At 43.6% G+C, this 60,948-nt stretch overlaps 1 long non-coding RNA gene across 1 annotated transcript; it reads right to left on the bottom strand.

Moving 5' to 3' along the window:
* Nucleotides 1–544: 544 nt before the first annotated feature.
* LOC140458763 (uncharacterized) lies at nt 545–56,728 on the bottom strand. Its single transcript, XR_011953664.1, has 10 exons — nt 56,708–56,728; nt 55,779–55,994; nt 55,561–55,667; nt 49,975–50,100; nt 43,453–43,561; nt 33,424–33,530; nt 27,814–27,939; nt 14,277–14,854; nt 5,720–5,886; nt 545–2,655 (listed from the first exon to the last, which is right to left on the bottom strand). It is a non-coding gene; the product is annotated as an uncharacterized lncRNA (long non-coding RNA).
* Nucleotides 56,729–60,948: the final 4,220 nt, after the last annotated feature.

Genomic DNA, 60,948 nt, shown 5'->3' with positions numbered 1-60,948 from the left:
TTTTTTTGTTTTCCATTCATCTATTCGTATTGAATGTAAATTTTATGTGCTTTGACAATAGCGGAGGGTGTTTATTTGAAATTTGTCTTTGCTTACCTCTCACTGATTTTACTTATTGCATATAGTTGCACAGTGGCTCAGTCATTAACAATGCTACCTCACAGTGCCAGTGATCTCGGTTTGATCCCATCCTTGGTGACTGTCTTTGTGTACTTTACACATTCTCTCCAAGTCTATGTGACTTTGCTGTGGTTTCCTCCCACAATCCAAAGACGTGCAGGTTAGGTGAGCTGGCCATGCTAAACTGCACATTGTGTTCAGGGATGTGTATATTAGTCAGCAGTAAATGTAGAGGAGTATGGTTGGGAAAGTGTTTGGATGGGTTACTCTTTGGAGGGCCATTTTTTTCAACGAAATGACCTGTTACCACACTGTGCTAACAGGGATTCTACAATAGTTTAATTGTGTTTCTCTAAGCAATTCTAACTTTTTTAAAGTTGACTTTAGTTAATACCTTGAACACTTGATTATCAGTGTTCCTAAATCTTGTAAAATATCTCAATATTTTTAAAATCATTGCTCACACAAAACACTAAACATGAGGCCACACAAAGTTCTTCATGACCATCTAATTACTGTTCAGTGGAATAATCAGAATTGTTCCTGAGATCAATCCCCACTGCGACAGTAAGGATCTGGTTATCATTCCCTCCAATAAATGCAGAAGTTGTCCTCTGGTATTTCAGTTCAATAATTACACACGATACTGGTTGTTCAAAGCAGTGGTTATTCTTTATTATGAATGGCAAAGGATTCTAATGGAAGAGGTGTTCATATGTCCGAATGTGTTGCATGATCACAAACAGTTTTCAGTCCAAATATTGCACAAGAAAGTGTAAATTTGGTTTTGTTCAACTACTGAGGCTAACATTTTTAGTTCATGTCCATTACAAATATTTGGAGAAAGTGAGGAAAGCAGATGCTGAAGATCAGAGTCAAGAATGTGGTGCTGGAATAGCACAGAATGTCAGGCAGCATCTGAGGAGCAGGAGAAACCATGTTTCAGGCATAAGCCTTCATCGGGAATCTCCGGCTCCATGGATGCTGCCTGGTCTGCTGTGCTTTTCCACCACCACACTTTCGACATTAAAAAAAATTTGCTTATTTGGAGCAAATACTCTCTGTTTCCTCTATAATTTAAATTTACTGTGCTTTCTATTCACTCAAGTTCTCATTTTAATAGCTCCTCATTTTCGTCTTAATCTGATACAAATCTCAAAACTCCGGGCACAATAAAAGCGATATGAATTATTAACTAGCATCTGGACAAGAGAACCAATGAACAGCTACATAGACCTCTTGAACAACAAAGATATTAGAATTAAAAAAGCAATGCCTTCCAAAAAAATCTCTGTACATCTGTATCCTTTTTCAATTCAATAATCCTGCAAATAGCTGCAATATAATTGTCAGTTGATCTCTCTTAATGACTATCTAATCAATGTCATTGTAAACCACTGATAAAATTGAAACATTTTATTTGTTAAAATGCAAAGATTCATTCTCAATTCGTTATTACAACAATAAGTGAACCATATTTTATCTGTCCGCTAAGGTCAAGTGACCTGTGGCCCATAATTGAACATTCTAAATATTCCTACAGCTGGGGAAAGCAGAGCTAAAAAGGTCAAAGTAAAGGAAACAGTAGACAAAGTAACCAGCTCCAGAAAACAGTGGAAAGCCCGGTCAAAGAGCTCACAAAGGTTCGGGAGATCCTGTTACAACCAGCCCAAGAGCTGTGTTTTGGAGAGGTTGAAGCAGACTTCCTGGCACCTTGACTTCCAGCCAGTGCCTGAGCATTAGACACCTCACTTGAGAATGACGACAAGTGAAGGGTGTTTGCACGAAACACATTGAATGCTTAGAATCCAGAATTTTGGTAAAATGTTGTGAAACATCTCCCAGATCATGGAAATCAGCTCAACATTATTGAAATCAAAGTACTTGTAATGGTCTTCAAGACCATTAATTACTGGTCGGTGAAAAACACTTTGTACGTGCCTTATTGTGCTTAGGATGAATAATCATAGCAAACATCACAGTCTCACCAGATCCAAACATATGGAGGAGACACCTTATTATCATTTACACACTACATCTTTCCCAGACCCATGATGACATGTTATGACTACGTGTAACATGTATCGAGATGAAGCAAGTCCTGAATATAGGATTTATTTTCTGATAGATTTCCAATCCAAAAATTATGATAAAATGATATTGTGGTTCATTACATTGTCAACAGATCCCCATTAAACGTATTTATCCGTTTATTCAGAGACATTATTGAAACAAATACGTTGATAAATGCTGTTGACTGTATGCTTCTGTGAAAATAAATCTTCCTTATTGACTTATTTTCATTATAATTCTGACTCAAATGTCTAAATATTGATGATATGAAAAATTGCATGAATTAAATACAATGCAGAATTTGTTCTTGTTATATATTATATTTCTCCAGAAGACAAGTAGAGAAACCAAGGATAGAAGTCTTGAAGATCTGAGAATTGTGAATGACAAACCATTTCTGATCAACGTTCACTGAATGTCTAATGTCTTTCCATGTCATCACGCCAGAATTTGCATTCTCAGCTGACAGATTAAGAAATATCTAGTCAACATCAGAGCAAATCCATTTGGAAATATTGAATCATTTACTTTGCCAAAGTTCTAAAATTAATTATCAATTCATTGTCATTCCAAAAATCACACAGTAATTCAGTTTAGGTTTTGAAACAAACATCATCAAATTCACATTTTAATTTAATCCATTATTTCTTAGTGTCAATATTAAAAGAAGAATAATAGTTCTCTTATTCCAGGATAACGCAAACACAAACTAATTAATGATTCCCTATCCAACACTCACAGATAATATCTGTTCCCTTCTCATTTGAACGTTCACAGAAATCATTGGATTAATATTCGTCCTTACATATTAAGAGACGTCTGATTATTTTACACTCCAATAAATACTGTTCATTTTTACACATGAGATTTCTAATCATTTTTAAGTTTGCTATGAAATGTTTTTAAGCTTAATTGTTGCTTATATCTAATATTTAAGAATTGATCAAATCCAGTATATCCAGCTTTAAGTGTGAAATTAAGGCTCAGTAACGTAAACGTATTGCATTGTACAGAAACCAATGGTAGCGAATGGTGATTTTTATTTCAATACTTAATTCTTAGCTGATTTGCTGTTCTGGGCATGGCCTACCCCCACCTGCAATAGAATGGTCCATATTGGCTCATACAAAATGCCTGACAATCAAAAACACGCAGCCTACCTTAGAACTAAAATACAAGGTGTCAGGGGGTGATAAACGACACTAACATTCTGTTTCAGCCTTAAATTAAAAGAAAGCACACTACCAATGGACCTACTCCAACGCCAGGACTACAGCATTCCAGAAATTTCTTGATAACAGCATGCCGACATACAGACAAATGACCAATCCTGATCCTCATAAATGAAAGGATAATTGTCCCAGTAAATGAATAAACAGCAGCTGCAGGGTGCAGCCCAGTTAACTCACTAAGCAGCTATCATGACAACAGAAAAGTTCATTTGTCAGATATAGTTATTATTTTACAGTTACTCAGAATATTAAACAAAGGTTCTAATTACAGATTCTTGAGTATAATAGGGGAAATTTGCAACATAAGTTTGATATATGTAACCAATGCCTCCTAAAAACATTATAGAAAAGCATTTAGCCAGAGATTTGAAGTTAGCTAGTTTTAGGAATTAACTTCACGGTATGATGTTGACTGCTCATTAATTATAAAGTCCTGACAGAAAGAGTAGCTGTATAATTTTACACAATATAACAAACTTTATAACTAAGTCATATTACTAATCTTATAGCAAGTGAGCTAAAATTAACTGTCTTTTCTGTTTCTTTGTACTATATAATTAAGACAGTGAACGATATGAGGAGTAATTGGCTTTGATAAAATAAAATATAATGAATAGCAGAACTCAAAATGTCCCAACTGATAAGATATCCTGAGAGGCCTGAGGGAGTTCAGGAATAACTTTGGAATCTAAGTCAATAAGATGCATGGAATGATCCCAATAGGAATCTGGGGATGTCCATTAGAATGCCCATCTGCGATTATGTGTTTCAATTGGGTGGCTGGATGAGGAGGGAAGGGCTGTAATCACATTGCATGTGGCCATTGTGATGCAGAAAGTCCATAAAAATGCTGCTTTTTACTGTACATGTTACAGTGTGTTATGGATCTCCCTTCCGAGATTGATCTCGGGGGATGATCCCTTCATTAACTGATTGCTGCATGAGTAAACATGAGTAAACATCTTCCACATGCCTGAGCTCAGATTGCCTCCTGAGTCCTCATTCCCTGCCAGTGAAAACAATTCTACAGCTATGATGACATTTCAATTCAACACATACATTTATTGTGTGTGAAATGATTACATTCAGAGCGATATAATTTTCATGATAGAAAACATTTCGATTATATCCATTTGTTCTTTTGTTCAACCAACACTAAGTTTTAAATTATTGTGAAGACTACAATGGGGGAAACGGGAACGAGTCTTCAGCTCAAATGTCATATGAAATCACTGTTTCCTTTTTTCAAACAAATTGCCCTACAAAATTATATTTATTTTCATTTCATTATAAGAAACAAAATTGCTCGGAAATGTTGACAATTCTCCTTTTCCTCCCATATTAGATGTCAGTGAACAATAATCACACAATTATGAGAATTCCTTTCCGTATCAAATGTCAGTGACCCTGTGTTTTGTTCACAATAATAGTCACTTTCATGGCCTAATTCTTTTCCTCCTAATTCTGAAATAAGTATCGAAACATTTATTGTGGTAAAAATTACATCAACAAAATTGACATGACTCTTCAATAAAACTATTGGAACCATATAAATCTTGCATTGCCTGCATTTTTAAACAAAATCATTTTTTTCAATTGCTGCTGAATGATTTTTTCACATCATCCAGCTAAGTTTTATGCTTTAATTTTCAGTTTCTTAATCTTAATGAATATCCAATCAACATCAGAGCAAAGTGTTTTCAAAATATTAAGTCAATTTATCTGTCAGGATTCTAAAAGCAATTATCAATTACAATAATTGCAAAGCAATTTAACATAGACTTGGTAAAAATGCAGTGTTTTTTTGAAAATGTCATTCATTATTTCTTATTGTCAATGCTACTATATTAATACCTATTTGTTCAGGCCCATGCACATACCAAACGACCAATAATATCCCTTGCAAAATTCTTTGTAAATGTCTGATTTTTGCTCAGGTGAAATATAACAATTATCTCAGCCTTTGAAATTCAGAGAACTCCAATTCCTTTTCCCTGCGATATTACTCTTCATTTCTACATATTACTCAGTCTAATATCAAGATGAGATATCTCATTATTCTCAAATTCACGAATATATATTTTTAAAATCCGTTTGTTGCTAATATATCTTATATCTAATAATTGTGCAATCCAGTAATGGCTACAAATGTGGAATTATGCTTCTGTACAATAAATACTGCAAGGACATTACAATGTACAATCTCTCAATCATTGTGAATATTGTATTTATTTTAAACTTGGAAACATTTTTGAATTGATTTGATTATAATTTACTTTGATTCTGACACTTACTGTATATCCAATCACAATATCAGTAGATTATTTGGAGGTCTCATCGTCCATTCCAATAATCACAGTATCTGCTATATACTTTCTTCTAGTTACTCATAGCAAAATGTATCTAATTCCACTCAATCAATATTCCTCAGAAAATATTTGAGAATGTTGCAGTCATAAAGCTGAAATATACAAAGTCATGATAGTCATTAATTTTCTCTTGTTCTGTAGATCTTAGTTAAAACAACACAGAATTTTATGTTCCAGTGCTATAAATATGAGAAAAGATCAATTACTTCTTCAGTAAAATAAACAAATGTCACTTGCTATTATTTATCAATTTTTAATTACTGGTCAGTTTATGAATTGTGTGAGATTTGTTTTTAGCTTTCCAGTCATCTATTTATATTGAATGTGACATTGAAATGGTGTGAAAATATCAGGGTGTGTTCACTTGAAAGTTCAATTTGCATATCTCTCACTTATGCCATTGATTGCATGATGGTTTAAGAACGTTTCATTCAGCAATCCTCGTAAATATCAAAAACTGTCTGATTTTAAATCAGATCATTCGCACCCAATTATCACTCTGTTCCGAATTCATGCAAATACCTCAATTTTATCGAACCCAATGTTCACACTGAACAATACACATAAAGCAACACAAAGACTTCCATCACCATCTGATTATTGCTCAGTAGAATAACCTGAGTAACCTTAGTAGAATAACCTTATTGCTCCTGAAACCAATGACAACAGTAAGCATTTGTTTACTATTCCATGCAACAAGTGGAACTGATATCTTCTATTTCAGTTCAGTAGTTAAAGATGATTTATGTTGTTTAAAACAATGCTTCTACTTTATCACGGATATTGACTGTAATACAATCATGCAAACAACAAACGTTTTGTCATTCTAAAAATCTTTAAGATTACTTATTTTAAATTTGTGTGCAAGAGATATTTCAAATTACAACCGTTTTTGTTGTATAATTCAGCAAACCTAAGTTTTGAATTTGGGAAAGTTTCCATTTTTGCAAAATGGAAGTAGTTTTCAGTTTATATAACACAGTAAATGACTGGGTTTTTTTTTCCAAATCACGTGCTTTGCAAAATGATTATTGGTTTCATTTAATTGTAAGAAAAGAACTGTTTTGAACATGTTAATTCTTTGTCTTTTCTATTCCAACATTATTCATCACTGTACAATAATGAACAATTATTATAATTCCTTTATGTACCAAATGTCATTGACTGTATCATTTGTTCACTTTCATGCTCACTTTCATTATCTATTAACTTTCTTCCAAATTCTGGCAAAAATGTCTGAATTCTGACCATAATATTTATCATCTAAATTAAAATAACATGTCTCTATGATGAAACCATTTGATAGAAATTTATATTTCTTGTGTTACCTTCAGTTTTTAGTAAAGAAATAAAAAAATTTCTATAATCACTGAATGGCTCATTTTTTCTTCAATTCATAAAGCTAGTTACTATATTTTATTCCACAATTTACCAATTTTAATAAATATCCAATCAACATAACAGCAAATATTTTGAAATATTGAATCATTTTAATTGCTCATATAGCAACATTATCAAGTCATTGTCATGGTAATAATCGTGCAATTATTTAAGAAAGTCTTTTGAACAAGTAAAGTGAGATTCACATTTTAATTTAACCAATTGTTTCTGAGTACCAACATTGCAATATGAAACTTTATTTTCAGGTCAAGTTTCCCACGGTGGATCTAAGGACTTCCCATCCAACATTAATTGTGAATGTCTGATGTTTGCTTATTTGAATGATCTCCGTAATCACAGAATTTAAATTCACAGACCTGCAATTACTTTTCATTGCAATAATTCCTGTTTGTTTGCACATATTCCTCAGTCACATAGCAAAACGAGATTTCTCATTATTTCTAAATTCATTGATCGAATTTTATAATTCAGTTGTTGCTCATACCTAATAATTATTCAATCCAGTACGTGCTGTGAATGTGGAATTATGGGTCTTTACATGAATAACTAATATAGTGTGCAATCTCTCAATCATTGTTAATATTAATTCTTATTTTACCCGCAGAAACATAATTGAATTCATTTAAATATATTTCACTTTGATGCGAACATTTACTGTATTTCTAATCATCATAAGATTGAAGTATTTTTCATGACACAAAATCATGTATAATTCCTGCGTTTTGTTAAGTCAAATGAAAAAGAATTAACATTTCTGTATTGTTTCATTAAACAATGACAATGGATTTTGAATTTTTCAAAGTTGAGCATTTTTGCAAAGATGGGATGTTGTCTTCAGCTGAATAATCACATTGAATGACTAATTCACAGAATCTGCTGTTTATTCTCTTTGAGTTCCCAAGCAACCAAATTAACTAATTCTGCTAGTTCTAAATTCCTGGAAAGTATTTGATATTGTTGCAGTCTTAAAGATGAAGAAGTCAATGTGATTGTACTGATTTCTTTTATTGGGAAGAGCTTAATTCAAACATTTCAGGCACATAAATTGTTATTCTGCAGTGTTACAAAGATGAAAAGCAAGTCAATTTCATCATCAGTGAAATAAACAAATGTCACTTCCCGTTATACATTAGTTAGCTCATTCCCAAATTTGTATTTAAACAATGCAATTCACCTGAATATTGTTGTTCCCTTTGATCATATTAATTTTCTAATTATTGTTCATTCATGATTTGTCAGGGATTTCTATTTTTTGTTTTCGATTCACCTATACATATTGAATGTAAGATTGATACGCTTTGGCGACATCAGAGAGTGTTCATTTGAAATTTGACTTTGCACGTCTCTCACTTATCTCACTTCTTGCATGGGGTTAGGCATTGAGAACAGAGGATCAGTGGTTAGCACTCGTGTCTTACAGTGTTATGCACTTGGGTTTGATTCCATCCTCGGCCACATGTTTTTGTGGAGTTTGCATGTTCTGGTTAACTCCCACAATCCAAAGATATGCAGGTTAGGTACATTGACCATGCTAAGCTGCATGTTCTGTTCAGGGATGTGTAGGTTATGTGCATTAGTCAGGGGTAAATGTCCAGTAATCGGAGAGCAGAATGGTGCTGAGTGGATTATTCTTTGGAACGTCAGTGTAGATTTGTTGGGCCAAATGGCCTGTTTCCACACAGTAGGGATTCCATAAACTTAGAATTGTGTTTTGCTAAACAAAACTGACAATTTTTTAAAATGTTGCATTTAAAACTTATCTTTAACTGTCAATTGTCAATCTTGTAAAATATCTCAATGTTACTGAAATCAACGTTCACACAAAACACTGCACATAAAGCCGCACAAAGCTCTTCATGACCATCTAAGTACTGTTCAGTGGAATAATCACAGTAAAATGTTATTGTTTCTGAGATCAATCACCATTATCACATAAAGGATCTGGTTATCATTCCCTCCAATAAATGCAATTGTTGTCCTCTGATATTTCAGTTCAGTAGTTATACACCATACTGGTTGTTCAAAGCATGGTTATACTTTATTATGAATGGCCAAGGGTTCTAACGGCAAGAGGTGTTGTTTGATCTGATTTGTTGCATGTTCTCAAACAGGTTTTCACTGTAAATATTGCAAAAAATGTGTTAATTTGGTCTTGTTCAACTGCTGACGCGAACATTTTCAGTTTGTGTTCATTAAACATATTTGGAGAAAGTGAGGAAAGCTGTAGCATTGGAAAAGGGCAGGCACATCCAAAGAGCAGGTGTATCAACCTGTCGGGCATTAGGCCATCATCAGAAAAGATTCCTGACGAAGGGCTCATTCCCAAAACGTTGATTCTGCTTCTCCTCGAATGCTGTCTGACCTGCTGTGCTTTTCCGGCACCACTCTCTTTTGACATTAGAAATATTTGACTGAATATTCAGAGATAATAATAAAAGTTGTCTCTGTCAATTTAATTTACTGTGCTTTCTATTCACTGAAGTTTTCATGTTAATTCTTCCTCTTTTTCTTCTTAAATCTGATGCAAATTTCAAAATACGAACACATTTGCATTCACATGAATTATAAATTTGATTTCTCTTCAAGAAAACCAGTGAAAGGCGATATAGAATTCTTGAAAAGCCTACACATTTGAATGAAAAAGCAATTCCTTCCAAAAAATGTTTGCACGTCTGAATCTTTCTTTCAATTCAATAATCCTGCAAATAGTTTATAATTGTCAGTTGATCTCTCTGAATGAGTACCTAATCAATGTCAATGTAACCAGCTGAAACATTAACATCAGATTGATAACTGGGTGTTAAAGACCTTATTTGAAGTGAACAAATGTCTGGAATTTACTTGAATTCCACCAGAAAACATTCTTGAATCATAATACAAGAAATGAGATATGTGAGAGATGTGCAAACCTTATTTTTAAATGATAAACTCCAATATTTTCAAAGCATTTCAATCTTACGGTCAAAATGAACAGGTGAATGGAAAAATAAAAACAAGTATCTGACAATTCATAAACTGAACAACAATTACAAATTCACTTTGATCAAAGGACAGAGTAATATTTAGATGAATCACAACATTTAGTTACAAAGTAGGCAATCAGCTGACTGACAAGTAATAGATGGTAGAGTTTGTTAGTTTACTGAAGAAGGTATCAACTTTATTTCAAATTTATAGCATGAGAGAACAATGTTTAATGTGTTTCAATTGTTTGGACTTGCCCCTTTGTAACAAAAAAAAATCAATCTAATTACTTAGACATCGTAATCTTGAATTCTGCAACAGTTTCAAATATTCTCCAGGAATTTATAAGCGACAGAATTCGATACAGGTATCCCCACTATCCGAAATTAAAGCATTATTATGAAACCTTACATAATCTGAAAAGGCGTTAGTCGAAGAAGCATTAATTTATATGGGAAACATGTCCCCTTTTTTCGTAAAAGTGAAAATCTTCTTCAGATTTCTTTCACTTAGAGAAAACAGGGATAGATGAAAGTCTTTTGTAAAAGCAAAGTGGCTAAAGCGAATTTTCCAACACATATTTCTTGGTAACCTGGTAATCTGATAAGTATCCGATTTTGTGATTATTGATATAATCGATAAAAGCAGATCTAATGTTGTATTGAATAGCAATTCAGTCTGTGCTTAGGTACTCTCTAATCACCATTCAGAGCAGCTCTTGATATATTTCTGTTGGAGGTGTGAGTTGAAACCTTCCCTCGGGTTTAGTAATAGAGATACTACCACAGCTCCATAAGCTCCTTTCATAATGTTCCCACTCAGGACGGTAGGACTGCAATATTGTGTCTCATTGTAGTTTCTCAAATGAAAACTAATCAGCTGTTTATTGTTGTAATTTGAATGGGAATTAATTAGGTAGTTTCTGTGTGTAATGAACTGGAAATTAAACAATATTTTAAAATAAGAATAGAATAAATGAATAATACTGTTAAATAAACAGGAATCTCATGACAATTCTTTAAAATACAAATTGACAAAACTGCGTGATCATTGCATGGGACAAGGACTGCACAAAACACTACATAGGACAAACAGGAAGACAGCTAACGATCCGTATCCATGAACACCAACTAGCCACGAAACGACACGACCAGCTATCTTTAGTAGCCACACACACAAATGACAAGCAACATGAATTCGACTGGGACAACACTACCATTATAGGGCAAGCCTAACAGAGAACAGCCAGGGAATTCCTAGAGGCATGGCACTCATCCACAGACTCTATGAACAAACACATCGACCTGGACCCAATATACCAGCCACTACAGCGGACAGCTGGAACTGACAACCGGAAGCAGCAGAGACAGGCCACTATAAATGCCGGAGGAAACGGCACAGAAGCACTTCACAGGAGGCTCCCAAGCACTGAGGATGTCACCTCAACAGGGGACGAAACGTTTGCAAGACAAATTCCCAGCTCGGCAAACAGAACCACAACAATGAGCACCCGAGCTACAAGTCTTCTCCCAAACGTTGAACATCCAGGATTAGTCCTTGTGGGCATTCCTGCAGTAATACAAGACAGCATTCCATGATGAGAGTTAAACCCGGGTGGCAGGAGAGGGAGTCACTGACCATGAGCAGGTTTGTTCAGTCAGTAACAGTGTGTTAGACATGGAGGTGAAGTGAGCAGTGAGGGGAAATGTAACAACAAGCTGCCGATGGGTAACTTTCATTGGAACAGGAGGAGGCCATTCAGCCCCTCAACTCTGCTCTGCCATTCATGATGATCATAGCTGATGTGTGACCTAATGTACAACTTTCAAAACCGTCTAATTTCATCAATAAACTCCTCTGAAACACACAAGATGAGTTTTGGAAAACTAAACATCTGCAAATGCTGGGAAATCAGAAATTGCTAGAAAAATTCAGTAGGTCTGGCAGCATCTGTGGAGAGTGAACCGTTCGTGTCCAGTGATCAGTCAGGTGACCAGCTGTAGCTGACCATTCTGTTGTTTCTGTAACACTGGAACAGGCTCTGGTGCGAGGGGAATGCGATTGTCGATAACAAACGAGAAAACAGGAGGACGTACTCAATTAGAATTAGGAATTCTCTTACCCCTACCAGTGGGACACCCACCGACACAGTCACACTGCGGAGAGGCTGTTCACCTGCCCCACGTATGGGAAGGGATTTACTCGATCTTACAATCTGCTGAGGCACCAGAGATAGCACAGTGGATTTAGACCCTTCACCTGCTCCATGTGTGAGAAAGGATTCATTCAAATCTCTCACCAGCGGAGACATTAGTGCATTCCCACTGGGGAGAGGCCTTTCACCTACTCAGTGTGTGGGAAAGGATTCACTCAGTCCTCTGACCTGCTTAAACACCAGCGAGCTCACTCTGGGGAAAGGTCATTCACTTGTTCCCAATGTGGGGGGAGATTCACTCAAATGCAGCACCTGCGGAATCCCCAGTGAGCCCACACAGGGGGAGAGGACATTCAGATGGTCAGTGTGGGAGAGGGGATTCAGTGATTCATCCTGCCCCACTGAGACCCCAGCGTGTTCACACTGGGTAGGAGCTGTTCACCCCTCTGTGTGACACGGGATTTGCTGCATCTTCAACACGATTGAGAGCCCAGTGAGTGCTCACAGGGACGTGGTCATCCACCTGCTCCGTGTGGACTGCAGGACTCTGATTCTGATGTTACTGTCCATCAGAGTCAGGAGTGGACCTTGTACATGATGACACTGTTGGAGTATTGATGTCGTTGTTAACCACATTAACTGGGCTGGAGGTGACTGAACTTACATTGCCACTTTCTGAACCTCAGGATGTCTCTCTGAGCAGTAAGTCTCCACAAACAGCAATGCGACAATGAGCAGGGATCATCCGTTTTGATTTAAATTGTGATTGTAGCACGGCTACTTCACAGCACCAGGTACAAGGTTGGAGTCCAGCCTTGGTCAACGGCCTGTGTGGAGTCCCCACATTCTCCCCGTGATAGTGTGGGTCCCCTCCAGGTGCTCTGGTTTCCCCACAGTCCAAAGATGTGCAGGTTAGGTGGATCAGTTGTGCTAAATTGTCCAGTGTCCAGGATTGTGCAGAATAGGTGCATCATGGGAAATGCAGTGTTACACTGTTAGAGTGCTCTGGGCGTGATGTTCTTTTGATGGTCGGTGGTGTCTGATGGGCCACTGCTCTCCTTCCACACTGTAGGGATTTTATTCTATGATTGAGGATAAAGGCTACACAGCAGGGTGTCCTTGGAGAAGGAGCATGTAGTGTGGATCAATGCTCTCGATGGGCACCGCAGGGGATATAGTGCTTTATCTCCACCGCTACCCCCTCCCCACAACTCTACTTTGATTTAGTCCCTTCTCACTCTGTCACTTGTAATGGTTTGCTTGACCCGTAATAGGCTTTGTTTGGAAATATTCAATTGGTTACACAAATGGTTTACTGCTGGTGATTATATGTGTAGATTAGAGTGGTGCTGGAAAAGGACAGCAGGTCAGGCAGGATCCGAGGAGCTGGAAAATCAACGTTTTGGCGAGAGGCCTTTTCCAGCACCACTCTAATCAAGGCTCTGGTTTCCAGCATCTGCAGTCCTCACTTTTGCACTGCTGGAGATTATAGGTTAACCAAAAGCACAATGGCAGAATGATAATTTTGATGCTGGGAAGGTTGCTGTACTCACATTTCTGGGTCAGAGAAATGGGGAAAAAGAACGCTTCACACCTCACAGAATGACAACTGAAAAGCAGTTAAATCAAACCAAAGGTTCAGACAGGGAGGGAATATTTCCCTGGAGTTTGAGTAGCTGGAAAGTGATGGTGTCTGGGAATAGACAGGATTTTGTTTTACAGGAGGTTGAAAGCGTTAAAACTGTTATATTCAGACAGTTTACGTTATTTTCTTTAATTTTATTTGCTGTGCAAAAAGCTTTTGCAACATTTTAAAGCCAAAATTTAGAAACCTTGTGTTAAAGATAAATGTTAAATAAAATCCATCAAACCATCCCTCACTGAAAACTGATGTGGAAGTGCAATCTCCTGGAGAATCCCTGCCCACTCCTTCCTACCCGGGCTCCATGACTATATACATACCTGGGAGATAGCAGCAGGAGGAGACCATTCAGCCTTTCAATCCTGCTCCACCATTCAATGGGAAACAGCTGACCATCCAGCTCAGTCTCCTGTTCCTGCTGTGTTCCAATCCCCTTTCATGACTTTACCTTGAAGAACTATATTTCAGTCCTCCTTTAGCCTCACTGCCTTTTGTTCCATTGGCGTTGTGGTGTTACTGTGTGGGTGTAGGCAGGGGTAATGTGATGGTGCTGCCTCCTGGAGGATGCACTCAGCCTCCCTCATCATCCTGCAGTAACATCAATTGGGTTTCAGCAACTAGAGATAGAAACCATTTCCAGGATATGGGCATCACGGTCTCAGCCAGCATTTATTCCCCATCTCTCGTTACCCTTGAGAAGATGGTAGTGAGCTCCTGTCTTGAACCATTCACAGTCCATTTGGCGCAGATAGACCGACAATGCTGGGAGAGAGAGTGTTGCAGGATTTTGGCCGAGTGATTCTCCATCTTTGGTTCATCAAATACTGGTTAACTTAATCACAATCTGCATGTGATTTTGAGATTTCAGTCTGCAAATCTTCACCATCTAGCACCCTGTCTAAAGGAATATGTACAGATTAGAAATTCAGAACAGACAATTCTAGTTTCTCTGGAATATCTTTTTCCCCTTTCTCCCCCCAAAGCTGTAACCCTCCAGCCCACTTACTCTCTCCTACCATTCTGACTCTGCTACCCCCTAAAGTACACCCTCCCCATTCTCATGGAGTTGTTGATAAACAGGTCTCTGCCACCACTTCCCGTGCCTGGTTAGAGTCTGCACACTTTCTGGGTTCACTTCCTTTCACTTCAGTTGCTGCAAGTCAATAATGTAACAGCAGAATGAAACAAAAGGAAACAGAAAGGGAGGTGGCAGATCCTGGACAGAAGAGGAACCTTCAGGCTGGGAGAATGGGTCAGATTCTTCCTTGTTTCCCATTGGTCAATTCCCACTGTTATGACAAGTTGCGAATGGAACTTGGTCCCATCTAGGCGTAGTGTCACTTTGACCCCCCCAACAGATCAATATTATAGGCAGATGCGTCCCTTCTCCAGCCATTCACAGTGTGAAATGCTTTCTGCTAGTTACCCCAAAGAACATGCTCCAAAACCCGTCCACATTCTGTCCATGTACATGGCTGGGTTTCCCCACACACGTGTGGTCCCTGCCTCAGGGCTTGTGGGAGTTGTAGTCCCCATGAAGCCTCTGGGGACCTGCCCCTGGAAAGTGAAAGAAAGTGTGGGCTGGAGGGTGTTGTCTATAGGATATCTATTCAGACACACAGGACATGTGGGCTGTCACTGAGATTTACTGAGACATCCACTTAGACACCCGGACTTCTGACGTAAGGAATATACATTCAGCCAATTGTGGGGTGGGGAGGGTAATAATGGGCAGCAGATTTTAAGCAGAGGTGGCTCAGTGGCGAGCACTGCTGCCTCACAGCATCAGGGACCCGGGTTTGATTCCAGCGTTAGGCAACTGTGTGGAGTTTACACATTCTCCCCATGTCTGCATGGTTTTGTTCGGTGCTCCAGTTTCCTTCCACAGTCCAAAGATGTGCAGGTTAGGTGGATTGGTCAGGCCAAATTGCTCACAGGGTCCATGCATGTGCTGGTTAGGCAATTAGCCACGGGAAATGCAGGGTTACAGGGAATGAGTGGGTCTGAATGGGATGCTCATCATAGGGTTGGTGTGGATTAGATGGATGAATACCCTGTTTCTGCACTATAGGGATTCTATTCTATCCTCATGAGGAAGAATGTACTTATCTCGATGTGTTGTGAATCTGTGGAATTCCCTTTTCAAAATGCGGTGGATGCCAGGACAATGAGCCAATTTAATGAAGAGATACAGTTGTTGAATTTGCAATGGGTTGAAGGGTGAGAGAGAGCTGGCGGGAAAATCCAGTTGAGACAGAGGTGAGCTCAATCATCACTGTATTAAATGGTGGAGCTGGTTCGAAGGGCTGCATTGCCTCTCCTGTGCCCAGGGCTTATCTTCTTATGGTACTAACCAGAAAGATGAATCCAAAACTCACCATCTTCACCAAAGGAGATCTTCAGAAACAGCAGGATAGTCAGGTGGATTAGCGTTCCAAACTTAGATAGTGAGGAAGCGTGTAGGAGATAATGATTTTGCAATTTTAAACTGAGGGGAGACAGTGATTTATGATTTTAGACCTTGTGTTGTGAATATCTATCCTGTACTTTATTACAAAGCCAAGGTGGTCGCTGACAATGAAACCCAAAACTCCCAGGAAACATCGTCTCACCTCATAATCTGATAAAAAGACTTGTGATAAGTCTGATAGAATTTAGAACACAGATGGAAAGCGGGAAGATTAAATCCAATCCCAAGATCTGTGCTTAAACAAAGGAGACTACAATAGGATGAGGCAGGAGTTGGCTAATGCAGACTGGAAGCAAAGACTTTACTGTGGGACAGTTCTCAGACAGTGGAGGAATATCAAAGTAATTTTTCAAATTTCTCAGCAAAAGTATATATCAGTGAAAAGGAAGGACTGTAGGAAAAGGAGTAATCTGCCATGTCTAAGGCAATAAGGGAGTCTATGAAATTGAAGTAGAAGGCATACAAATTGGCAAAGACCAAGGATAAATTCAGAGATTTTAAAACCTCAAAGATCAACAGAAAGCATGATGGATTTGGGGATAAAAAGTGATGAGTAGCTATCCCCAGGGACAGAATAGCAGTTTACACTGCTCGAGGGGAACCTATTGTGTGGGGAACACATGGCCTCTGTAATTGTTGAAGCACTTAACTGTTACCATAGAGATAATCCTGATCAAGTTAAAAATCACAGCACACTCCAAAAGCTTGTACTTCCAAATAAACCTGTTGGACTATAACCTGGTGTTGCGTGATTTTTAACTTTGTCCACCCCACCCCAACCCTGGCTCCTGCACATCAGCATCCTGATAGAGAGCCCCACGGAAACTGAACTGCCCGTCAGGTACTTGAGGGAGCCACGGGGGCGTTGGGGGGGCGGGGGTGGTTAACCACAAAGTGCTGAACTGACCTCGACTTTCTAACTGCCGTTGCCATGGAGATAATACTGAGAGACAGTCTCTATTCAAGGTCCCAAACCACAAAGGTTTAAGAATGGGAGTGGCACATCGGACAGGCGGGGAGTTACCTGATGCTGCCTGGAGGTGTTTTGCATGTACACTATCCATGTAACTGCCATGTTTCATCAATAAAAGACTCAAAGAAGACCTCTCAGAGTTCTGTGCCTGGTTATTCCTATCCAGCAGGGTTCAGGAATATGAGCACACAGCAGTCAGGCTTCACAGTGGAGGATACGAAGAACATGCCAGTAATTGATAAGGAGACTGAGGAAGGTGAGGACCAAGAAACAATCATTATCACGAAAGAGTTAGAGCTGGGCAAGCTAATGGAGCTAAAGGTAAACAAGTCTCATTGCCCTGATAGAATACATCCCATGATACCAACAGAATTAGGGGGAGAAATAGCAAATGCACTTAGAGTTATAGCGTCCTGCAGCAGAGACAGGCCCTTTGGCCCAAACTGGCCCATGCCAATCAGAATGTCCATCCACACTAACCCCATTTCCCTGCACTTGGCCCATCTGCTTCTGAAACTTTCCTATCCATGCATTTGTCCAAATGTCTTTTACTTGTTGTTAATATACCCACCTCAACCACTTCCACTGGCAGCTCATTCCATATACATACCACCTTTGTGTAGAACAGTTGCCCCTCAGTTTCCCATGTATTCTTTCTCCTCTACCTTTAACCTGATGCCCTCCAACACTTGAGTCCCTGGGAAAAAGACCGAGTTCATTCACCTTACCCATGCCTCTCATGGTCTTATACACTTCTATAAAATATTCCCCCACAGTGTCCTCTGCTCTAAACAAAAAAGTCCTCACTTGTCCAACCTCTCCCTGTACCTCAGACTCCTGAGACCTGGCATCATCCTTGTAAATTTCTTCTTCACCTTTCCAGTTGAATAACTGAAACCTACACTGCATTCATCACATTTCCCGTGTTTCCCTACGGCGCTGGAACCGATGTGACAACACCAATGGATTACATAATTCACTCCATTACAACAATCCCATTTTCATAGATTTTTCCATGATGCAGGAATCCTTTGGTCTTTCTGGTTTCATGGCTAATTGTCCTCATACAAAACCAATCTGTGGCTTGACTATTCCAGGGAAATGTGCCATGATTTTTTAGACTTTCAAAAACCAAGTCCCCACACTAACATGGACTTCACTGTCTCAGTACTTTTCCAGTCACACTGACATTTGAAATATTCGCCCACGGGCAGAATGCACCACCTTTCCATCCAGATGAAAAGGTCAATGATATTCAGATCGGCACGGATCCAGTAACATGAAGTTCAATTTGAATTTCTCAACTGCAAATCCCCCCTTTCAATACTCTATAACAGAGAAAACAGAAAGTGCTGGAGATCCTCAGCAGGTCTGGCAGCATCTGAAATGGTGACAGATGCAGGAAACATTGCAGCCTTGAAGAAGTGTTGAGATGATCACACCAGGCACGTGCGCTTGATGACCATTATGGATAAGATGGGGACAGGGATCCCTTTCTGGAAGGGCCTTGGTGAGACCACACCTGGAGTACTGTATACACCTTTGTTCCCCTTTTCCAAGGAAGGCTCTCCTGGTTATTGAGAGTGTGTAAAGGAGGATCACCAGATGAGTCCTGGGATGTGAAGATAGTTAAGGACTGCAGGTGCTGGAAGTCAGAGTCTGTACAATGTGGACCTGGGGAGGTGCAGCAGGTCAGGCAGCATCAGATGAGCAGGAAGGTTGATGTTTTGGGTCGGGACCCTTTGTCAGTCTTGATAAATAACCCTGACCCAAAACGTCAACTTTCCAGCCCCATCGTATTCATGCTGGTCATCAAGCACCTATTTATGCTAGTCCCATGTTGTGGCACTCAGCGTGTAACCGATATTGTAGTGCTTGGTGTGATCATCTAAACACTTCTTTAAGGCTGCAATGTTTCCTGCATCTGTCACCATTTCAGATGCTGCCCGACCTGCTGAGGATCTCCAGCGCTTTGTTTTTTTTGTAGATTTCCAGCATTTTGCTGAAGCACATAGAGTCATCGACATGTAAACAGCTCCAGATTTTGTTGACTCACATTCCTGGGATGTCAGGACTGATGGATGAAGAGGGACTCAATCTTCGTTTAATCCTCCTTTCCTGTGGCTTTCTGAGCCGCTAACTACATCATTAATATTCTACCTCCCATTCCCTGTCCTGAATCTGACCCATCTAAGCCTACACTTTCGTTCCCATCCCCCTGCCAGACTAGTTACAAACTCACCAATGGAACTGACTAAAGCCCCCACCAGATTTGTCTCAGCTCTGCCCAGGGGTAACCAGTCAGGCTAGTACAGGTCCCACCCAGAAACAGTCCCAGTGCCTGAAGAATCATAACCCTTCTCTGGTACACCATTTCCCCAGCCACACATCCAGCTGATCGACCTTCTCATTCCTGCTCTCATTAGCACATGGCACTGGGAGTAAGTCTGACATTACAATTCAGGAGCTACATTTTAATGCATCTCTGCTCTCCCTATGTCCAGCTTTCAGGCCCTCATCCCTCTGTTTAGCGATGTCCTTGGTATCTGTGTGTTGCACGACCATGGGTTGTTTACCCTCCAGCTCCAGAATGTCCTGCAGCCACTCCATGATATCATGGATCTTGGCACCAGGGAGATTACATCCCATCCTGGATTCATGTCTGGGGGCACAGAAGTGCCTGGCTGTACCCCTGATTATTGAATCCCCTGTCACTATAGCCCTGCCACTCTCAGTCCTCTTGTTCTGATCAGCAGAGCTCTCTGTGGTGTCATGAACCTGGCTGATGCTGATTTCCTGAGAAGCCACCCCACCCATTCCCGCCCTTACAGAATCCCAAGCGGAATACAGTATCTGTATGAGAAGGGGATAACAACGGGGGACTCCTGTACTCCCTTCCTGAGCCTTTTACTAGATCTGATGTTCACCCATTCCCTTTCTGCCTGTGTAACCCTCACCTTCAGTGTGACTAACTCACTAAACGTGCTGTCCATAACATTCTCAGTATTGCAGATGCTCCACAGTGAGTCCACTCTCAGCTCCAGATCTAAAAGGCAGTTTCCCAGTAGCTGCAGATGGGAACCCTTCCTGCACAAATAGCCGTCAGGGACACTGGAAGCAGCCCTTATTTCCCACATTGTGCAAGAAGAGCACACCACGGGTCTGAGGGCTCCTGTCACAACGTCTCTCTACATTCATCTAGTTACTCCCATTAAGAGAATTTAAATGAGTGAGTAACCTTCCTTCACTTCAAACATGTCCATTATAATACCAAAAAAACATCTTTACTTAAGCTGATATGTCATACTTTAAAAACTTAAATACTCCACAGGTATCACTGACAAATTGGCTGTTCCCATTGGGACTGTGAATTTCTGAAAGGCCTGAACTAAAACTGAGTTTCAGCTTCACCTTCTCCCTGTCTCACCTCACTATTTACATCCAACTCCAAAACACTCTCATTGAGCCAAGCAGCACTCACTGTGCAGCCCTGTCATTTTCATTGTCTGCTCACACCTACACTGCCCTCAGCCTCCTGTACTGTTCCAATGCATCTCAATGGGAGCTCAGGACCAGCATTGCATCTTTCAATTCAGCCCTTTGTAACCCCAGAGTCATAATGGACTTCAGCAGTTTCGGAATGAACAGACAGTTGTCAGAATCTGGAACGTTCCACCTGAAATGGTGCTGGAATTTGAGTCCACAAGGAATTTCAATGAGAAATTTGCAGAGAATTGGAAGTAGGGAGTTTACAGATTAACATCATAAAGTGGATGATTAAGACAAAATCTGACAGCTCCTGCAAAACGACGAGGTGTAATTTGGATAAATCTGTGCCCTCTCTCAGGCCAATACCCCCTTCCACAGCTGCAGGGCCAAGAATTGAACACATACCCCAAGGGTGATCCAACCATGAACTTGAACATCTTTCTGCTTTTGGTTTGACAAAAATATTGAAGATATTTTCCCACAGACAGACTTTTCTCGTTCCACAGTTAAATGCCAATGATATTCAGATCCTGATGACTCCGCTGACTGTAGAAACTTGTTTAATGAGATCCCAGTCTCAATTATTCTGAATTAATATCCTATAAACTGAATTCACAAAACAAAGCTCACAGTCAGTGCAAGATGAATAGTGAAGGTAAACACTTCTCTTGGTATGTGTTTGATGTGTAAATGCTCCTCTTCAAATCACCCCGCCCCCACCCAGGAAGAGGACACATTCATGCTCCTTGCTGTACCTTGCCCCAAATAAAGATGGCGGCTATAACCCAGGACCTCTCACTGCCTGAGGCCCAAGCCATCTTCCCCTTTGCTGCAAACGTGGGACCAAGAGTTTCTAATTCAAACTAACTACCTGCACAGAGTATAACTAAACCCTCCCAGTCTACACTGATACATTTCATCCGGTTTCTGCTGCCATTTTCCCCTTTCTCCTTTCTGCCTCCTACACACACCATGGGTTACCGCGGGTCCAGTGACCCTTCCTCAGAACCGATGACAGCTGGGAAAATTAGAATCCCTTCAGGAAACAGGCCCTTTGGCCCAACAATTCCACACTCACCCTCCGAAGTTTATCCCACCCAGACCCATTCTCCTACTCTATTACTCACCGTTTACCCGGACTAATGCACATCCCTGAACCCTACAGGAAACTTAGCTGGGCCAATTCACCTAACCTATAGATCTTTAGACTACAGGAGATAGGGGTTAAAGAGTAACTCATAGGTGGAGACAGAGCCCAAAGAGACACAGGAACATTTGGAAAGATAAAGGAGTGGGGAGTTGGAAAGCTGTTAATGGAGGGGACAAGAACCTTCTAGCATCTCAGTGGCGGTGGTGAAAGTGGCGGCTTATGATCTACATTATGCCTGCAAAAAAGACCTTGAGCTTCCAGTTGCCTGCTCTTTAACACACAAGACTGTTCCCTGTCCAACATCTCTGTCTCATGCTTACTGCAGTGTTCCAGTGAAGCTTGATGCAAGCTGGAAGAACACTTCAGAACATACCAAATGGCTTCCTATTTCAAGGACTGCAAATGTCCCCGCACATGTGGTCAACAATGCCCTCCAGTGTATCTCCTCCACTTCCCACACCACTGCCCTTGAACCCCACCCCTCCAAATGCAACAAAGATGGAATCCCACCATCCTCACCTTCCACCCATAAACAACGCATCATCCTCTGCTCTTTCCACCATCAGATCCAACCCCCTGAGATATATTTCCCTCCCCACCCCTTTCAGCATTCCACAGAGATCATACCTTCTGTGACTTCCACGTTAGATCCACACTCCCCACCAACCCACCCTCCACTCCAGGCATCTTCGCTTGTCACTGCAAGAGGTGGAAAACCTGTACCCACACCTTCCCCTCACCTCCATCCAAGGCACCACTGGATCCTCCCACATCCAGCAGAGAATTCCCTGCCCACCCAAACACCTCACCTATTGTGTCCCTTGCTCTCAGGACGCCAAATTGTGGAGTATTTCAGGGAACATTTCTGGGACACATACACCAGCCAACCCCACCGCTCTGTAGCTGACCATTTCGGCTACCCCCCACCCCCTCCGTCACCACGCTGCCAAGGACATGCAAGTCCTCCATCCCAAAACTGAGCCACCCGACACCTGGAGGAAGAACACCTCATCTTCCACCTTGGGAACTTTCAACCACACGGCATCAAGGTTTCCTCATCTCCTCTCCCCCAACTTATCTCCGATTCAACCCTCCAACTCGGCAAGACCCTCTTGAACAGCCCCACCTGATATTCTTCCTTTCCAATTGTCCATTCTACCCTCCATCTACAACCACCTATTGCCTCCCTAGCTCCCTTCGCCCAACCCCAAACACCCCTCCCTATTTATCTCTCAGCCATATTCCACCACCCACATTTCTGATGAAATGCTGACATGCCCAATATGTCAATTCTCCTGCTCCTTGCATGCTGCCTGACCTGCTGTGCTTTTCCAGCGCCACACTTTAACACAAGCTGGAAGAACAACACCTAATCTCCCACTTGGGGACCCTGCAACTCTCTGGCTTCAACATCAAATTCAATAATTTTAGGTCCTGAACTCTCCCACGTCCTAGTGTCTTTGCCCCCTACCCCACATACCAGGCCTTGTTATTACGTAGCCTGTCATTACACATTACCTATGGTTAGCCACTAACAGTCCCCATAAACAGCTATTCATCCTCCCCCCGTCAGATCGTTATCCACTCCTTTGTCCAACTGCTCCTCTCTCTCTCTTTGGACTCTATCCCCACCAATCATTTACTCCTTAACCCCTACCTTCTGTATAAAAACGGACATTTTTTTCTCAGTAACATCAGCTCCTGAGGAAGCGTCACTGGATCGAAAATGCGAAATGATTTCTTTTCACAGATGCTGCCAGATCTGTTGAGCTTTTCCAGTACCTTCTGGTTGTTGTGTGTGATTTACAGCATCCGCAGTTCTTCTGGTTCTAATTTACCCGGAGTATCTAATTCAGGTCCAACAGTTGGAAACAGTGTTTATCAACCTTCCCAGTCCACACTAACTCCATCTCTCTCCCAGTATCTGCTGTCTCTCCCACTCCTTCACATTCAGTCCCCTCTCACAGTGACACTGCGCCTGCAAAGCTGATGGTCATGTGTTGGCCTGCTGGACCCACCCCTCATTCACTCCCATTGGCTAGAGGGTGACGCCAACTCTCCTATTGGTCTGAAGCTGTGTCAATCAGCCAGGCCCCATTGTGACCTGAGTGTTGGGATCCTCCCAGGTGCATCAGAGGCTGAGGGGTGACCTCATAGAGGTTTATAAAACCATGAGGGGCAATGGGTAGGATAAATAGACAAGGTCATTTCCCTGGGGTCGGGGAGTCCAGAATGAGGGGGCATAGGTTTAAGATGAGAGGGGAAGAATTTAAAATGGATCTGAGGGGCAATTTTTTCCCCCCACTGAGGTTGGTGCGTGTATGGAATTTTCTGTCGGGAAGTGGAGGATGTTGGTACAATTAAACCATTTGGCATCTGTATGGGTATATGAATAGGAAGGGTGTAGAGTGATATGTGCCAAGTGTTGGCAAATGGGACAAGATTAGGTTGGGATATCTGGTCAGCATGGCCCAGTTTAACCAAAGGGTTTATTTTCATGGTGTACATCTCTACGGCTCTGCCCTGTGATGAGCTTCATCATTCACAGTGAATGCGTAAGTATCACAGAGGACAGGGGCTGGGGGCTATTCAGCCCATTGGGGCTGTACTCTCTCCCTCTGGAGATGGTGCCAATCTATCCCAACTCACCTCCCATTTGGACATAGCCCTCCAAATCCTTCCTTAAAAAAGTTAAATTTCAAATTTGTTTTGACAATAACTACTGAATCTGCATCCAGCTCTTGGTCAAACTGTTCCAGATGCTCAGAACTTAGTGAGTAAAATAATCTTCACATTTTTAACCTGCATTATTTGCCAGTTACCTGAAAATAGTTACTAAAAATTGTGACGTTAAAAATTTCTCACTCTGTCTCTCTGTAAATGAAATACCCTGGAAACAAATCAACTCCTGGTCAAAATCACTGCTTAACCTTCTCAGCTCCAAGGAGAATTGTCTGGCCTTCTGCTAAATCTTAATTTTAATTTATTAGTGTCATAGAGATGTACAGCACAGAAACAGACCCTTCAGTCCAACTTGTCCATGCTGACTAGATATCCTAAATTGATCTCGGCCCATAGCCTTCTAAACCTTTCCCAATCACATATCCAATGAGATGCCTTTTAAATGTTGTAACTGTACCGGCCTCCACACTTTCTCTGGCAGCTCATTCCATACACGTACCATGTTCAGCTTGAAACTTTACCCCTAATATCCCTTTTCAGTCTTTTCCCTCATGCCTGTGCTTTCTCGTTTTGGACTCACCTAAACAGGAATAAGACCCTGGCTGTTTACCCTATCCATGTCCCTCACGATTTTATCAACCTCTATGGTCACCTCTCAGCATCCGATTCTCCAGTGAAAACACCCTCAGTCTATTCAGCCTCTCCCTATAGCTCAATCCCTCAACCCTGGCAATATCTTTGCACTATTTCTGAATCCTTTCAAGTTTCACAATATCATTCCGATAGCAGGGAGACCAGGACTGAAAGTAGAATTCCAGAAGTGGCTGAATGAATGTCCTGTACAGCCGCAAAATGACGTCACAACTCCTGTACTCAATGCACTGACCAATAAAGGCAAGTACACCAAACACTTTCTTCAGTACCCTGCCTATCAATGACTCCACTTTCAAGGAACTATGAACCTGCACTCCAAGATCTCTTTGTTCAGCAACACTCACCAGGACCTTTCCATTAAGAGTAGAAGTCCTGCCTTGATTTGCTTTTCCAAAATGCAGAACCTCATATGTATTTAAATTAAACTGCATCTGCCACTCCTCAGCCCATTTAATTGGAGTCTCATTGTACTCTCGGGTAACTTTGCTGTCCACTGCACCTCCAATTTTGGTGTCTATTGTAAACCTACTAACCATAGCTCCTATATTCACATAGAAATCATTTATATAAATGGCAAAAAGCAGTGGACCCAGTACACAGCCTGACAGCATATTGGTCATCACAGGCTTCCAGTCCAAAAAGTACCCTCCACTATGACACTGACTGCTCAGCAAGGTTAGAGCTCATGGCATACAGGGAGATCTTACCATTTGGATACAGAACTGGCTCTTCAGACTGGAGGCCTGTGACTAGTGGACTGTTACAAGGATCACTGCTAGATCCACTACCTTTCATCATTTATATCAATGACTTGGATGTGAACATCAGAGGTATAGTTAGTGAGATGACACCAAAACTGGAGGTGTAGTGGACAGTGGGATCTTGATCAGATGGGTGAATGGGCTGAGGATTGGCATTTTGGAAACTCAAATCTTAGCAGGACTTATACACTTAATGGAAAGGACCTGCTGAGTGTTACTGAACAAAGAGACCTTGGAGTGCAGGTAGATAGGATAATGAAGGCGGCATTTGGTATGCTTTCCTTTATCGGACAAAGTATTGAGTACAGGAGTTGTGAGGTCATGTTGTGGCTGCACAGGACATTGGTTAGGCCACTTTTGGAACGTTGTGTACAAATCTGGTCTCCCTCCTATTGGAAGGATGTTGTGAAACTTGAAAGGGTTCAGAAAAGATTTACAAGAACTTTGCCAGGGTTGAAGGATTTGAGCTAGGCTGGGGGTTGAATAGATTGGGGCTGTATTCCCTGCAGCGTCGGAGGCTGAGAGGTGATCTTATCGATGTGTATAGAAACATGAGGTGCATGGATAGGATAAATAGACAAAGTCTTTTCCCTGGCGTGGGGGATCCCAGCACAAGAGGGCATAGGTTTATGATATGAGGGGAAAGACTTTAAAGAGACTTAAGAGACAACGTTTTCACACAGAGGGTGGGACGTGTATGGAATGAGCTGTCAGAGGAAGTGGTGGAGGCCATTATGATTGCAACATTTAAAAGGCATCTTCATGTGGATATGAATAGGAAGGATATGGGCCGGGTGCTGACCGGGGGGACTAGATTACATTGGGATATCTGATCAGCATGTACTGGTTGGACCGACGGGTCTCTGTTTCTGTGCTGTCCATCTATGACTCTTTGACCTTCCAGCCAATTCCATATCCAAACAGCTAGTTCCGCCAGAATTCTATGGTATTGAACCTGCTAACCAGTGTTTTATGTGAAACCTTGTGTCTTTCTCAAGTCCAAGGTACTGATTTCAATGCACAAAGCTATGCTGACTCTCCCTAATATTTTCTTGCTTTTGCAATGACATGTAAATCCTGTCCCTAAGAATCCCTTCCAACAACTTCTGTGCCACTGACTTCAGGCTCACCGGTCTATAGTTCCCTGGCTTTTCCTTACCACCTTTCTCAAATAATGGCACCAATCCTCCAGCACCTCACCTGTGGCGATCGATGATACAAATATCGCAGCGAGGGGCCCAGCAAAAGCTTCTCTAATTACCCACAAAGTTCTGGGATACACCTGATCAGATTCCAGGGATTTATCCATCTTTATGCATTTTAAGACATCCAGTACCTCCTCCTCTGTAATATGTACACTTGCCAAGTTATCACTATTTATTTCTCCAACTTCTCTAACTTCTATATCCCCTTTCAGTAAAAACTGACATGAAATACTCAGAATCTCTCCCACCTCCTGTTGTTCCATAGGCAGTCTTGTTGATCTTCGAGGGTCGCTATTCTCTGCCTAGTTATTCTTTTGTCTTTAGTGTATTTGTAGAATCTCTTTGGATTCTCCTTAAACCTTTTTCCCAAAGCTATCTCATGTCCCCTTTTTCGCCTCCTGGTTTCCCGCGGGTATACTCCTACTGTCCTTATAGTCCTCTAGGGATTCACACAAACACAGTGCGGTCTGTACCTGACATATCCTTCCTTCATTTTCTTGACCACAGCCTCAATTTCTCAGGTCATGCAGCATTCTCGACGCCTCCCAGCCTTGGCCTTAACAGGAACATACTGTCTGTGTACTCTCATTGTCGTAGGCCTATGGAGGATGTGGCAGATGAGGACAGAGAAACAATCATTATCAGTAAAGAGGTCGGGTTGGGAAAGCGAACAACTCATCCTTATCTCTGTAATCCTCTCTAGCCTCAGAACTACCACTATCTCTGCATCAAAGACATCTCAATATCTCTGCAACATCCTCCAACCTCTAATCTCCTCCAGTCTCAACACACTCTCTATCTTTAATCTTGTCCACCCTCTCAAATCTCTGTGATGTGCCTTTCTTTAATTCCAGCCTTCAGGATAACCCATTTTTATTTCAGATTCATGCACCCAGAGATCCACAATGTCCCGCTTAACCTCTGTCACATTTTTCCTCCAAAAAACATTATTTAATCACGTATCATCTATTCTAATATCATCTTCTCTGACCTGGTTTCTATTGTGGCTTGTCATATTCCTATATTACGCGTTTGTGGTCTACATGAAAAAACCGGTTTGTGGTCCATTGGATTTATGCTGTAAAGAAATCTCCCAGCTAACTATTTTAATCCCATTTTCCAGCACAGAGCCCATAGACCTGTCAGCCTTGGCCTTGCAAGTGTGTTCCGAAATAGATTTTAAATGCCTTCAGGATTTCTGTCTCTCACTCTCTTCCAGACAGTGAGGTTTAATGCAACTGTTGCTCTATGCTATCACCCACAGGGTTCAGAGCAGCTGGGTCTGTGCGAACCACAGATCGCCCACACATTGTGAAGGATGGCAGGGTCCCTGACAGGGGGCACAGGAGATTTACCAGGATGGTTCAAGGAATGGGGGATTTTAGTTGCAGAATTTGTGGGCCTTTTTTTAACATTAATTGTTCACGTGACATGTGTGTTGCTAATACACATCAAGAATAACCATCCGTAATTAATGGACTCTCCTTTTCAACCTCTCCCCTTGCCTGCGCTGTGGTAATATTCAGGTTAACCACTACCAGACATCTCTCTCTCATGAGAGAGCAGTCCTATGGTCGGGGAGGACAATGCTGACTTGATCTTTTACACAGTGATGCCACTGTGCCTCGAGGGTGGGGAAAGGGAATGCTGAAGGTGGTGGATGGGAAACCACTCGGGTACAGTACTTTATCCTGGAGGATGTTCACTTTCTTTAATATTGTTGGGGGGTGGGGGTGCACTGATGCAGACAAGTGGAGAATGTTCCAACACAATCCTGATGTGTACCTTATAGAGAGCAAACAGACATTGGGGAATCAGGAGTTTGGGGTGTTCTCCTTGTAGCAAAAGAAATTTGGGGAGCTGTGACAAAGTGGTTTACAAAAGTTACGCATTATTATAATAAACCTTAGACCCTTCAGCTCATTATACAAGGATTCCAGGACACATGTTGAAGATTTGGGAAGATCTATTGAAAGGATGGTTTGTTTCAAGGGAGAACTTTTATTCAGCAAATGGTATTGATCTGGAACACAATACGAATATCCAGGCCCTGATGTATTGAGTAATTCTGTCAGTTTGGCGTTACAGTGACTGAGATTACCATCTGAATATCTGCCTATAATACAAGTTTATAAAATCCGTCACTGTCAGTTCAAGTTTGAAACTCATACAATCCCTTCCTCCTGGCCCAGGAGGACTGTACACATTACCCCTGGTGGAGGTCAGCAGGCTCTTCAAGGGCAAATCTATGTGGGTTTCTATGAGTTTCCACCTTGGGACTTCATGTGACTGAACATGGGACAGAATATCCCAAGATTCAGTGAGATATGGAGAGTAGGATTTGCCTCCTTTTCTTTCTTTCCGTTCTGCCGCTGAGCCTCATCAATAAGACATGGGGTGTGAAAGGCTCATGCAGCTCGATGGGCAAGATGTCTCCATTCTGACCAATGGGCAGCAAGCTCCTCCCAGTCATGAAACAGAGTATCCCTGAAAGATAGCAACTGTGCATGCTTCCCACTGCCCAGTGCTCACAGTACATGTTTCGAATTATGAGGGGGGGAATCTCCGAGAAAAGGCATAACAGGAAGGTTCCAAAAGGATTATAAACAGTTTACAGAGAGATCTTCACAGGAAACTTGGGCAACAAGTTGGCAAATAGAGTATAACTTGGGATAAACTGTAGAAGGCTGCATCACAAAGGGACTGGGGGAAAATGAGCAGGAAACAGAAAGCGAGCACACAGTTACAACAGGGAATCAGGAAAGGGAATGGAATACTGTCCCTTATTTCAAAGAGTTTGCAATATAAGAGTTTGGAGTATATACCTTAGGGCAACTAAACAAATGACAAGTGAGACCACATCTGGAGTAACGTGAACAGATTTGGTCACTTTAGTTCATGAAATAGAGCAGTTTATTGGAGGCATTTCAGAGAAGATCCATTGGGATGATCCCTGTTTTGAAGGGATTATCCTGTAAGCAAAGGGTGAACAAGTTGGGAATCTACTCACTGGACTTTGGAAGAATGAGAGGTGATCTCTTTGAAACATACAGGATTCTGTCAAGGTTTGACAGGGTAAATATGGAGAGGATGTGTCCCATTACGGGTGAGTCTTGAACCAGATTCTGGATCAGTCGCGGAATCAAGGGTTCTGTTTCAGATTTCTCAAGTTAAAGGCAACACCAACACAGGTTAGGGTTTCAGCAGCAATGGAGCTGGAGTGAGAAGGAGATAAGCAACGTTTTAGAGATTGGAATTCCTGGTGTTTGTGATTGTGTAGATGTCTGATCAGAAGGTCACCTTGGGGTCAGATATGAGAGCAATATTGTGAAGAGTGTAGTTCTGCCTCAGACACTTCCCAGTGAGAGGGAGGGACACAGCAGTAAGGGAAATGAATTTGGAATAGCAACTGAAGGCAATGGGTTTAACAATGACAGTGTATCATTGGAGTGAATTGCAGCTAATTGAAGCGTGGTAAACAGTTTGATAACTGAGTAATAGTGGAGTAATGGAGAGGGATGATGGGGAGGGAGAGCTGGACATTGTCAGTGTACATGTGAAACCTAACAGTGCTTTTGGGCGATGTTACCTCCTGGCAGTATGTAGGTGAGAAACAGGACGGGCCAAGGATAGATCCTGGAGGGACACCAAATACAAGGAATTCAGAAAGGAAACGGAGAGTGGAGACGGAGCAGGATTTTCCAATGATGGTGAGGTCAAATATTAGGTTTTAGGAGAATGGATGAGAAGGACATAACCAGAAAAGACAGACAGACAGATCATGGAACAATATCTGTGAATTGCAAGTGGGGGGGGAGGGGGGGGGGGTGGGGGGTGAGGTGACCGTGGTGGAGGGAGGGAGGGCGGTGACAAGCAGGAGGATGAGACAGTTTTGGAATGTCCATGATTTAGCTACACGAGGGTAAATGGTCAAGATGACCTCGAATAAGGCTTGACAAGGGACTCGAAATGCAAGTTTAGGACTAAAATGAGGAGCACTCTTGTGAGGCAGTTTGGCTTGGTGGGCGAGTGGAGAGGGAGGAAAGAAGCAGAGGCAGCTGATTGGATTGTCTCAATGTTATTGACAGAGAAACTCCATGTGCTCCTCACTCTTGTTGTTGGAGGGGAGGATGGAGGAAACAGGGTAATGGACAGTGTTTTTATTTCCAAAACAATAAACAAAACCTTGATAGTGATTCTAAAAATAAGTGAACAAACCTGTCGTATTTATCATTTATCAAGAATATTAAAATATACAACTGAACTTCAGGTTTGAATCCCAAATCGGTAGAGGGTGGCTCTGAATTCAAGAAAAAAAATAACTGGCATGAAGAATCTACTGTTTGCCATGGAACCATTGGGGATGTTTTTCTGCCATTGACAATGTCCTTGAGGGAAAGAAACCCGACAGTGGCCCATCAAGTCACTCATTGTATTAATCACTGCACAGTCTCAACAAAGGAATGAAACTGGATGGACCACATTACATCTACCAATGCACTGGAAAATACAACACAATCAGCCCTCTTGACCCTGCAACTTCTGTCTCACTGTGGGCCAACAACAGCAGCAGAACTGTACTCCAGCCCAATCTGAAATCTCATGGCCTGATATCCCCCACTCAACCATTAACATCAAGCCAGGGGAATCAACCCTGGTTCAATGGTGAATGCAGGAGGGCATGTCAGGAGCAGTACCAGTCATACCTAAAAATGAGGTGCCAACCTGGTGCAGCTTCCAAACCTGCATGCCAAACAGCACAAGCAACACTAAATAGAACTAAGTGATCCCATAACCAACAGATTAGATCGGAGTTCTGCCACACCAAGTCAAGAATAGTGATGGACAATTAAACAACTCACTGGAGGAACCATCACAGATATCCCCACCCTTACCGATGGAGGGGTCTCACACATCCATGCAACAGATAAGAGGACAGCATTAGCAGCGCTTTTCAGCCAGCAGTGCCAGGTGGATGAGCCTTCTCCATTGGTCCCTCACATCACAGATATGAATCAACTTGGCTGAAAACTCATTTCAAATCAGATCAAGAAATGGATAAGCAGTGTAAATGTATGGGCCCTGCCAATATTCTGGCAATAATACTGTTGGCTGTGCTCCAGAATCTGCTGCCCACGAAGGCAAGTACTGTTCCAGCACTGGCGCCTACCGACTTTGTGGAACATTGCTCAGGGATGTTCCAACACAACAACACAGGGCAGATCCAACTCAGCCAATTGTCCTCCATCAGTCCACACTCACTCAGCAGTGAGGTGATGGAAGGTGTCATCAACAGTGCTGTCAAGCAACTGCTCAGCAATAACCTGCTCAGCGATGCCCAGTTTGGGTTCTGCCAGGGCCACTCAGTTCCTGAGCTTGTTACAGACTTGATTCACAAACTGATAAACAGCTGAATGAGGTGAGGATGACAGGCCAGACCCCCTCCAGGTCCACTATTTCGACTTCAGTGCTATCACCTGACCTCACCACAGTCTCAGCTCATTTGCTGAAACTCTCATTCATTCCTTTTGTTAACTCTAGATTTCACTATCTAAACCCACTCCTGGCCAGCATCCCACATTCACCCTCCCGATAATCTCAAGAATATTGAAAACACTACTGCCGAACTGCTCACTTGTACCAAAACTTGCTGATCAATCAAAAGACTCCCATTTATAAGCAACAACCATTTACTTTCGCACCTTTGAATTAATTCCTGGCTGTAATCATTCCTATCTCCCTGCACCACACACCTTTTCATATCTCAATAACTCATTTTAGTTCAGACTCTCAATGATGTGTTTATTTTTGAGTTCTCCTGTGTGAATGTTTCTATAGACTCCAAGGGAACTTGGTCTGGAATCCCCACTCTAACTCTCTAAGATCTACTTTCTTCCTTTAAGGCATTCTTGAAAAACTGCTTATTTGGCAATGGTTTTGGTTACTGTACACAATATTCTCCATCTGTAGCCTTATGTCCAAACTTCTCAATAATATTTTTGTGAAATTAAAACCATGATGATTTGCACAGATATCTTCTACTCTTCAATATCGCTGAGTGAATAATCTGTAACGTCTCTTACCCAACCACATTGTGGGAGCACCTTCACCATACAAACTGCAGCAGTACAAGTCAGTCAAACATCACCCTCTCCACTGGCAACCAGGCTTTGGCATTGATCACTGGTTTCTGTGGAAGGAGAAATACACAGTTGATGTTTGAGGGAGTACAACATGAATTACAGGGAATGAAAATGGTGCAGAATTTGACTGTCAGAAATTGAAGGAAAATGCACTCGCTTATTGGAAAAAAGAATTCTTGACTGTCAAAGATATTGTGGAAAAAATAACATGATAATCGAACAGCGTATGGTCAGGAGCCAAGCAGCAGTGGACAATTCATTTACATTCCTGAAGAAGGGCTTCTGCCCAAAATGTCGATTCTCCTGCTCCTCGGATGCTGCCTGGCCTGCTGTGTTTTTCCAGCTCTACATTTTTCAATTCATTTACAAAACAGCTGTGAAAGTAATAGTAAAATACTATACCGAGCAAAAATACACCCATGAGAGACTGAGGAAGCTAGATAATGAACAAGTGGACATCAAAGAACCCAGAGGTGAACCAGAGCAGAGTTCACTTTTATGATCCCACAATCAAAGATGTCTAGCACAAAAACAGGCTTTTTCGGTCCAACCTATGCCAACCAGATATCCTAGCTTAATCTATCTAAATTAAATCCTATCTGCCACTTCTCAGCCCATTGGCCCATCTGACCAATATCCCACTGTACTCTGAGATAACCTTCTTCATTGTCCACAATACCTCCAATTTTGGGGTCACCTGCAAACTTACTAACTATACGGCCTCTATTCACATCCAAATCATTTAAATGAATGACGAAACAAATCCAGAAAAAAGTCCATTTCTCTGGGTTTGAATGTGCTCTGTGTAAATCCTGCCCTATGACTCTTTTTACTAGGGAAGGCTGTACAGACATCCCTCTGAACTTTGCCCCCTACAAAGCTGGCGGCCGCGCACGTGTCCAGTGACTCATTGCCCCGAATAAAGATGGCGGCGCTCACTCGGGCCGATTACTCAACGAGGCATATTCCCGTTTGCTGCAAAAACGGAACTGTAAAGTTTCAAATTTGTATTTTCCGATGTGTACCAAATGATTGTAAAACCTCTCAGACCATACCAACACCATTTCCCTCCCGCTTCCTGCTGTTTATTTCTTTCCTTACCGACAGCTCTCCGCACACACACACTCTGTACATCCGCGCCCACCGCGAGAATGATCACGTGGTATAGTCTAGTCCCGCCCTCATTCACTGATTGGCCGGAGGACCAACTGCCCCGCCAGGTCCTCCAGCTCCGCCCCTGCCTTTCCATTGGTCCGCCGCTGACATCAATCACTTCTTCGGTCCAACCTGTCTATGACAACCAGCTGTCCGAACCTAATCTATCTAAATTAAATCCTATCTGCCACTCCTCAGCCCATTGGCCCATCTGATCAATATCCCATTGTACTCTGAGATAACCTTCTTCATTGTCCACAAACCAACTGTTGGCTGGAGCTTGCACACGGCTTTTGTTGCTGTTTATCAGTTACAAGAGTGAGGGACAAAGTTAAAAATCACACAACCACCTGATGAAGGACCAGCAACATAGTGCTTCCAAATTAACCTGTTGGACTATAACCTGGTGTTCTGTGAATTTTAATTTTGTCCCTCCTAATCCAACACCAGCCCCTGCAACAAGCACCAAGACGTGGCTTGGCTGGCGGTGAGAAGGGTTCTGCCTGTGAGATCCTTTATGCACGCGCGGACTCTCTGCCGCACCGCACGCTGTCCTCGAAGTGGCTGCGGGGGGGAAGAGACTGTCACACACCTCCTTCTGGAATGTGCCTATGCAGAGGAAGTCTGGAGAGGAATGCAGTGTTGCTTGTCGAGGTTCGTCCCGAGCAGCGCCGTGACGCAGGACTCCGTGCTCTACAGCCTGTTCCCCGGGACTCACACCGAGACGAACATGAACTGCGCCTAGAGGATCATCAACTCGGTGAAGGACGCTCTCTGGGCGGTCCGAAACCTGTTGATCTTCCAGCTGAAGGAGTTGACCCTGACAGAGTGTTGCAGACTGGCACAGTCCAAGGTCCAAGACTACGTGTTGAGGGACACGCTGAAGCTTGGGGCAGCTGCCGCCAAGGTGCGGTGGGGAAAGACCACCGTGTAAGATCGGCCTGCCTAAAGAAGAACAAGGGGCCCATGCGGACGTTTTTTTGGGCTCTGCTGATGCCTCAGCCAAAAATATGTACAAGATTGAAAAATGCACAGGATTGTAAATGACAAGGATAAATTCGAATCTGTGTTTGTAAATGTGGACATATGTATGGCATGATCAAATGTACAGACCATCAAATCTTTTTATGAATAAAGTATATTTTTGAAATAAAAAAAAACACCAGCCCCTCCAAGTCACGAGTGACGGAGGCATGCATAACATAAGAACAAAAGATCGAGGAAAAGGAGAAGGCCATCCTGCCCTTCGAGCCTGCTCTACCATTCAATAAGATCATGGCTGATCATTTCGTGGATGCAGAACCATTTACCCACGTTCTCACCGTGTTCCTTAATTAATTATTTCTTTTTAAAAAAACTAACTTATCTTTAAAAACGTTCATTGAACCAGCATCAAATGCTTCCCTGGGCAATGCACTCCATCAAGGTCAAGACGTTCCTTCTCAATTCACTCCTAAATTTGCTGCCTCTAACCTTGTGGTGATGCCCTCTTGTCCTAGCTTCACCTGCCAGTGGAAACATCCTCTCTACTTCTATTTTATTCGTTCCATTCATTATTTTATATCTATCCATTCTTCTGAATTCCAATTAATATAATCTCAATCTACTCAGTCTCTGTTAAGTCAAACCTCTCACCTCTGTAATCAACATAGTTATCCTCCTCTGCACCCCCTCTAGTGCCGGTACATCCTTGAGCAAGAAAGGAGACAGAAACTGCATGCAGTACTCCAGGTGTGGCCTCACCAGCACCCAATACAGCTGGAACATAACCTCTGCTTTTAAACACGATCCCTTCAGCAATGAAGGCCAAAATTCCATTTGCTTTCTGAATTGATTGTTGTACCTGGTGACTAACCCTCCTGCAGAAGGATGTTCAGGTGCCTCTGCATAGCAAATAATGTAACTTTTTTAAAATTCAAGTAATAATCGTTTTATTAATGTTACTCCAACCAAAGAATATGACTTTACATTTATGAATATAATATTTCACTTGCCAAACCATTGCCCACTCACATGTATCTATGTTCCCCTGCAAAGTTTCCCAGTCCTCCACACACTTTGTCCTGCTACTCATCTTCGTCTAATATGCAAACTTTGACACCCTACATGTGGTCCCCAACTCCAAATCATCTGAATCACTTCTAAATAATTGCAGTCCCAACACTGATCCTCGAGGCACGCTACTAGTTACTGATTGCCAGCCAGAATAAGGCTTATTTATTCCCACTCTTTGCTTCCTGTTAGTCAACCAATCTTGTATCCATGCTAATACTCTATCCCATGCACCCTTATATAAAGCAACAGCCACTTGCGTGGCACACTGTTGAAGGCCTTTTGGAAATCCACGTACACCGCATCCACTGGGTCACTGTTGTCCACCTTGTTCAAAATGTCTTCATAGATTTCCAAACGATTTGTCAAGCATGACCTGCCCTTTGTGAATCCATGCTCTGTCTGCCCAATGGGACAATTTGTATCGGGATTCCCTGCTATTTCTTCCTTGATAATAGACCCAAACATCTTTCCAACTGCAGAGAATAAACTAACTAGTGTAGAATTCCCTATCTTTTGTCCACCGCCTTTTCTTACAGTCCTTCCTTTTCACTGGAATATGCCTTTGCTGAACACTTCCTAAAATGTCTTTGAAAATCTTTCACTGCTCATCAACTGTTCCACCATAAAATGTTTGTTTCCAGTCTACTTTATCCAGGTTCTCCCTCATTCTATTTTAGTTCCCCATGTTCAAGCACTGGACCAAGGTATTAGATTTTATCTTCGCACTGGAGAAGAAAGTGAGGACTGCAGATGCTGGAGCTCAGAGCTGAAAATGTGTTGCTGGAAAAGCGCAGCAGGTCAGGCAGCATCCAAGGAACAGGAGAATCGACGTTTTGGGCATAAGCCCTTCTTCAGGAATGAGGAAAGTGTGTCCAGCAGGCTAAGATAAAAGGTAGGGAGGAGGGATTTGGGGAAGGGGCGTTGGAAATGCGATAGGTGGAAGGAGGTCAAAGTGAGGGTGATAGGCCGGAGTGGGGGTGGGGGCGGAGAGGTCAGGAAAAAGTTTGCAGGCTAGGAAGGCGGAGCTGAGTTCGAGGGATTTGACTGAGAGAAGGTGGGGGGAGGAGAAATGAGGAAACTGGACAAATCGGAATTCATCCCTTGTGGTTGGAGGGTTCCTAGGCGGAAGATGGGGTGCTCTTCCTCCAACCGTCGTGTTGCTATGGTCTGACAATGGAGGAGTCCAAGGACCTGCATGTGCTTGGAGTGGGAGGGAGAGTTGAAGTGTTGAGCCACAGTGGTTGTGTTGGTTGGTCCAGGTGTCCCAGAGGTGTTTTCTGAAACGTTCCGCAAGTAGGCGGCCTGTCTCCCCAATATAGAGGAGGCCACATCGGGTGCAACGGATGCAGTAAATGATGTGTGTGGAGGTGCAGGTGAATTTGTGGTGGATATGTAAGTATCCCTTGGGGCCTTGGAGGGAAGTAAGGGGTGGGGGGTGGGAGGTGTGGGCGCAGGTTTTGCATTTCTTGCGGTTGCAGGGGAAGGTGCTGGGAGTGGAGGTTGGGTTGGTGGGGGGTGTGGACCTGACGAGGGAGTCATGGAGGGAGTGGTCTTTTCGGAACGCTGATAGGGGAGGGGAGGGAAATATATCCCTGGGCGTGGGGTCCATTTGGAGGTGGCTGAAATGATGACGGTTGATACGCTGTATATGGAGGTTGGTGGGGTGTTAGGTGAGGACCAGTGGGGTTCTGTCCTGGTGGTGGTTGGAGGGGCGGGGCTCAAGGGTGGAGGAGCAGGAAGTGGAGGAGATGCGGTGTAGGGCATCGTCGACCACATCTGGGGGGAAATTGCGGTCTTTGAAGAAGGATGCCATCTGGGTTGTACGGTATTGGAACTGGTCCTCCTGGGAGCAGATGCGGTGGAGACGAAGGAATTTGGAATATGGGATGGCGTTTTTTACAGGGGTCAGGGTGGGAGGAGGTGTAGTCTAGGTAGCTGTGGGAGTCGGTCGGTTTATAGTAAATGTCCGTGTTGATTCGGTCGCCCGAGATAGAAATGGAAAGATCTAGGAAGGGGAGGGAGGAGTCTGAGACAGTCCAGGTGAATTTGAGGTCGGGGTGGAAGGTGCTGGTAAAGTGGATGAACTGTTCAACCTCCTCGTGGGAGCATGAGGCAGCGCCGATACAGTCATTGATGTAGCGGAGGAAAAGGTGGAGAGTAGTGCCAGTGTAGTTGCGGAAGATGTTCCACATATCCTACGAAGAAGCAGGCATAGCTGGGGCCATGCGGGTGCTCATGGCTACTCCTTTGGTTTGGAGGAAATGGGAAGATTGGAAAGAGAAGTTGTTCAGGGTGAGGACCAGTTCAGTCAGTCGAAGGAGGGTGTCAGTGGAAGGATACTGGTTGGTACAGTGGGAAAGGAAGAAGCGGAGGGCTTTGAGTTCTTCGTGACGGGGAATGGAGGTGTATAGGAACTGGTGAAGATAAGGCGTTGGGGGCCGGGGAAACAAAAATCATGGAGGAGGTAGAGGGCGTGGGTGGTGTCCCGAACATAGGTGGGGAGTTCTTGGACTAAGGGGGACAGGACCGTGTCGAGGTATGCAGAGATGAGTTCGGTGGGGTAGAATCAGTCTGAGACAATGAGTCGGCCGGGGCAGTCATGTTTGTGGATTTTGAGCAGGAGGTAGAAACTGGCAGTGTGGGGTTGAGGGACTATGGGGTTGGAGGCAGTGGATGGGAGATCCCCTGAGGTGATGAGGTTATGGATGGTCTGGGAGATGATGGTTTGGTGGTGGGAGGTGGGGTCATGTTCAAGAGGGCAGTAGGAGGAGGTGTCCACAAGCTGGCGTTTAGCCTCAGCGGTCTAAAGGTCGGTGCGCCAAACTACTACTCCCTTGTCTGCCAGTTTGATAGTGAGGTTGGGGTTGGAACGGATGGAGTGGAAGGCTGCACGTCCCGAGGTGAGAGGTTGGAGTGGGTGAGAGGGGTGGAGAAGTTGAGGCGGTTAATGTCGCAGCGGCAGTTGGCTATGAAGAGATCGAGGGCAGGTAATTTATCTTCACACCTCTCCATATGTATTCTAACTTCAACTATACAGTGATCACTTCTTCCAAGAGGATTCCTAATTCTGAGGTCATTAATTATTCCTGTCTCATTGCACAGGGGCCAGATCTTGGATAGCTTGCTCCTTGTCGGTTACATTTCATACTGTTCAAAAAAACTATCATGTATACACTTAATGAACTCCTCAAGGCTACCCTGACTGAGCTGGTTCGACCAATCTACATGTAGATTAAAATCACCCATGGTAATAGACATGCCATTTTTACAGGCATCAGTTATTTCTTTGTTTATTGTCCATCCCAATGTGATGTTATTATTTGGCCGACACAATGCGCCTATCAGTGACTTTCTTGTTAGAATTTTGAAAGCATCATTTCTGTTTCCCCTAATGTACAGCAATAACAACAACTACTTGCTTTATATGGAATCTTTCACAATGGCAAATCTCCTAAGGTGTTTCATGGATGATCAAAACATTGATTAAGGAGAATGATTTTAAAATACATCTTAAAAGAGGCTAGAGAAGGTTAGGGAGGGTATTCCACAGACTTCTGCTCTTGACAGCTCCAATTGTGGAGTGATGCAGGTGGGGTGGGGTGGGTTGAAAAGGGAACGTGCAAAAGGGAAATGGAGGAGCGTAGGCAGTGCATAAGGTCTTAAGGACAGAGGAGGTTCCAGACTGAGTCTGTCTGTCATAGACAGTATGGCTGCCTCATGGAATTTGAAGCACCACAATGGGCCCATGCATGTCATGTTAGTCAAGGATAGTATAACGGTGGCTGAGAGAACATTTGATGAGGACTTGTCTACTGAAGTAGCGTGGGCTGAGGTTAGAAACAGGAGAGGGGAGGTCACATTGCTTGGATTTTTTATAGGCCACCACAGAGTTCCAGGGAGGGGGAAGAGAGGATTAGAAAAATTACTCTGGGTAGGAGTGAAAGTAACATGGTGGTGGTTATGGAAGACTTTAACTTCCCCAACATTGACTGGAAATGCTAAAACTCTAGTACATTGGATGGATTATTTTTTGTCCAATGTGTACAGGAGGGTTTCCTGACACAGTATGTCAAAGTGCTGACAAGAGGGGAGGCCACATTGGATCTGGTGCTTGGTCATGAACCAGACTCGGTGTTTGATTTAGGTGTAGGTGAGCACTTTGGAGAGAGTGATCATAATTCAGTTATGTTTAGTTTAGCAATGAAAATGGATAGGTACATGCCACAGGTGAAGACTTATCAATGGGGCAGTGGCAATTATAATGCGATTCTGCAAGAATTCGGATGCATAGGATGGGGTAGCGAAATGCAGTGGATGCAGACAATGGAAATGTGGAGCTGGTTTAAGGAACAGATATTGTGTGTCCTTGATAGGTATGTCCCTGTCAGGCAGGGAGGAAGTGATAAGGTAAGGGAACCGTGGTTTACCACAGAAATTGCATCTCTTGTTAAGAAGAAATTGGAGGCTTATGTGTTGATGAGACAAATGGTACAGATGAGGTGATGGAGACTTACAGATCAGCTCGGGAGGATTTAAAGAGAGTTAAGAAGAGCAAAGAGAGGACATGAGCAGTCTTTAGCAAATAGAATAAAGGAGAACCCTAAAGCTTTCTATAGGTATGTGAGGAATAAACGATAGGGTAGGAATAGGGCCAATCAAAGACAGAAGTGGGAAGTTGAGTGTGGACACTGTGCAAATCGGAGAGGTGCTAAACAAACATTTCTCATTGGTTTTCACTCAGGAAAATTAGAATATTGTAGAAAATAATGAGGTAGAAGATGTTAGACTAGAAAGGATCGAGGTAGTTACGAACAGATGTTATCAATTCCAGAAGGATTGAAAGTAGACAAGTCCCCTGGGCTAGATGGGATTTATCCGTAGATTGTCTGGGAAGCTAGGGAGAAGTTAGCAAAGACTTCAGCTTTGATATTGAGTTGTCATTGCCTACAGGTTCAGTACCAGAGGACTGGATGATTGCAAATGTTATGCCCTTGATCAAGAAGGGCAGTAGAGATGACCCAGGTAATTATATACCAGTGAGCCTTACTTCTGTTGTAGGATAGGTTTTGGAAAGGATTATAAGAGACACCATTTGTAATCATCTGGCAAACAACAATATGATTTCAGATCGTCAATATGGTTTCGTCAAGGGCAGGTCGTGTCTCACAAACCTCATTGAGTTTTTCGAGAAACACACAGAGTAATAGACATGTAAACAGCTCCATATTTTGTTGACTCACATTTCTGGGATGTCAGGACTGATGGCTGAACAGGGACTCAATCTTCGTTTAATCCTCCTTTCCTTTGGCTTTCTGAGCCGCTAACTACATCACTAATATTCTACCTCCTATTCCCTGTCCTGAATCTGACCCATCTAAGCCTACACTTTAGTTCCCAACCCCTGCCAGACTAGTTACAAACTCACCAATAGAACTGGCAAAAGCCCCCACCAGATTTGTCTCAGCTCTGCCCAGGGGTAAACGGTCAGGCTGGTACAGGTCCCATCCAGAAACAGTCCCAGTGCCTGAAGAATCAAAACCCTTCTCTGGTACACCATTTCCCCAGCCACACATCCAGCTGATCTACCTTCTCATTCCTGCTCTCATTAGCACATGGCACTGGGAGTAAGTCTGACATTATTACATTTCAGGAGCTACATTTTAATGTATCTCTGCTCTCCCTATGTCCAGCTGTCAGGCCGTCATCCCTCTGTTTAGCGATGTTGTTGGTATCTGTGTGTTGCACCACCACGGCCTGTTTACCCTCCAGCTCCAGAATGTCCTGCAGCCACTCCATGATATCATGGATCTTGGCCCCAGGGAGAATACATACCATCCTCGATTCATGTCTGTGGGCACAGAAGTGCCTGGCTGTACCCCTGAATATTGAATCCCCTGTCACTATAGCCCTGCCACTTGCAGTCCTCTTGTTCTGAGCAGAGCTCTCTGTGGTGTCATGAACCTGGCTGTTGCTGATTTCCCGAGAAGCCACCCACCCATTCCCACCCTTACAGAATCCCAAGTGGTATACAGTATCTGTATGAGAAGGGGATAACAACAGGGGACTCCTGTACTCACTTCCTGAGCCTTTTACTTGATCTGATGTTCACCCATTCCCTTTCTGCCTGTGTAACCCTCACCTGCAGGGTGACTAACTCACTAAACGTGCTGTCCATAACATTCTCAGTATTGCAGATGCTCCACAGTGAGTCCACTCCAAGCTCCAGCTTTGAAAAGCAGTTTCCCAGTAGCTGCAGATGGGAACCCTTGCTGCACAAATAGCCGTCAGGGACACTGGAAGCGGCCCTTATTTCCCACATTGTGCAAGAGGAGCACACCACGGGTCTGAGGGCTCCTGTCACAACGTCTCTCTACATTCATCTAGTTACTCCCATTAAGAGAATTTAAATGAGTGAGTAACCTTCCTTCACTTCAAACATGTCCATTATAATAACAAAAAAAAATCTTTACTTAAGCTGATATGTCATACTTTAAACACTTAAATACTCCACAGGTACAGATTACAGATTAACATTATAAAGTGGATGATTGATTCTAAATCTGACAGTTCCTGCAAAAAGACGAGGTGTAATTTGGATAAATCTGTGCTCTCTCTCGGGCCAATACCTCCTTCCACAGCTAGGGGGCCAAGAATTGAACACACAGCCCAAGGGTGATCCAACCATGAACTCGAACATCTTTCTGCTTTTGGCTTGACAAAAATATTGAAGATATTTTCCCACAAACAGAACAGACAAACCTTTCTCGTTCCACAGTGAAATCCCAATGATATTCAGATCCTGAGGACTCTGCTGATTGTAGAAACTTGTTTATTGAGATCCCAGTCTCAATTATTCTCAATTAATATCCTATAAAATGAATTCACAAAACAAAGCTCACAGTCAGTGCAAGATGAATAGTGAAGACAAACACTTCTCTCGGTACGTGTTTAATGTGTAAATGCTCCTCTTTAAATCACCCCTCCCCCACCCAGGAAGAGGACACATTCATGCTCCTTGCTGTACCTTGCCCCAAATAAAGATGGTGGCTAAAACCCAGGACCTCTCACTGCCTGAGGCCCTTTGCTGCAAATGTGGGACCAAGAGTTTCTAATTCAGACTAACGACCTGCCCAGAGTGTAACTAAACCCACCCAGTCTACACTGATACATTCCATCCGGTTTCTGCTGCCACTCTCCCCTTTCCCCTTTCCGCCTCCTACACACACCATGGGTTACCGCGGGTCCAGTGACCCTTCCTCAGAACAGATGACAGCTGGGAAAATTAGAATCCCTTCAGGAAACAGGCCCTTTGACCCAACAATTCCACACCCACCCTCCGAAGTTTATCCCACCCAGACCCATTCTCCTATTCTATTACTCTCCATTTCCCCCGAACTAATGCACATCCCTGAACCCTACGGGAACCTTAGCTGGGCCAATTCACCGAACCTACAGATCTTTGGGCTACAGGAGATAGGGGTTAAAGAGTAAATAATAGGTGGGGACAGAGCCCAAAGAGACACAGGAACATTTGGAAAGACAAAGGAGTGGGAAGTTGGAAAGTTGTTAATGGAGGAGACAGGAACCTTCTAGCATTTCAGTGGCGGTGGTGGAAATGGTAGCTACATTGTGCCTGCAAAAAAGACCCTGAGCTTCCAGTTGCCTGCTCTTTAACACACAAGACTGTTCCCTGTCCAACATCTCTGTCTCATGCTTACTGCAGTGTTCCAGTGAAGCTTGATGCAAGCTGGAAGAACACTTCAGAACATACCCAAATGGCTTCCTATTTCAAGGACTGCAATTTCCCCTCACATGTGGTCAACAATGCCCTCCAGTGTATCTCCTCCACTTCCCACACCACTGCCCTTGAACCCCACCCCTCCAAATGCAACAAAGATGGAATCCCACCATCCTCACCTTCCACCCATAAACAACGCGTCATCCTCTGCTCTTTCCACCATCAGATCCAACCCCCTGAGATATATTTCCCTCCCCTCCCCTTTCAGCATTCCACAGAGACCATACCTTCTGTGACTTCCACGTTAGATCCACAGTCCCCACCAACCCACCCTACACTCCAGGTACCTTCGCTTGCCACTGCAAGAGGTGGAAAACCTGTGCCCACACCTTCCCCTCACCTCCATCCAAGGCACCACTGGATCCTCCCACATCCAGCAGAGAATTCCCTGCCCACCCAAACACCTCACCTATTGTGTCCCTTGCTCTCAGGACGCCAAATTGTGGAATATTTCAGGGAACATTTCTGGGACACATGCACCAACCAACCCCACCTCCCTGTGGCCGACCACTTCGGCTACCCCTCACCCCCTCCGTCACCACGCTGCAAAGGACATGCAAGCCCTCCATCCCAAATCCGAGCCACCCGACACCTGGAGGAAGAACTCCTCATCTTCCATCTTGGGAACTTTCAACCACACGGCATCAAGGTTTCCTCATCTCCCACCCCCCAACTTATCTCAGATTCAACCCTCAAACTCAGCACTGGTCTCTTGAACAGTCCCACCTGCCCATCTTCCTTCCCAATTATTTATTCCACCCTCTCACCACGACCCTCCTTCCACAACCACCTATTGCCTCCCTAGCTCGCTTCCCCCAACCCCAAACACCCCTCCCAATTTATCTCTCAGCCGTATTCCACCACCCACATTTCTGATGAAGTGCTGACATTCCCAATACGTCAATTCTCCTGCTCCTTGGATGCTGCCTGACCTGCTGTGCTTTTCCAGCGCCACACTTTAACACAAGCTGGAAGAACAACACTTCATCTCCCACTCGGGGACCCTGCAACCCTCTGGCTTCAACATCAAATTCAATAAGTTTAGGTCCTGAACTCTCCCACGTCCTAGTGTCTTTGCCCCCTACCCCACATACCAGGCCTTGTTATTACGTAGCCTGCCAGTACACATTACCTATGGTTAGCCACTAACAGTCCCCATAAACAGCTATTCATCCTCCCCCCGTCAGATCGTTATTCACTCCTTTGTCCAACTGCTCCTATCTCTCTCTTCGGACTCTATCCCCACCTATCATTTACTCCTTAACCCCTACCTTCTGCATAAAAACAGACTTTTTTTCTTAGTAACATCAGTTCCTGAGGAAGCGTCACTGGATTGAAAATGTGAACTGATTTCTTTTCACAGATGCTGCCAGATCTGTTGAGCTTTTCCAGTACCTTCTGGTTGTTGTGTGTGATTTACAGCATCCGCAGTTCTTCTGGTTCTAATTTACCCGGAGTATCTAATTCAGGTCTAGCAGACTGAAACAGTGTTTATCAACCTTCCCAGTCCACACTAACTCCATCTCTCTCCCAGTATCTGCTGTCTCTCCCACTCCTTCACATTCAGTCCCCCCTCACAGTGACACTGCGCCTGCAAAGCTGATGGTCATGTGTTGGCCTGCTGGACCCACCCCTCATTCACTCCCATTGGCTGGAGGATCACGCCAACTCTCCTATTGGTTTGAAGCTGTGTCAATCAGCCAGGCCCCATTGTGACATGAGTGTTGGGATCCTCCCAGGTGCATCAGAGGCTGAGGGGTGACCTCATAGAGGTTTATAAAACCATGAGGGGCAATGGGTAGGATAAATAGACAAGGTCATTTCCCTGGGGTCGGGGAGTCCAGAATGAGGGGGCATAGGTTTAAGGTGAGAGGGGAAGAATTTAAAATGGATCTGAGGGGCAGTTTTTTTCCCCCACTGAGGTTGGTGCATGTATGGAGTCTTCTGTCAGGAAGTGGAGGATGTTGGTACAATTAAACCATTTGGCATCTGGATGGGTACATAAACAGGAAGGGTGTAGAGTGATATGTACCAAGTGTTGGCAAATGGGTCTAGATTAGGTTGGGATATCTGGTCAGCATGGACCAGTTTAACCAAAGGGTTTATTTTCATGCTGTACATCTCTACGGCTCTGCCCTGGGATGAGCTTCATCATTCACAGTGAATGGGTCAGTATCACAGAGCACAGGGGCTGGAGGCTATTCAGCCCATTGGGACTGTACTCTCTCCCTCTGGAGATGGTGCCAATCTATCCCAACTCACCTCCCATTTGGACATAGCCCTCCAAATCCTTCCTTAAAAAAGTTAAATTTCAAATTTGTTTTGACAATAACTACTGAATCTGCATCCAGCTGTCGGTCATACTGTTGCAGATGCTCAGAACTTAGTGAGCAAAATAATCTTCACATTTTTCTTTGCATTATTTGCCAGTTACCTGAAAATAGTTACTAAAAATTGTGACATTAAAAATTTCTCACTCTATACCCTAGAAACAAATCAACTCCTGGTCGAAATCACTGCTTAACCTTCTCAGTTCCAAGGAGAATTGTCTGGCCTTCTGCTAACTCTCCATAAAAGAGAAACCTATATTAATTTTAATTTATTAGTGCCATAGAGATGTACAGCACCGAAACAGACCCTTCAGTTCAACTTGTCCATGCCAACCAGATATCCTAAATTAATCTCATCCCATATGTCAGCCCTTGGCCCATAGCCTTCTAAATCTTTCCCAATCACATATCCAGTGAGATGCCTTTTAAATGTTGTAACTGTACCGGCCTCCACACTTTCTCTGGCAGCTCATTCCATACACATACTACATTCAGCTTGAAACTTTGCCCCTAATATCCCTTTTCAATCTTTTCCCTCATGCCTATACTTTCTGGTTTTGGACTCACCTAAACAGGAATAAGACCCTGGCTGTTTACCCTATCCATGTCCCTCACGATTTTATCAACCTCTATGGTCACCTCTCAGCATCCGATTCTCCAGTGAAAACAGCCTCAGTCTATTCAGCCTCTCCCTATAGCTCAATCCCTCAACCCTGGCAACATCTTTGCATCTTTTCTGAATCCTTTCAAGTTTCACAATATCATTCCGATAGCGGGGAGACCAGGACTGAAAGCAGAATTCCAGAAGTGGCTGAATGAATGTCCTGTACAGCTGCACACTGATGTCACAACACATGTACGCAATGCACAGACCAATAAAGGCAAGTACACCAAACACTTTCTTCACTACCCTGCCTATCTATGATTCCACTTTCAAGGAATTATGAACCTGCACTCCAAGATCTCTTTGTTCAGCAACACTCCCCAGGACCTTCCCATTAAGTGTAGAAGTCCCACCCTGATTTGCTTTTCCAAAATGCTGATCCTCACATATATCTGAATTAAACTTCATTTGCCACTCCTCAGCCCATTTGATCAGAGTCTCATTGTACTTTCAGGTAACTTTGCTGTCCACTGCACCTCCAATTTTGGTGTCTATTGTAAACCTACTAACCATAGCTCCTATATTCACATAGAAATCATTTATATAAATGGCAAAAAGCAGTGGACCCAGTACCCAGCCTGACAGCATATTTCTCATCACAGGCTTCCAGCCCAAAAAGCATCCTCCACTATGACACTGACTGCTCAGCAAGGTTAGAGCTCATGGCATACAGGGAGATCTAACCATTTGGATACGGAACTGGCTCAAAGGCAGAAGACAGAGGGTGGTGATGGAGGGTCGCTTTTCAGACTGGAGGCCTGTGACTAGTGGAGTGTTACAAGGATCACTGCTGGATCCACTACCTTTCTTCATTTATATCAATGAGTTAGATGTGAACATCGGAGGTATAGTTAGTGAGATGGCACCAAAACTGGAGGTGTAGTGGACAGTGAAAAAGATTACCTCAGAGTATAATGGGATCTTGATCAGATGGGTGAATGGCTGAGGAGTGGCATTTTGGGAAAGTAAATTTTAGTAGGAATTATACACTTAATGGTAAGGTCCTGAGGAGTGTTACTGAACAAAGAGACCTTGGAGTGCAGGTAGATAGGATAGTGAAGGCGCCATTTGGTATGCTTGCCTTTATCGGACTAAGTATTGAGTACAGGAGTTATGAGATCATGTTGCAGCTGTACAGGACATTGGTTAGGCCACTTTTGGAATGTTGCGTACAAATCTGGTCACCCTCCTATTGGAAGGATGTTGTGAAACTTGAAAGGGTTCAGAAAAGATTTACAAGAATGTTGCCATGGTTGGAGGATTTGAGCTAGGCTGGGGGTTAAATAGAGGTTGAATAGACTGGGGCTGTTTTCCCTGCAGCGTCGGAGGCTGAGAGGTGATCTTATCTAAGTATATAAAAACATGAGGTGCATGTATAGGATAAATAGAAAAAGTCTTTTCCCTGGCGTCGGGGATTCCAGCACAAGAGGACATAGGTTTATGGTATGAGGGGAAAGACTTTAAAGAGACTTGAGAGACAACGTTTTCACACAGAGGGTGGGACGTGTATGGAATGAGCTGTCAGAGGAAGTGGTGGAGACCATTACGATTGCAACATTTAAAAGGCATCTTCATGTGTATATGAATAGGAAGGATATGGGCCGGGTGCTGACAGGTGGGAATAGATTGCATTGGGATATCTGATCAGCATGTACTGGTTGGACCGACAGGTCTCTGTTTCTGTGCTGTCCATCTCTGACTCGTTGACCTTCCAGCCAATTCCGTATTCAAACAGCTAGTTCCGCCAGAATTCTATGGTATTGAACCTGCTAACCAGTGTGTTATGTGAAACCTTGTGTCTTTCTCAAGTCCAAGGTACTGATTTCAATGCACAAAGCCATACTGACTCTCCCGAATCATTTCTTGCCTTTCCAATGACATGTAAATCCTGTCCCTGAGAATCCCTTCCAACAACTTCTCTGCCACTGACTTCAGGCTCACCGGTCTATAGTTCCCTGGCTTTTCCTTACCACCTTTCTCAAATACTGGCACCCATCTTCCAGCACCTCACCTGTGGCGATCGATGATACAAATATCGCAGCGAGGGGCCCGGCAAAAGCTTCCCTATTTACCCACAAAGTTCTGGGATACACCTGATCAGATTCCAGGGATTTATCCACCTTTATGCATTTTAAGACATCCAGTACCTCCTCCTCTGTAATATGTACACTTGCCAAGTTATCACTATTTATTTGTCCAACTTCTCTAACTTTCATATCCCCTTTCATTAAAATCTGACATCAAATACTTAAAATCTCTCCCACCTCCTGCTGTTCCATAGACAGTCTTGTTGATCTTTGAGGGTGGCTATTCTCTGCCTAGTTATTCTTTTCTCTTTAGTGTATTTGTAGAATCTCTTTGGATTCTCCTTAAACCTATTTCCCAAAGCTATCTCATGTCCCCTTTTTTGCCTCCTGGTTTCCCGTGAGTATTCTCCTACTGCCCTTATCGTCCTCTATGGATTCACACAAACACAGTGCGGTCTGTACCTGACATATCCTTCCTTCATTTTCTTGACCAGAGCCCCAATTTCTCAGGTCATGCAGCATTCTCGACGCCTCCCAGCCTTGGCCTTAACAGGAACATACTGTCTGTGTACTCTCATTGTCGCAGGCCTATGGAGGATGTGGCAGATGATGACAGAGAAACAATCATTATCAGTAAAGAGGTAGTGTTGGGAAAGCGAACAACTCATCGTTATCTCTGTAATTCCTCTCTAGCCTCAGAACTATCACTATCTCTGGGATCAAAAACATCTCAATCTCTGCAACATCCTCCAACCTCTAATCTCCTCCAGTCTCAACACACTTTCTATCTTTAATCTTTTCCACCCTCACAAATCTCTGTGATGTGCCTTTCTTTAATTCCAGCCTTCAGGATAACCCATTTCTATTTCAGATTCCTGCACCCTGAGCTCCACAATGTCCCGCTTAACCTCTGTCACATTTTCCTCCAAAAAACATTAATCAATCACGTATCACCTATTCTAATATCACCTTCTCTGACCCGGTTGCTATTTGTGGCTTGTCATATTCCTATATTACGCGTCTGTGGTCTACAGGATGGAAAACGGTTTTGTGGTCCATTGGGTTTATGCTGTAAAGAAATCTCCCAGCTAACTATTTTAATTCCATTTTCCAGCACAGAGCCCATAGACCTGTCAGCCTTGGCATTGCAAGTGTGTTCCTAAATAGATTTTAAATGCCTTCGGGATTTCTGTCTCTCACTCTCTTCCAGACAGTGAGGTTTAGTGCAACTGTTGCTCTATGCTATCACCCACAGGGTTCAGAGCAGCTGGGTCTGTGCGAACCAGAGATCGCCCACACATTGTGAAGGATGGCAGGGTCCCTGAGACGGGGCACAGGAGATTTACCAGGATGGTTCAAGGAATGGGGGATTTTAGTTGCAGAATTTGTGGGGCTTTTTTAACACTAATTGTTCACGTGACATGTGTGTTGCTAATACACATCAAGAATAACCATCCGCAATTAATGGACTCTCCTTTTCAACCTCTCCCCTTGCATGTGCTGTGGTAATATTCAGGTTAACCACTACCAGATATCTCTCTATAATGAGAGAGCAGTCCTATGGTCGGGTAGGACAATGCTGACTTGGTCTTTTACACAGTGATGCCACTGTCCCTCGAGGGTGGGGAAAGGGAATGCTGAAGGTGGTGGATGGGAAACCACTCAGGTACAGTGCTTTACCCTGGAGGATGTTCACTTTCTTTAATATTGTTGGGGCGGGGGGGGTGCACTGATGCAGGCAAGTGGAGAATGTTCCAACACAATCCTGATGTGTACCTTATAGAGAGAAAACAGACATTGGGGAATCAGGGGTTTGGGGAAACTGAGGAGTTCTCCTTGTAGCAAAGGAAATTTGGCGAGCTGTGACAAAGTGGTTTACAAAAGTTACACGTTGTAATAATAAACCTTAGACCCATCAGCTCATTATACAAGGGTTACAGGACACATGTTGAAGATTTGGGAAGATCTATTGAGAGGATGGTTTGATTCAAAGGAGATCTTTTATTCAGCAAATGGTATTGATCTGGAACACAATACTCTCACACAATATGAATATCCAGGTCCTGATGAATGGAGTAATTCTGTCAGAGTTTGGCGTTAGAGTGACGGAGATTACCATCTGAATATCTGCCTGTAATACAAGTTTATAAAATCCGTCACTGTCAGTTCAAGTTTGAAACTCATACAATCCCCTCCTCCTGGCCCAGGAGGACTGTACACATTACCCCTGGCGGAGGTTAGCAGGAACTTCAAGGGCAAATCTATGTGGGTATTGATGAGTTTCCACCTTGGGACTTCATGTGACTGAACATGAGACAGAATGTCCCAAGATTCAGTGAGATGTGGAGAGCAGGATTTCCTTCCTTTTCTTTCCTTCCGTTCTGCCGCTGTGCCTCATCAATAAGACATGGGGGTGTGGAAGGCTCATGCACCTTGATGGGCAAGTTGTCTCCATTCTGACCAATGGGCAACAAGGTCCTACCAGTCATGAAACAGAGTATCCCTGAAAGATAGCAACTGAGCATGCTTCCCACTGCCCAGTGCTCACAGTACATGTTTCGAATAATGAGGGGGGAAATCTCCGAGAAAAAGCATAACAGGAAAGTTCCAAAAGGATTATAAACAGTTTACAGAGAGATATTCACAGGAAACCTGGGCAACAAGTTGGCAAATAGAGTATAACTTGGGATAAACTGTAGAAAGCTGCACCACAAAGGGACTGGGGGAAAATGAGCAGGAAACACAGAAAGCGAGCACACAGTTACAACATGGAATTAGGAAGGGGAATGGAATGCTGTCCCTTATTTCAAAGAGTTTGCAATATAAGAGTTTGGAGTATATACCTTCGGGCAACTAAACAAATGGCAACTGAGACCACATCTGGAGTAACGTGAACAGATTTGGTCACTTTAGTTCATGAAATAGAGCAGTTTATTGGAGGCATTTCAGAGAAGATCCATTGGGATGATCCCTGTTTTGAAGGGATTATCCTGTAAGCAAAGGCTGAATAAGTTGGGAATATACTCACTGGACTTTGGAAGAATGAGAGATGATCTCTTTGAAACATACAGAATGCTGTCGAGGTTTGACAGGGTAAATATGGAGAGGATGTGTCCCATTACGGGTGAGTCTTGAACCAGATTCTGGGTCAGTCGCGGAATCAAGGATTCTGTTTCAGATTTGTTAAGTTAAAGGCAACACCGACACAGGTTAGGGTTTCAGTCGCAATGAAGCTGGGGTGAGAAGGAGACAAGCAGCATTTTAGAGATTGGAATTCCTGGTGTTTGTGATTGTGTAGATGTCTGATCAGAAGGACACCTTGGGGTCAGATATGAAAGCAATATTGTGAAGAGTGTAGACACTTCCCAGTGAGAGGGAGGGGCACAGCAGTAAGGGAAATGAATTTGGAATAGCATCTGAAGGCAATGGGTTTAACAATTGCGGTGTTTCATTGGAGTGAATTGCAGCTAATCGAAGCGTGGTAAGCAGTTTGACAACTGAGTAATAGTGGAGTAATGGAGAGGGATGATGGGGAGGGAGAGCTGGACATTGTCAGTGTACATGTGAAACTTAACACAGTGCTTTTGGGCGATGTTACCTCCTGGCAGTATGTAGGTGAGAAACAGGACGGACTAAGGATAGATCCTGGAGGGACACCAAATACAAGGAATTCAGAAAGGGAGAGTGGAGATGGAGCAGGATTTTCCAATGATGGTGAGGTCAAATATTAGGTTTTAGCAGAATTGGAGAGAAGGACATAACCAGAAAAGACAGACAGACAGCTCATGGAACAATATCTGTGAATTGCAAGGCGGGGGGTGGGGGGGGGAGGTGCAGGCAGAAATGACGGTGACAAGCAGGAGGATGAGACAGAGATTTGGAATGTCCATGATTTAGCTACACTCGGGTAAATGGCCAAGATGACCTCAAATAAGGCTTGACAAGGGACTCTAGGAAATGCAAGTTTAGGACTTAGGAGCATCCTTGTGAGGCAGAATGGCTTGGTGGGCTTGTGGAGAGGGAGGAAAGAAGCAGAGGCAGCTGATCGGATTGTTTCAATGTTATTGACAGAGAAACTCCATGTGCTCCTCACTCTTGTTGTTGGATGGAGGAGACAGGATAATGGACATTTGTTTATTGTTTTGGAAATAAAAACAAACCTGTGATAGTGATTCTAAAAATAAGTGAACAAACCTGTCGTATTTATCAAGAATATTAAAATATACAACTGAAGTTCAAGGTTTGAATCCCAAATTGGTAGAGGGTGGCTCTGAAGTCAAGAAAAAATTAACTGGAATGAAGAATCTACTGTTTGCCATGGAACCATTGGGGATGTTTTTCTGCTATTGACAATGTCCTTGAGGGAAAGAAACCCGACAGTGGACCATCAAGTCACTCATTGTATTAATCACTGCACAGTCTCAACAAAGGAATGAAACTGGATGGACCACATTACATCTACCAATGCACTGGAAAATACAACCACACAATCAGCCCTCTTGACCCTGCAACTTCTGCCTCACTGTGGGCCAACAACAGCAGCAGAACTGTACTCCAGCCCAATCTGAAATCTCATGGCCTGATATCCCCCACTTAACCATTAACATCAAGCCAGGGGAATCAACCCTGGTTCAATGGTGAATGCAGGAGGGCATGTCAGGAACAGTACCAGTCATACCTAAAAATAAAGGGCCAACCTGGTGCAGCTACCAAACCTGCATGCCAAACACCACAAGCAACACTAAATAGAACTAAGTGATCCCATAACCAACAGATTAGATGTGAGTTCTGCAGTTCTGCCACACCTAGTCAAGAATAGTGATGGACAATTAAACAACTCACTGGTGGAAGCATCACAGATATCCCCACCCTTACTGATGGAGGGGTCTCACACATTCATGCAACAGATAAGAGGACAGCATTAGCAGCGATTTTCAGCCAGCAGTGCCAAGTGGATGAGCCTTCTCCATTGGTCCCTGACATCACAGATATGAATCGACTTGGTTGAAAACTCATTTCAAATCAGATCAAGAAATGGATAAGCAGTGTAAAGGTATGGGCCCTGCCAATATTCTGGCAATAATAATGTTGTCTGTGCTCCAGAACTTGCTGCCCACCAAGGCAAGTACTGCTCCAACACTGGCACCTACCGACTTTGTGGAACATTGCTCAGGGATGTTCCAACACAAAAAAACAGGGCAGATCCAACTCAGCCAATTCCCCTCCATCAGTCCACACTCGCTCAGCAGTGACGTGATGGAAGGTGTCATCAACAGTGCTGTCACGCAGCTGCTCAGTGATGCCCATTTTGGGTTCTGCCAGGGCCACTCAGTTCCTGAGCTTGTTACACACTTGATTCACAAACTGACAAACAGCTGAATGAGGTGAGGATGACAGGCCAGACCCCCTCCAAGACCACTATTTCGACTTCAGTGATATCACCTGACCTCACCACAGTCTCAGCTCATTTGCTGAAACTCTCATTCATTCCTTTTGTTAACACTCGATTTCATTGTCTAAACCCACTCCTGGCCAGCATCCCACAGTCACCCTCCCGATAATCTCCAGAATATTGAAAACTCAACTGCCGAAGTGCTCACTTGTACCAAAACTTGCTGATCAATCAAAAGACTCCCATTTATAAGTGACAACAATTTACTTTCGCACCTTTGAATTAATTGCTGGCTGTAATTATTCCTATCTCCCTGCACCACACACCTTTTCATATCTCAATAACTCATTTTAGTTCAGACTCTCAATGATGTGTTTAGTTTTGAGTTCACCTGTGTGACTGTTTCTATAGACTCCAAGGGAACATGGTCTGGAATCCCCACTCTAACTCTCTAAGATCTACTTTCTTCCTTTAAGGCATTCTTGAAAAACTGCTTATTTGGCAATGGTTTTGGTCACTGGACACAATATTCTCCATCTGTAGCCTTATGTCAAAAGTTCTCAATAATATTTTTGTGAAATTAAAACCATGATGATTTGTACAGATATCTTCTACTCTTCAATATCGCTGAGTGAATAATCTGTAATGTCTCTTACCCAACCACGTTGTGGGAGCACCTTCACCACACAAACTGCAGCAGTACAAGGAAGTCAAACATCACCCTCTCCACAGGCAACAAGGCTTTGGCATTGATCACTGGTTTCTGTGGAAGGAGAAATACACAGTTGATGTTTCAGGGAGTGCAATATGAATTACAGGGAATGAAAATGGTGCAGTATTTGACTGTCAGAAAATTGAAGGAAAATGCACTCACTTATTGGAAAAAAGAATTCTTGACCGTCAAAGATATTGTGGAAAAGATAAACTGATAATGGAACATCATACGGTCAGGAGCCGGGCAGCAGTGGACAATTCATTTGCATTCCTGAAGAAGGGCTTATGCCGAATCGTTGATACTCCTGCTCCTCGGATGCTGCCTGCGCTGCTGTGTTTTTCCAGCTCTACATTTTTCAATTCATTTACAAAGCAGCTGTGAAAGTAATAGTAAAATACTATACAGAGCAAAAATATACCCACGAGAGACTGAAGAAGCTAGATAATCAGAGAACCCAGAGGTGAACCAGAGCAGAGTTCACTTTTATGATCCCACAGTCAAAGATGTCTAACACAGAAACAGACTTCTTCGGTCCAACCTATGCCAACCAGATAGCCTAACCTAATCTACCTAAATGAAACCCTTTTTGGCACTCCTCAGCCCATTGGCCCATCTGATCAATATCCCACTGTACTCTGAGATAACCTTCTTCATTGTCCACAATACCTCCAATTTTGGTGTCACCTGCAAACTTACTAACTATACGGCCTCTATTCACATCCAAATCATTTAAATGAATGACGAAACAAATCCAGAAAAATTTCCATTTCTCTGGGTTTGAATGTGCTCTGTGTAAATCCTGCCCTCTGACTCTTTTTACCAGGGAAGGCTGTACATACATCCCTCTGAACTTTGCCCCCTACAAAGCTGGCGGCCGCGCACGTGTCCAGTGAATCATTGCCCCGAATAAAGATGGCGGCGCTCACTCGGGCCGATTACTCAACGAGACATATTCCCGTTTGCTGCAAAAACGGAACTGTAAAGTTTCAAATTTATATTTTCCGATGTGCAGCAAATGATTGTAAAACCTCTCAGCCCATACCAACACCATTTCCCTCCCGCTTCCTGCTGTTTATTTCTTTCCTTACCGACTGCTCTCCGCACACACACACTCTGTACATCCGCGCCGACCGCGAGGATGATCACGTGGTATAGTCTAGTCCCGTCCTTATTCCCTGATTGGCCGGAGGACCAACTGCCCCGCCAGGTCCTCCAGCTCCGCCCCTGCCTTTCCATTGGTCCGCCGCTGACATCAATCACACCTGTCGATGCCAACCAGATATCCTAACCTAATCTATCTATATTAATCCCTTCTGCCTGTCCTCAGCCCATTGGCCCATCTGATCAATATCCCATTGTATTCTGAGATAACCTTCTTCATTGTCCACAATACCAACTGTTGGCTGAAGCTTGTGCACTGCTTCGTGGCTTTTGTTGCTGTTTCTCAATTACAAGAGTGAGGGACAAAGTTAAAATCCCACAACCATCTGATGAAGGACCGGCAAAGTAGTGTTTCCAAATAAACCGGTTGGACTATAACCTGGTGTTCTGTGAATTTTAATTTTGTCCATCCTAATCCAACACCAGCACCTCCAAGTCACGAGTGATGGAGGCATGCATAATATAAGAACAAAAGATCAAGGAAAAAGAGAAGGCCGTCCTGCCCTTCGAGCCTGCTCTTCCATTCAATAAGATCATGGCTGATCATTTTGTGGATGCAGAACCATTTACCCACGTTCGCACCATATTCCTTAATTAATTATTTCTTTTTTAAAAAATTAACTTAGCTTTAAAACCGTTCATTGAACTAGCATCAACTACTTCCCTGGGTAATGCACTCCTATCGAGGTCAAGACGTTCCTTCTCAATTCACTCCTAAATTTGCTGCCTCTAACCTTGTGGTGATGCCCTCTTGTCCGAGCTTCGTCTGCCAGTGGATACATCCTCTCTACTTCTATTTTATTTCTTCCATTCATTATTTTATATCTATCCATTCTTCTGAATTCCAATGAATATAATCCCAATCTACTCAGTCTCTGTTAAGTCAAACCCTTCACCTCCGGAATCAACATAGTTAACCTCCTCTGCACCCCCTCCAGGGCCAGTGCATCCTTGAGCACGCACGGAGGTAAAAACTGCATGCAGTACTCCAGGTGTGGCCTCACCAGCACCCACTGTAGCGAGAACATAACCTCTGCTTTTAAACACAATCCCTTCAGCAATGAAGGATAAAATTCCATTTGCCTTCTGAATTGATTGTTATACCTGGTGACTAACCCTCCTGCAGAAGGATGTTCAGGTGCCTCTGCATAGCAAATTATGTAACTTTTTAAAAATTCAAGTAATAATCTTTTTATTAATGTTACTCCAACCAAAGAGTATGACTTTACATTTATGAACATAATATTCCACTTGCCAAACCATTGCCCACTCACTCAATGTATCTATGTTCCCCTGCAAAGTTTCCCAGTCCTCCACACACTTTGTTCTGCTCCTCATCTTAGTCTCATATGCAAACTTTGACACCCTACATGTGGTCCCCAACTCTAAATCATCTGTATCAATTCTAAATAATTGCAGTCCCGACACTGATCCTCGAGGCACGCTACTAGTTACTGATTGCCAGCCAGAATAAACCAGCTTATTTATCCCCACTCTTTGCTTCCTGTTAGTCAACCAATCTTCTACCCATGCTAATACTCTATCCCATGCACCCTTATATAATGCAACAGCCATTTGCGTGGCACCTTGTTGAAGGCCTTTTGGAAATCCAGGTACATCGCATCCACTGGGTCCCCGTTGTCCACCTTGTTCGAAATGTCTTCATAGAATACAAAATGATTTGTCAAGCATGACCTGCCCTTTGTGAATCCATGCTCTCTCTGCCCAATGGGACAATTTGTATCGGGATTCCCTGTTATTTCTTCCTTGATAATAGACCCAAACATCTTTCCAACTACAGAGAATAAACTAACTGGTGTAAAATTCCGTATCTTTTGTCCACCGCCTTTTGTTACAGTCCTTCCTTTTCACTGGAATATGCCTTTGCTGAGCACTTCCTAAAATGTCTTTGAAAATCTTTCACTGCTCATCAACTGTTCCACCATAAAATGTTTGTTTCCAGTCTACCTTATCCAGGTTCTGCCTCATTCTATTTTAGTTCCCCGTGTTCAAGCACAGGACCAAGGTATTAGATTTTATCTTCGCACTGGAGGAGAAAGTGAGGACTGCAGATGCTGGAGATCAGAGCTGAAAATGTGTTGCTCGAAAAGCGCAGCAGGACAGGCAGCATCCAAGGAACAGGAGAATCGACGTTTCGGGCATAAGCCCTTCTTCAGGAATGAGGAAAGTGTGTCCAGCAGGCTAAGATAAAAGGTAGGGAGGAGGGATTTGGGGGAGGGGCGTTGGAAATGCGATAGGTGGAAGGAGGTCAAAGTAAGGGTGATAGGCCGGAGTGGGGGTGGGGGCGGAGAGGTCAGGAAAAAGTTTGCAGGTTAGGAAGGCGGAGCTGAGTTCGAGGGATTTGACTGAGACAAGGTGGGGGTAGGGGAAATGAGGAAACTGGAGAAATCTGAATTCATCCCTTGTGGTTGGAGGGTTCCTAGGCGCAAGATGGGGCGCTCTTCCTCCAACTGTCGCGTTGCTATGGTCTGACGATGGAGGAGTCCAAGGACCTGCATGTCCTTGGTGGAGTGGGAGGGGGAGTTGAAGTTTTGAGCCACGGGGTGGTTGGGTTGGTTGGTCCAGGTGTCCCAGAAGTGTTTTCTGAAACGTTCCACAAGTAGGCGGCCTGTCTCCCCAATATAGAGGAGGCCACATCGGGTGCAGCGGATGCAATAAATGATGTGTGTGGAGATGCAGGTGAATTTGTGGTGGATATGGAAGTATCCCTTGGGGCCTTGGAGGGAAGTAAGGGGGAAGGTGTGGGCGCAAGTTTTGCATTTCTTGCGGTTGCAGGGGAAGGTGCCGGGAATGGAGGTTGGGTTGGTGGGGGATGTGGATCTGACGAGGGAGTCACGGAGGGAGTGGTCTTTTCGGAACACTGATAGGGGAGGGGAGGGAAATATATCCCTTGTGGTGGGGTCCATTTGGAGGTGGCTGAAATGATGATGGATGATACCCTGTATATGGTGTTTAGTGGGGTGGTAGGTGAGGACCAGTGGGGTTCTGTCCTCGTGGCGGTTGGAGGGGCGGGGCTCAAGGGTGGAGGAGCGGGAAGTGGAGGAGATGCGGTGGAGGGCATCGTCGACCACGTCTGGGGGAAATTGCGGTCTTTGAAGAACGAGGCAATCTGGGTTGTACGGTATTGGAACTGGTCCTCCTGGGAGCAGATGCGGCGGAGACGAAGGAATTTGGAATATGGGATGGCGTTTTTTACAGGGGGCAGGGTGGGAGGAGGTGTAGTCTAGGTAGCTGTGGGAGCCGGTAGGTTTATAGTAAATGTCCGTGTTGATTCGGTCGCCCGAGATAGAAATGGAAAGATCTAGGAAGAGGGGGGGAGGAGTCTGAGACGGTCCAGATGAATTTGAGGTCGGGGTGGAAGGTGTTGGTGAAGTGGATAAACTGTTCAACCTCCTCGTGATAGCATGAGGCAGCGCCAATACATTCATCGATGTAGCGGAGGAAAAGGTGGGGGGTGGTGCCAGTGTAGTTGCGGAAGATGTTCCACATATCCTACAAAGAAGCAGGCATAGCTGGGGCCCATGCGGGTGCCCCTGGCTACTCCTTTGGTTTGGAGGAAGTGGGAGGATTGGAAAGAAGTTGTTCAGGGTGAGGACCAGTTCAGTCAGTCGAAGGAGGGTGTCAGTGGAAGGGTACTGGTTGGTACGGCGGGAAAGGAAGAAGCGGAGGGCTTTGAGTTCTTCGTGATGGGGGATGGAGGTGTATAGGGACTGGTGAAGGTAAGGCGTTGGGGGCCGGGGAAACGAAAATCATGGAGAAGGTGGAGGGCGTGGGTGGTGTCCCGAATGTAGGTGGGAAGTTTTTGGACTAAGGGGGACAGGACTGTGTCGAGGTATGCAGAGATGAGTTTGGTGGGGCAGGATCAGGCTGAGACAATCAGTCGGCCGTGACAGTCACGTTTGTGGATTTTGGGTAGGAGGTAGAAACTGGCGGTGTGGGGTTGAGGGACTATGAGGTTGGAGGCGGTGCTTGGGAGCTCCCCTGAGGTGATGAGGTTATGGATGGTCTGGGAGATGATGGTTTGGTGGTGAGAGGTGGGGTCATGGTCAAGGGGGCAGTAGGAGGAGGTGTCCACGAGCTGGCGTTTCGCCTCAGCGGTGTAAAGGTCGGTGCGCCAAACTACTACCGCGCCTCCCTTGTCTGCCCG

Source organism: Chiloscyllium punctatum, chromosome 34 (genome assembly GCF_047496795.1).
Source record: "Chiloscyllium punctatum isolate Juve2018m chromosome 34, sChiPun1.3, whole genome shotgun sequence".
Taxonomy (NCBI): domain Eukaryota; kingdom Metazoa; phylum Chordata; class Chondrichthyes; order Orectolobiformes; family Hemiscylliidae; genus Chiloscyllium; species Chiloscyllium punctatum.
Note: the sequence above shows the minus strand (reverse complement) of the source record. Positions and strands in the feature narration are given on the sequence as shown.